General features: G+C 42.3%; 2 protein-coding genes across 3 annotated transcripts; one reads left to right on the top strand and one right to left on the bottom strand.

Annotated features, from left to right (window-relative positions):
• Positions 1 to 287: 287 nt before the first annotated feature.
• On the bottom strand, positions 288 to 43,682 carry cyp39a1 (cytochrome P450 family 39 subfamily A member 1). 2 transcript variants are annotated; one of them, XM_004918181.2, is made up of 13 exons: positions 43,349 to 43,682; positions 33,953 to 34,088; positions 30,641 to 30,815; positions 30,279 to 30,428; positions 29,628 to 29,721; positions 28,782 to 28,877; positions 27,804 to 27,894; positions 25,083 to 25,216; positions 24,221 to 24,316; positions 22,073 to 22,161; positions 9,404 to 9,491; positions 1,646 to 1,730; positions 288 to 528 (listed from the first exon to the last, which is right to left on the bottom strand). In XM_004918181.2, the coding sequence occupies exons 1-12, from the start codon at positions 43,568 to 43,570 to the stop codon at positions 1,659 to 1,661; spliced, it is 1,443 nt and encodes a 480-aa protein (XP_004918238.1). In that variant the 5' UTR covers positions 43,571 to 43,682; the 3' UTR covers positions 288 to 528; positions 1,646 to 1,658. The 2 variants fall into 2 exon arrangements, with proteins under 2 accessions (XP_004918238.1, XP_002937993.1); XM_002937947.3 differs by having other exon boundaries at positions 1,652 to 1,730.
• A 4,570-nt stretch (positions 43,683 to 48,252) lies between these two features.
• slc25a27 (solute carrier family 25 member 27) lies at positions 48,253 to 57,744 on the top strand. The gene is given in 10 exon segments (NM_001011241.1): positions 48,253 to 48,363; positions 49,748 to 49,936; positions 51,035 to 51,119; positions 52,529 to 52,651; positions 52,945 to 53,057; positions 53,785 to 53,869; positions 54,932 to 55,024; positions 55,643 to 55,745; positions 56,261 to 56,347; positions 57,498 to 57,744. Coding segments are annotated over 9 exon segments (960 nt in total). The 5' UTR covers positions 48,253 to 48,266; the 3' UTR covers positions 56,333 to 56,347; positions 57,498 to 57,744.
• Positions 57,745 to 58,290: the final 546 nt, after the last annotated feature.

The raw sequence follows: 58,290 nt of genomic DNA, 5'->3' as shown, positions 1-58,290 counted from the left end.
CCCTGGGACATGAAGAATATGGCTAGCCCCATGGGAAAAACAGATTACAATGCAGGATTCTGCTGGAGAAGCTCTATTAACTGATGGGTTTTGAGAAAAACATGACGGTATTGCTTTATTATTTAATCCCTAAGCTTTCTAACCAAGTCTGGTGTGGAAATTCAGGAGGCTGTAACGCCAAGATTCCCCCAAAAACTAGCTGCTGTTCTCGGCACTGTTGAGTCTCACTATTGAAACAGTATGGCCCCCAGTGCAAACCCTGAACACTATACAAAGATACAGAGCAGTGCAAGCAGCCCCAGAATGTGGGTTTTTATTCAGCCCTAACAACCAGCCGTACATATCTACCAGTTATATACAAAGGATGGTTTATTGGAATACAAATGGGAGCAGGGCTTGAATACTGATCCATACAGTACAATATAGGGAACACTGTAAATCACTCTGACGGCCATTACTATACAAATGATTTCTGCTTCTTTTTCCCAAAGGCCTTCCTGTTTCCTGTGTTCCTTCCATCGGAGCTACCTGAAAAACATAAAATATACGTTAACTTTAATTTATCATCATTTAAAGAGAAAGGCATGCCTTTATAATTCAGCAGATACAGCAGCCCTGTGCCAGATTTCCCCTTGTTACTGTCCATGTCTAGTTTATTTTCCCCAACTTCTCCTCTGCAATTGGTGTATCTGCCTAGCCTAGGACAATCCCCCTTCAGTTTATCCCTATTTTCCCTAAGGGCCTATATAAAAACCTATACCATTTTGCATTATCTATATCTTTTTTTGGACCCAAGGTGTCAGGTTCTCTCTTGAGCCCAAAGAAACCCAGTTGTAAACTGCCGGGGCTGCAGGTCGGTACTGGAACAGTGTGGAGGAAGCCAATGCCATCTGTTTCTTTATTCTGTTGTCCTCTCTTTTGTTTCTTCTTTCCTTTTATCCTACTTTTTAGTTACCTCCTTCATCTCTGCTATTCTAAATAGAGCTTGTCAGACTCCCCCTCTAACTTATTCCCATTCAACTGAGCTTCCTTGTTTTAGAGCAGAAGGCAGGTTGGACCATCTTAGGCCACCACCATCTTCTCCTAGCCCTTCTACACTTTAATCTATGGTGTCCTTTCACTTCCCAATACATTTGATCCTGTCTGCCCCCCTCATATGTCCTTACCCCCCACTTGCATAGATTCTCCAGTAGAGTTGTCATAAGGGACCTAAAGAGCAATATTTACCACTCCTCATAAGTTCTAAGAGGCCCTTGGTGTCCTACTTCTACAGAGTCATAGAGTGATAATTTGGTTTCTATTGCTGGCCACAATGTGGTATATATAAGTTGTGACTGGAAAACAGGTCCAGATTTAGAACACTTGCAGTGGCCATGGGTAAGGTGGAGCTGCCATGTTGACAGACAATGTATTTCCATTGGCTGGGTACACCCACTAGAAGATCATTTAGGGTGCTGGTAGGCCACTCTGCTCCTGCTGTGGGTTGTCAATGGGAATGCATGGATGCAAGCATGGAAATTGGTGTTCATGCCACTTGTGTGGGTGAACACCAATAAGCTGAATCAAAAAGATTAGTGCCAGGGCTTTTGCTAATTGCTGAGAACATTAAATAATTAGACTGACAGGAAATATGCTATATATTTACCTTTACCTTTACATTATTTTCTCAGCTTGTATCGAACACGGCAGGGCCCATCAGGTTGCTGAGTTCCCACTAAATGAAGATTGCTCTGCAAAATAACCAAAGATGAGTCAATTTAATGTTGGCATTGCCTGCTTTGCTTTAGTAGGCTCCGTTTCATTTGCTTGGAGCTATGGAGACTGTTGGTTTGTTTCTCCATCAATGACAAGGAAGTGTTGTCTGGTTAAAGCAGCCTTCGTTGTATATAGTTTCCCATCGGATTTCCACTGGGAAATATGCACTGACAAGTTTTGTAACCCCTTGGTTGAGTATTTTTATTGTTCTAGGGACAAATGGAGTTGTGGTTTAGGGCTGGTGTGGTGTGTTCTGGTTCACAGCATTTTATGAACTTTTATCTATAACAACTGAAGTAACATAGTAGCTCTAAACTTGATTATAGACAATTGGAGATGTGCACCTTGGTTCAGGGCCATGTTGGAGACAACTGGAGGTGTACATAGTAGCTGAGAACTGGGTTAGAGACAACTGGAGATTTGCACCTTGGTTTATGGCTATGTTGGAGACAACTGGAGGTGTACATAGTAGCTCAGAACTGGGTTAGAGACAACTGGAGGTGTACATAGTAGCTCAGAACTGGGTTAGAGACAACTGGAGACGTGCACCTTGGTCCAGGGACATGTTGGAGACACCTGGAGGTGTGCACCTTGGTTTAGAGCCATGTTGGAGACAACTGGAGGTGTACATAGTAGCTCAGAACTGGGTTAGAGACAACTGGAGACGTGCACCTTGGTCCAGGGACATGTTGGAGAAACCTGGAGGTGTGCACCTTGGTTTAGAGCCATGTTGGAGACAACTGGAGGTGTACATAGTAGCTCACAACTATGCTAGAGACAACTGGAGGTGTGCACTGTGGTTCAGGGTAATGTTAGAGACAACTGGAGGTGTACATAGTAACTCACTATACATAGTGGATCAGGGCTGAGAAAACTGGAGTGGGGAAGTTTAGCTTCAGTGTGCTGCCCTGGACTGGTGGTAAAGGAGTGTTATAATGTATAGAAAATCAATACAGTCTGCCATACAGTATCACCAAGGTTCCAGAACGCTTTGTGGTACCATATTTGGTCAGGTGCTCCATACCTCATGTAACCCACATGGATCCATATACATGAAAACACTCCTGGAACAGTCAGGCTTCTATAGCTGTAAAGAATATCTAGGAAAGCAAGTTATTGTTTCCCATACTAATAGCACTCTATTACTAATTGCTAATACTAATATCACCTTAATGGTGTGGGCAGGAGTGGTTTGAAGGCAGGGCAAATAGGACATTCACCATGGGTCCTCAGGAAGAATAAATATAAAAGATATTTACTATGGAAGAACACATCAGGGATGTAAAATAAAGAACTGTGAAGCATTTGCTACTGTAGGTCAGCAGGATATGGCCCAGGGCCACATTATTTTGAAAGCAGTTGCAGCCTTTAGCCCTGGTTGTCACCACTGCAGGTTGTAGGGTGATATTCTGTTGAAGACTTTCCAGGAAAATATCTTATATTGATAGCCCGACCCTCGTCCATATGTGGTACGTACCAAGAACTGACGGCCTTGCCCCTTATATCACAGTGACACCTAGGGGCAGCGAGGGTGGCCGATAAGTTTATCAAGGTTGAAGAGCCATGGGACAAACTCTACTGGAGGAAGGCCAATACAGAGAGAAGGAACACCACGGAGAATGCAAATGAAACAAGGGAAAAACAGATAAGAATAAGGGCTTGTGAGTTCCAGAGAATGCAAGTATAAAGTGCTACTGACACGTGTATTCTGTTGTATTTATGTATTATCACAAGTGTACTCAGTCTGGCAGCCCTGGATTCCTAGCATAGTAATACAGCTCTAGCTCCTATAGATAAGCTATATGTAGCTCCCATTGCCCATCTCTATTTCCTCCCAATCCTTCCCACAGTCTCCTGCTGCTCCCAAACCTGGAATTATTCCAACTCAAGCAAAGATAGCCAACTCCACGTTTATATTCCAGATGGAGCACAAAAACTGCCTGCTTGTTATTGGTAGAAAGGTTGAAGTTTCTGGTGGAAAATAGTTGAGGAAGGAAGGCAATACACCAAAAAGGCACATTTAATATACAAGTTCCTGGCAAATCTTTGTACCTGTATTGTAAATCAAGGATAAGGATACAATATTGATAGTTTGGGTGAAAGTAAACACAGTTCTTTCACAGAACTCATGGTCAGGCAACGTAACAAAAGTCACAAATCTTGTACTTAAGGTGCCCATACACAGATGTTGATTGGCAGGTTTGATTTTCCCATTGGATAAGGGACTGCATCGGCTCATTGAGAGCCAAACAATCAGTTTACTCCATGGTCAAGGTGGACATAATGGTGGAAAGATCCACTCATTTGGCGACTTTGCTAAACGAGTGGATCCTATAGCATAGGGCCACCTTAAGTCTACTAACCCCCCAACTACCAATCAGCAAATAAATTTTACTAGTCACCTGTTTGAAAGAAAACATCTCGTCGGTTGCTATAGGTTACTAGGTGTTTTTCATTCCATTACCCCATATAACTCTGTTATTGTTAAGAACATTTCTGACTTCTTGCAGCCAAGACAGCAAAACAAACTCTCTGCTTTTTGCCAAACGCTGGATGCGGTTTTTCTGCCGGCGTAACCCTATCTCTTACCTGTTTCCATTCTCAGTTTTCCCCATTGTTTGTATGACACAGTAAGACAACGGGCGAGTGCCCGGCTACATTCCATAAATATTAAAGTGCCCGTTGAGTAGGAAATAGTACCTGTCGCCATGGTTGGATTGTGCAACTTGAGTTGCTGGCCTGCCGCACACATTTATCAAGTCTTGATCAATCTGTCTCTGAGGCTGATTAAGATTTGATTCAAATATTTCATCACCTTATGGCTGTGGAAAACAAGATTAATGCTCAATAATACATGGCAGGCCCCTTTTCATCTCTTGTTTTTTTGTTTAGGATTTAAAATATATTTCAGTGGTGCACAGGGGAATATGGAAATCCTGGTGACATTTTGGCCACAATGGTCTTGAGGAGACCACCACCATACTTGTGTGGAATGTATTGCCTATAGTTAGGGGGGAATTTACAAATCTGTGATTTTTTTAGTTCAGGTTTTTGGTGATTTTTTCATAATTTATTACGTGACAAAACCGTGACAATTCCAAATGCAAACATACGTCAGGTAAAACTTGTCAAGATCATGTAGAAGACAATGGAGGAAGATCTTTCTTTGCTTCTTGGTTTTAAAGGTATTTAGGGTTTTTTGATACATGGGAACAGTGGGGGTCAAGCATGCCTAGGGCAACCAGGGTTGCATTTAAACTTTTTGTGCCCCTAGGCTTCTCTGTTGCCTGCACCCCCCACCATTCGTATCCCCACCACTCACATTTCCACTTGTTGGTCCCTCCTGCTGCCACTGTTCCGACGTGATCACTTCTGCTCTGGACTAGGCGGGCAGGATATTATTATTATTAACATTTATTTATAAAGCGCCAACATATCCCGCAGTGCTGTACAATAAGTGGGTTTCATACGTTGGACATACAGAGTAACATATAAAGCAATCAATAACCGATACAAGAGGTGAAGAGAGCCCTGCCCAAAAGAGCTTACAATCTACAAGGAGACATACAGAGTAACATATAAAGCAATCAATAACCGATACAAGAGGGGAAGAGAGCCCTGCCCAAAAGAGCTTACAATCTACAAGGAGACATACAGAGTAACATATAAAGCAATCAATAACCGATACAAGAGGGGAAGAGAGCCCTGCCCAAAAGAGCTTACAATCTACAAGGAGACATACAAAGTAACATATAAAGCAATCAATAACCGATACAAGAGGTGAAGAGGGCCCTGCCCAAAAGAGCTTACAATCTACAAGGAGAAAGGGTTGAGACACAAGGTGTGGGATATTTAAACAGCTGCCAAAATCTCCCACCCAGCCCCCAGTAGAGATCTGGCCAGTGGAGGATCATGGCACCCCCCAAAATTTGGCGCCCTAGGCCTTTGTAGCCTGCCCACAAATCCGGGCCTGAAGCAGGGCGGGCCAAGCCAAGCGGACTAGGGGTAGGCAGGAGAGGTACCTGTCTGGCTCCCCCAGCATTGTGCCCTAGACAGCAGCCTCTTCTGCCTACCCCTAGTTCTGGCCCTGGCCTGAAGGCAACAAGAAGAAAGAAGCGTTAGTTTGGCCAAGTAATCAAATGGGGATGATTCAGCCTCCAACATCAGATCAGATAACATTTGCCCACAATTAGTTTGTTGAGTCAAGAAAGCCCAGACGCCCAAATAACTTCTGCTGCTGGCCTGGATCTTGACTTTAGTGACATTTCTCTAAATATCTCCCCAACCCAAATGTCATTTAATTAAGCCAAGCCTCAGCACTGGAGGGATCGCATTTGAACACATGGGTATTTGTTTCCCTAAGAGCAGCTTTCTATTTAACAAGAAAATGTTCTGTTGGACTATTAGAGTTACTGTCGGAGGAACAGGAGAAGGGGGCTGTGGTTTCACTGAAATTTTCATGGGTGCGTTTCCTATTGTCAGTGCTAAAAGCACCTGCGCCGTTCTCACAATCCCATTTAGTAGAGCTGTCCTGGGGGTGGGGGCAAATTAAAACAAGTGCTCAGGGCCCTACACGTAGTGGCGCACCAAGAAAAGCACCTTTAGGTGGGAAACAGTAGGGACTGTAGGAAAGATGGTGACAGAAGATCAAAGGGGTGACAGTAGAGAATGATGACATGAGACAACAAGGAAGATGGTGACCGGCCTGGACTGGGCTTCAAAATGGGTCCTGGCATTCCAAGTACAGAGAGGTCCAAACAGCCCCCACCAGCCCACTAAATAGAGCAGCCCCTCTGGCATTCGCCAGAATCCATAGATTTCCAGTTCAGGCCTGGATGGTGACAGTAGGGAAGATGGCACACAGTAACACTCTATCAGTTGCTGCTACAGTACAACTCCCAGCACCTGCTGACAGTCAAAGCTTGTTGGGGGGTTCTAGGGGTAGTACGTCAACAACAGCTTAGGGGCCACAGGCTGGATACCATACTTTATATAAATAATTGAGCCGCACAAAGTCTGTTTTGCTTTTGGTCCCAAAATTTTCGTAGCCATGGGAGTGAGATTGGTTGACTGCACAGAACTAAGCATGTCTGTCCTTAGAACAGCCAGATGGGGCAGTTATCCTTATAGTGGCACCTACTGGGGTCTCAAGGGCAGGAAGATGAGCCATAAGACTTATTTATAAAGCAAGTACATGCAATCTGCCATGCTTTTTTTTAAAGACAAAACATTATTTGCTGAGTGCCAACAAAGTAGTGCCAACTGCAACTTGTAGCATGTTTGCTTTGCCTGCAACACTATTTCAGGGGCAGCAATGCTTATGGAGAGTCTGTACGCAGGCATTACTTCCTGGGCTCCCTTTTCTCCATTGCCCTGTACTATGCACCTTGTTCATAAAAGTGGAAAGGACCACTGCTTCGTTCAGGTATATGAAAACTAGGGTTGCCACCTGTCCGGTGTTGACTTGGACAGCCTGGTTTTCAGAAGGGCTGTGTGGGTCAAAACCTCCTTGCCAAATTAGGAAAACCAGGCAGGACTCACTGAGATTGACGCAGTGACCGGCCAATCGCTATGTCATAGCCCCACCCAGTGACAACATGGCCCCACATCTTCCCCACCCCTGTGATGGCATGGCCCTGCCTCTTCCCCGCCCCTGTGATGGCATGGCCCGCCTCTTCCCCGCCCCTGTGATGTCACTGCCCGTCGACAAACGTCAGCAGAGGTGGCAACCCTAATAAAAGCAGGTACAAACAGAAGCTTTGTGAATAGCACCTGGATGGAAAATCCAATGCCTGACTGGCACAAACAGTGCATTTATGTGGGCTAGTCTCTCTATGGGCAGTGCACAGCTCCGGAGTGGCAATCTGTAGATTCCGGAAAATGCCAGAATGGCTGCTATAAGATGCCATAGACAGTCACTATTTGGGGGGCTGTTTGGGCCTCTGTGTATATGAAATGTCAGGGTCTATTTTGAATCCCAGTCCGGACCTGGCAGTGCAACAGAAATCGTTTTTGGTACCCAAGGCGTCCGCCCTTCAGGTTGTTTTACTAAATGCCACATTAACCATTGATCAGAAAGTCCTATTAATAAAAACCTGAGAAAAGATGCGTCTGGGCTGCGCAGCTCCCCCAGCACAATATGATAGCTGATACCTAACACTGACGGTAGGACTCAAGGTCAGGCAGGTCGTGCCTCTATCAGACAGGGAAAGTGAATGCAGCTCATACCCAGCTCTCAGCATTCCTCTGTCAGTCTCTGATTCATCTGCCAACAATGGGCGGAATGTGAGCCAACGGATGCCATCGCATCACACTGACCCGCACTTTCCACTGTAACATTGTCCTGACTGAGTTAATAAGAATTGCTCGGAGCTTAAGGAGGAGTCCAGCAAACAATTTGTTCCAGGGTGAATAAATGAAAGTGTCGGGCTACTGTGCCCAAGCAACTAGCTCCAAGGCCCAGTATCCAGATACCATCCTTGGTACAAACACACCATGCCCAATATACTGTACCTACCTCCCTTACACCAACCGGTATCTCCATTTGAGTTCTTAGCGGGACATAGGTAGATAAAGCTTGGAATATTCATTTGGCACAGATATAGTGTGTCCTGATTTCTAAGTATTATCTCTGTCCAGACCCAGGACTGGATTGTCAATCTATGGATGCCAGAGGGGCTGCAAAAGACTATTTATTGGGCTGATGGGGGGGTTACTTGGGCTTTTAAAGGGGTTGTAAACCCAATCATAACGCTCTCCCACTGTGCCCCATAGTTTTGCTATAGAAGTTGCCGAATAACTGACTGAAAAGCTCATTATTAGTGCAAGCGAAGTGACCAATGAGAATGCAGATTCCCAGCACTATGTCAGGCTTTTTTCTGTTATCTTACATATAGAGATAATTATGTAATTTTTTTCTTCATTATATGGCAAGAAAAAGGCTAACTCTGGCAATTAAGGGCAAGAACCAGTGGAGCGAGTTAGTCGCCTGCGATAGATCTCTGCTTAACAATAGAAGTCGCCAGTGGAAAGCCCTTCGCATCGCTTCGGTAATCTGAAGTTGCACAAAGTTTCCTTCTGCAGGCAACTTTGGAAAACGAAGCCTTTTTGGAGCGGTTTGTCTCCTGCGTCACCAGAGATCTATTTCGGGCGACTATCTGGCTCCGTGGGTTCTTTCCCAAGGGGTGAATATATATGGATGCCCAACCTGTGGCCCTACAGCTGTTGCTGGACTAGTCCACCCCTGACAGCCATTGGAATTAAATACAATGATATCCTTTGTACTGTTATCTAGACGTTCCACTCAAGGGACCCCTCTGGCGCTGGGAGCCCAATGCAGATACCCTCTCTGCCCTACTCCAAGACCATTCCTGCTGGTATTAAGGGTTTAGCACGTAGAGATGCTTCCCCATAGTGCTCCTCTGACATCATGTTTTCCACACTGCACTGCTCATGCCTGAGATTTCTCTGATTCACAGGTGAATCCTTTGGATATTTGTGCCGCTGACACACAGACTGGGAGACATAACAATCCATGGCTGGGAGAGACTATTCCTCCCCTGGGTGTCGGCAGCACAGAGCTTTATGGCGCCACAGAGATGCATGATGAACAGGACTAATATTAAATACGAAGGAATATAAGGGGTACCTGTTTTGGAAGTGGGTCCAGAAGGCTAAATTCATACTTGTAGAGCATCATCACGACAAGCATGTGCATCTCCATCAGTGCAAACCATCTAAAGAAGCAAGGGAGAGAGAGATGAATGCAGGTTCCAGGCAATGCAGCATGGGTATCAAACACATAAACAGCAAATGATGGCAAGAGACAGCAGTGCAGTCAGCAGCGGCATTACCACTGTCATTGCCTTGCTCTGTTATCTCATAGCCATGAACTCTATGGCAACACCTATCTGTATCATGTATGTAATTAGTATACACTGTAACGTGTATATGTGATGTGACCTGTATTTGTGCAAATTAACTGGCATTTGTGCCATGTAAAACATTATTGTGCCCTGCAACATGTATATGTGCAATTTAACATGTATCTTTGCCCTGTAACATTTGTCTGTAACATGTATTATGTCCTTTACCACTTATCTGTGCCCTGTGTCATGTATTGTGCCTGCAAATATGTATCTGTGCCCTTCAGCACGCATATGTGCCCTGTAACGTGTCTGGGGTCTGAACTATTATTTATGCTCAGTAGCAAATATCTGTGCCCAGGCCTGGCACTAAAAATAGGCCCTGGCATTCCAAACAGCCTCCCCCCCAGTCCAATAAATAGTGACTGTCTATGTGGCATCTTACAGCAGCCCCTCTGGCATTTGCCTGAACCCACAGATTGCCAGTCCGGGCCTGATTTTCAGTACACAGAGGCCCAAACAGCCCCCCATAGGCCCAATAAATAGTGAGTGTCTATGGCACCTTACAGCAGCCCCTCTGGCATTCCCAGTACCCAGAGGCACAAACAGCCCCCCAGCCCAATAAATAGTGACTGTCTGTGGCACCTTACAGCCCCCCTGGCATTCCCAATACCCAGAGGCACAAACAGCCCCCCCAGCCCAATAAATAGTGACTGTCTGTGGCACCTTACAGCAGCCCCTCTGGCATTCCCAGTACCCAGAGGCACAAACAGCCCCCCAGCCCAATAAATAGTGACTGTCTGTGGCACCTTACAGCCCCCCTGGCATTCCCAGTACCCAGAGGCACAAACAGCCCCCCCAGCCCAATAAATAGTGACTGTCTGTGGCACCTTACAGCCCCCCTGGCATTCCCAGTACCCAGAGGCACAAACAGCCCCCCCCAGCCCAATAAATAGTGAGTGTCTGTGGCACCTTACAGCCCCCCTGGCATTCCCAGTACCCAGAGGCACAAACAGCCCCCCCCCCAGCCCAATAAATAGTGACTGTCTATGGCACCTTACAGCAGCCCCTCTGGCACTTGCCAGAACCCACAGATTGCCAGTCCGGGCCTGACTGTGCCAAACTTTACACATCTGCCCTGTGACAATGATCTATGACCTATAACATGTATCTTTGCCCTAGAATATGTATTTACGCCTTGCAGCACACAAGTGCACCCTGTACTGGCAGGCAGCAGTACAACACAACAGTAACTTTTTGGTCAGTGTACTGTAGCTTTAACAATGGCCACAAATCAGACAGTAACTTTTTGGTCAGTGTACTGTAGCTTTAACAATGGCCACAAAACAGACAATAACTTCCCCCCCTTTAATAAGAGATCATGGTACATGACATTTTAATACAAGGACCAATCAATACAATTCCCCCAAACTTTCTCATGTGACAAGTGTATCCCTTGGAATCACTGAGGCTGCCCTTGGCAGCAGAGCATGCCCTCTGGCAGGAAAGCGAGTCCGATGCAGCCAAAAGTAGAAGGAAAAAGAAGAGTCTGACAGTAAATTCGACTTAAGCCGCTTCAAGCCGTGTGGGCTTCCCAGAAGACGGATATAGTGTGATAGAGTTACGTTCCAAATAAGCCCTGACAAATTCATCCACACACGCACACTGTAGAGCCATCTTTTTCACTTGGGCACTGGTATCTTTGTTATGCCAGTCTTTTCTCGCCCAACGGAAACTGGCAAAACAGACAGAATTATTACAAGTGAACACATTGGCACTGGTGTGGGCAGGAACCCACGATGTGAATCCGGGGGAGGAAAATGTTATTGCAACTTGATGGACTGCCATCATTTTGTCAGACTCGCTTTCTAGTGGTGGCCATACACAGTCGCAACAAGCACATCTTTCCCCCTATATGCCCACCTTGGGGATTGGTAAAGTGCGAGGAGCGCACCAATTAGCTGATGCAGTCCCTGGTCTGATAAAAAAATCAGCCTGTCCGATTGATATCTGGTCAATTTTTGCCTAGATATCAGTTGGGGAGGCCTGTTAAAGGGCCCCATACATTGGCAGATAAGCTGCCAAGTCGATTTAAGGACCCGAATTGGCAGATAAAATCTGCCCCTGTACTGCCACCTTAAGTAGCATTTAGGGGTGTGTAAATGCTATTCCCAGTACCCAGAGGCACAAACAGCCCCCTCCCCAGCCCAATAAATAGTGACTGTCTGTGGCATCTTACAGCCTGCCATTTGCCAGTACCCAGAGGCACAAACAGCCCCCCGCCCAGCCCAATAAATAGTGAGTGTCTGTGGCACCTTACAGCCCCCCTGGCATTCCCAGTACCCAGAGGCACAAAGAGCCCCCCCCAGCCCAATAAATAGTGACTGTCTGTGGCACCTTACAGCCCCCCTGGCATTCCCAGTACCCAGAGGCACAAACAGCCCCCCCAGCCCAATAAATAGTGACTGTCTGTGGCACCTTACAGCCCCCCTGGCATTCCCAGTACCCAGAGGCACAAAGAGCCCCCCCCAGCCCAATAAATAGTGACTGTCTGTGGCACCTTACAGCAGCCCCTCTGGCATTTGTCAGAACCCAGAGGTGTGCTTGGGTGCCAAAACTCCTTGGCTCAGGTCTGGGCGAGAAAAAGCTGTTTCTCTTTATATCAACTTTTTAGTATCATGTTAACATTGATATACTATACAATTTGCAATTTTTTTAGTGGTTTTGTGGTTAATGAGCTTTAGTATTTCAACAGCTATCTGGTTAATAGGGTCTTAGTTACCCTAGCAACACTGCAGTGGTTTGCACAAGAGACTGGTCTAGGAAGATTAGTAATAAAAGGAACAATAACAATAACATTGTATCTCACAGAGCAACAGTTTTTTGGCTGCAGGGTCAGTGACCCCCATTTGAAAGCTGGAAAGAGGCAGGCAAATAATTAAAAAAATATATAAAAAAAAACTAATAATGAAGACCAATTGAAAAACTCAGTGGTTGAAGCAGGTAAAGGGGATGGAATGAGTTGCACAAATTCTTGTTTGTTCCATTCACAGTGCTATAAGCCCCCATTAGCTTACATGCCCTTCAATTTGCCTATTTTTACAACAAGAATATACCAGGCCACACTTGTTGATATATATATATATATGTATAGGGGTAGTACAATAAAATAGGTGCAAGACTGGACCACTGCAATTGGCCACAGCAACCAATGAGATCTCTGCTTTTGATTTTCCAGCCGCTTATAATGGTTTTTAACCATCTAAGAGCCAGTGAATACTTTTAGGCAGAAAATAGAGGGGAATATTGAAAACAGACTAATACACACATTTTTTTGTTGTGCTGAAAATAGTGCTTTTTAGTTTTCATGAAGTAGAGACAACATGCACATATACATTTGCCATTTTCCTGGGCCTCAGATAAATCTGTTCCAGTGTGTGTCTCTCTCGCCCTGTCCCTTTCTCGCGCTCCCCGACTCCCATCGCTGTGTGTTTATGATAGGAAGCTCTCTGACCCGGCCCGACGAGCCTGGGAAAATCCAGCTGGCATCCATAGAAAGGGCTGCAGATGTTTTCTGTAAGGCACTGGGTGCGCTGCCTCGGCCCCTTTCTCTGCGCTGCTAGTTGTCATGCCCATTGATTGCCATGATAAACACAAGTCAATAAATTCCGCCCAGCTCCCGGGGGACGGCGAGATTCCGTGAGCGTCAGGGACACCTCTCCGCCTCTGGAATCTCATTGGGTCTGGGAATGAAAACACTGAAATGTGTCCCTCGCTCTGTATGTGTTCAGCAGCCCCTTTCACTCTTTGTATCTATATTATATACTGTATATCCGTATATCTATATATACAGTATATACCCGCGTCTATATTACTGCAGCAATGCCCACAGCACCACCGGGGCTCATTTACAAACGTGCCATTGGAGTACAGTCAGGGCCGCCATCAGGGAATGACTAGTTATTGGGCCCCATAGCAACATCATTGGGCCCCTACGCTTACACAATTTATGTAACATATGCAAAATCTTATGTTGTATTTTTAGAGAGACATATGTAACTTACATATAGACTCCACTGAGCCCCCAACAACTAAAATACAGGTATAGTACCCATTATTCAGAATGCTCGGGACCAAGGGTATTCCAGATAAGGGGTCTTTCCGTGATTTAGATCTCCATACCTTAAGTCTACTAAAAAAAACAATAAAACATTAATTAAACCCAATAGGACTGTTCTGCCCCAATAAGGGGTAATTATATCTTAGTTGGGATCAAGTACAGGTACTGTTTTATTATTACAGAGAAAAGGGAATCATTTAACCATGAAATAAACCCAATAGGGCTGTTCTGCCCCCAATAAGGGGTAATTATATCTTAGTTGGGATCAAGTACAGGTACTGTTTTATTATTACAGAGAAAAGGGAATCATTTAACCATTAAATAAACCCAATAGGGCTGTTCTGCCCCAATAAGGGGTAATTATATCTTAGTTGGGATCAAGTACAGGTACTGTTTTATTATTACAGAGAAAAGGGAATCATTTAACCATGAAATAAACCCAATAGGGCTGTTCTGCCCCCAATAAGGGGTAATTATATCTTAGTTGGGATCAAGTACAGGTACTGTTTTATTATTACAGAGAAAAGGGAATCATTTAACCATGAAATAAACCCAATAGGGCTGTTCTGCCCCCAATAAGGGGTAATTATATCTTAGTTGGGATCAAGTACAGGTACTGTTTTATTATTACAGAGAAAAGGGAATCATTTAACCATTAAATAAACCCAATAGGGCTGTTCTGCCCCAATAAGGGGTAATTATATCTTAGTTGGGATCAAGTACAGGTACTGTTTTATTATTACAGAGAAAAGGGAATCATTTAACCATTAAATAAACCCAATAGGGCTGTTCTGCCCCAATAAGGGGTAATTATATCTTAGTTGGGATCAAGTACAGGTACTGATTTATTATTACAGAGAAAAGGGAAATAATTTTCAAAAATTAGAATTATTTGCTTATAACTTGAGTCTATGGACTAACAGGTGGATGGATGGATAACGGGTTTCCGGATAACGGATCCCATACCTGTAATAGGTAATTCTATCAAATTTTAATAAACTGACGCCATAGGCAAGGGCAGAGAGTTCTGTGTAAAAGTTGCGAAAGCTGTTTATACACCAATGGCACTCAGATGAAACAGCCCCCCTTTTTTAATATTTTTTACAGTGCACTGTAACACAACAAGGGGAAAAGATACAAGTTTACATCTTTGTTTCTTAATTGAAATCGGTCTAATGATACACCAATAATTATCTTTCCTTAAGCACAGCGTGCCGTTAGTAAGATTTGTGAACATATTAGCCCACTTTATGGGAGTAAAGCAGAGCTTGCAAATTATATCTATTTCCCAGAGGCAAATTCATAAAAATATAGATGGAATTTAAAGCTTTTAGGCATGAGTCACAAAATGTCATTAAATAGTCTAATAAATTGCTTGTTATCGTTTGCCTATGGCGTTTTGGAAAAGCTCGCTTTAGCTGTGACCCTCTGATAAATGACCACCGTAGTCATACGTGGGAACATTGGGGTTCCCATAGGGGTAAGAGGGTTATTCACACAGCAATATTGTCAGGCAGTTTGGCTAAACATGGCTATATTGTTGTGTAGGTGCCCAGCATGAAGCAGGTTAAATAGGGTGCTCTGTGTCTACATCAAATTCCAACATTAAGGCAGAACCAAGCAGATTTCTGGGTACTATTATTGGTACCATTGGTACTAGGATACATGTCTGATGGCCAACCTCATACAGACTGCCCATGCATGATAAAATTCGTCATACTGTATATAGTCCCAAGTATTGTTGTGTTTTTTTAATCACAGTTGTGGCATGCCCGACCTTCATTTGTGGTAGCAGTTGGTAATTTATCCCTCCTGAAGGTCTGCAGCTAAGCATCCTACTTGACCACCTGGTGAGTCTTTCTCAAGAAAGGTCCTATGGGTTCAATTAATGGCCATTAGTGAGCATTCGATTTGCTCAAAGGGAGTACTGTCACAGAACCAAAAATATCCCCCATGGCTGCACACAGGAAGTGACAACCAGGTTCTTTGGTACCCAAAAACCCCTAGGCTGACAACTTTGTTGAGTGACCAATTATATGCCTTCAGTCCGTGGTGTTCCAGGGGTGCAGGCTGTGGGTAGGGTGCAGCAGGTGTGGGCAGGGTGCAGTACAGCAACTAGTTAAAAAATGGTAGGAAGGTTCTAGTAATTGTAAAGCAAGTACAGGTATGGGACCTCTTATCCAGAATGCTATGGACCTGGGGTTTTCCAGATAAGGGATCTTTCTGTAATTTGGATCTTCATAACTTAAGTCTGATAAAAGTAATTTCAATTTGGAATAAACCCAATAGGCTTGGTTTGCCTCCAATAAGGAATAATTATATCTTAGATGGGATCAAGTACAGGTACTGTTTTATTATTACAGAGAAAAGGGAATCATTTAACCATGAAAAAAACCCAATAGGATTGTTCTGCCCCCAATAAGGGGTAATTATATCTTAGTTGGGATCAAGTACAGGTACTGTTTTATTATTACAGAGAAAAGGGAATCATTTAACCATTAAATAAACCCAATAGGGCTGTTCTGCCCCAATAAGGGGTAATTATATCTTAGTTGGGATCAAGTACAGGTACTGTTTTATTATTACAGAGAAAAGGGAATCATTTAACCATGAAATAAACCCAATAGGGCTGTTCTGCCCCCAATAAGGGGTAATTATATCTTAGTTGGGATCAAGTACAGGTACTGTTTTATTATTACAGAGAAAAGGGAATCATTTAACCATGAAATAAACCCAATAGGGCTGTTCTGCCCCCAATAAGGGGTAATTATATCTTAGTTGGGATCAAGTACAGGTACTGTTTTATTATTACAGAGAAAAGGGAATCATTTAAACATGAAATAAACCCAATAGGGCTGTTCTGCCCCAATAAGGGGTAATTATATCTTAGTTGGGATCAAGTACAGGTACTGTTTTATTATTACAGAGAAAAGGGAATCATTTAAACATGAAATAAACCCAATAGGGCTGTTCTGCCCCCAATAAGGGGTAATTATATCTTAGTTGGGATCAAGTACAGGTACTGTTTTATTATTACAGAGAAAAGGGAATCATTTAACCATTAAATAAACCCAATAGGGCTGTTCTGCCCCCAATAAGGGGTAATTATATCTTAGTTGGGATCAAGTACAGGAACTGTTTTATTATTACAGAGAAAAGGGAATCATTTAAACATGAAATAAACCCAATAGGGCTGTTCTGCCCCCAATAAGGGGTAATTATATCTTAGTTGGGATCAAGTACAGGAACTGTTTTATTATTACAGAGAAAAGGGAAATCATTTTTAAAAATTAGAATTATTTGCTTATAATGGAGTCCATGGGAGATGGCCTTCCCAAAATTCTGATCCTGATTCCTGATAAGGGATCCCCCATACCTGTACATAAATTATTATTTTCAGAACAGTGTCTCAGTTTTCTTGCTGCAACAGGACAGTCTAATTTAGGCAGATAATAAGACATGGAGGGTCAAAACACAACAACGTTTGAACAAATCTTCTTCTAAAAATGAAAGACCTGTTGTTATTTGCTTATCTGTAAGAGATTTAAAGCGTCAGTGGTGTTTTTTAGTGAGCAGGGTGACACAGTCCGTGCGCGGAATGGGCCATTATGTATGAGTGGCGGCTAGCAGCAGCATATTAGACATGTGATTAGCTGTGTCGTGTCACTTGTGCATTACAGTCACCAGCCCGGCAGATAAAAGGCCCCTCTGACATCAGGCGCGCAGCCCGTATGCGTCAAGTACACTTCCAATTTTTTTTTTTAATGGCACTTTGTGGTCTGAGGACTTGTTATAAATAACTCGCTGACAGAGGGAATCAGAAACACACAGCAAAAACCTCTGACTAATGTGCCAGGGCATCATTTCCTCTGCCCCTTCAAATATAAATACTATGGCGGCTCTTTTTTTTTTTTTCTGGGATTCATAGAACCATTGTTTACTAAAGATCCCTCTTACGATAAAAAGAGGGAGAAACCAGGAAGCAAGCTCTGTTTTGTTTTTGTCAGTGGCCATGTTTGTACTTCCTGTTACCCATAATGCAGTGCATATTACAGTCTGGTTTGCCAGGCAAAGTAGGCTCAGGAACTACATGGCTCAATATAACATTTGCTCTCAGTTTTGATTTTGCTTCTGTAACCCCTATTTGGCTGTAAAACAGACAAGCGCCATCTAGAATAGGACTAGAGCATGGGGTACATAGAACTCAATCCCTCAGATGGGCTTTCACTAAGGGAAATATCCTGTGGTGTAGTGCAACTACAACTCACTGTAGCTGTGTGCAGAGTAAAATAGCAATAATGGACGCCAGAAGGTTCTTTACAAACAATAACTGGGTTTATTATCCAAGATAGATACCTCAATCCTCAGGTTGAATACCTCTAGCCGACTGTGGATCAGGGTTAGGTACTGGCCTGTATGGAAGAGTACTTCCAGCTACTTTCCTGGTTGGAGCCAAGAGCTGCTCTTGCTTCCTTAACTCACTTTCCTAGAAAGTGCTCGACAGAGTATAACTATATAATTGGTCCTCATTCACGGTGTTCCTGACGTCTCTAGAGTATAAATGGGCACTCTCGTGTAGAGATGGCTTTACTGGGGCCCTGTTGATCCCAGGCTCAGTGGACCTTCCACCTGAGACACAGAGGCAGCCAAAGAGGAAGCCACACCCCAGTGTTAAACACTATATTGGAGTGCAAAGGGTGGAGTCAACCTGTAAACCAATAAGGTACAAATGCAAAACTATAACTGGATACATGGGTCTTTGCTCAGTAACAGCATAAACTAGGAAGTTGTAGGGTTTAAAGCCATAGGGGCCTGTTGACCCTATGGGTCCCTACACTTCCCTAAAATAATATATAATAAATATATTAAGGATGTATAGCTGGGGACACGCGGGCAAGTTACACTATATATTTATATATCAGTTTGGCGAGATTCTTAAATAGGGCACTTAACATGATATAAACTATTTGTTGGTTAAGTATTCATTCTGGGGGTATAGTTTTCCTTTAATTGTTTCTATTGACTGGGGAAAGCAATACAGTGTTTCCTGTAGATAGCAATGAGGGGATCCTGCATTCTAAGCAACAGAAAGGTGTTTCTCGCGGCTTCGTGGAGGGAAACAATGTATTTGGGAGCATGCTTTCTCAATTGAGTTGTCAGAGACATCAGTCAGAATTTGAGGTGTGAGCCTAGGGGTTAGACGTGTAAATACGAGAGCTGCTTGTCAGCTTGAAAACAGATTTTATAGGAAGCTGTGACAGTTATAATGGTAGTGCTATGGCACTGGTGGCAAACCAATCAGAAATCTAACAGAAATCTCTGCAAAAACAGAGAAAAAAGCCTGCCCTTGAGCTGGCAACCCGTAGCAACCAATCAGAGATCCAACTGCAACACGCATGAATAATTACTGGGCAGGGCAACCATCGCTCAATTAATACATGACCCACAGTGTCTCACTCCGTTTGCCATTTCAGAAGGGCAGTTTGGGGGTTGTGCATAAGGTGTAAATCCTTCCCAAACGTATAACTGCAGCAAACTATATAATATGAACTTTCTATATACCAAGTCTGTCTGGGTAATAGGGTTTAAATGCAGAACCAACAATAAATGTCATGTCTAATCAGTAAGAATTAGCATTATTTATGAAGTAAAAAACCTGTAAAATATATACTTACTGATGTCCCTTTATATAATCTCCTCAGTTACTTCTAATATCCTTATCATTTACAGTAGGGTTACATTATCCCTTTTAATACATGAGTGATACTCAGAGTTCCCTGTATAACTCAGCCTGCAGCCTTGTGCCTTTATATGGGCACAGAACCCCTCAGTGACTGCTAATATCCTTATCATTTACAGTAGGGGGGTACATTATCCCTTATAATACATGAGTGATACTCAGAGTTCCCTGTATAACTCAGCCTGCAGCCTTGTGCCTTTATATGGGCACAGAACCCCTCAGTGACTGCTAATATCCTTATCATTTACAGTAGGGGGGTACATTATCCCTTATAATACATGAGTGATACTCAGAGTTCCCTGTATAACTCAGCCTGCAGCCTTGTGCCTTTATATGGGCACAGAACCCCTCAGTGACTGCTAATATCCTTATCATTTACAGTAGGGGGGTACATTATCCCTTATAATACATGAGTGATACTCAGAGTTCCCTGTATAACTCAGCCTGCAGCCTTGTGCCTTTATATGGGCACAGAACCCCTCAGTGACTGCTAATATCCTTATCATTTACAGTAGGGGGTACATTATCCCTTATAATACATGAGTGATACTCAGAGTTCCCTGTATAACTCAGCCTGCAGCCTTGTGCCTTTATATGGGCACAGAACCCCTCAGTGACTGCTAATATCCTTATCATTTACAGTAGGGGGTACATTATCCCTTTTAATACATGAGTGATACTCAGAGTTCCCTGTATAACTCAGCCTGCAGCCTTGTGCCTTTATATGGGCACAGAACCCCTCAGTGACTGCTAATATCCTTATCATTTACAGTAGGGGGTACATTATCCCTTATAATACCTGAGTGATACTCAGAGTTCCCTGTATAACTCAGCCTGCAGCCTTGTGCCTTTATATGGGCACAGAACCCCTCAGTGACTGCTAATATCCTTATCATTTACAGTAGGGGGTACATTATCCCTTATAATACATGAGTGATACTCAGAGTTCCCTGTATAACTCAGCCTGCAGCCTTGTGCCTTTATATGGGCACAGAACCCCTCAGTGACTGCTAATATCCTTATCATTTACAGTAGGGGGTACATTATCCCTTATAATACCTGAGTGATACTCAGAGTTCCCTGTATAACTCAGCCTGCAGCCTTGTGCCTTTATATGGGCACAGAACCCCTCAGTGACTGCTAATATCCTTATCATTTACAGTAGGGGGTACATTATCCCTTATAATACATGAGTGATACTCAGAGTTCCCTGTATAACTCAGCCTGCAGCCTTGTGCCTTTATATGGGCACAGAACCCCTCAGTGACTGCTAATATCCTTATCATTTACAGTAGGGGGTTCATTATTTCCTATATGTACATGCGTCTGTAGGATTTCTTATATCAAGGGAGAATATATTTCTGGGACACATTAAAAATGTTACTGGCACGAGGTATCTATGCACAGAGCAGGAGATGCTGCCAATATAACACCATTATCAGTACCATGCTATCTTGCCAGTTCTTAAACCTGCCCATAAACCCAGTGTGTAATTAAGCGAACAAACCGCAGTCCGCACACCACAGGGGGCCATATTTGTGCAAAATGGCCTACATTAACATATAATTAGAATTAATTAGAATTAAAAACTCTCCACTTGCAATTATCTAACTTGCCCCCCCCCCCGTTGAATAACATAATTATATTGTTATAATGGAGATAACTCTGCATGGGGTCACACCCCCCGAAGCACCTGACATTGTAATTGGCGGCTACAGGCGACCAACCAGAGGTCAAAGAAGGACAATGGATTTAATTAAGAGAGTGATACCGCGGGAGCTATGTAATATAAATAATGCATGTTGTTATAAGCCTGGGGTGGGGGTAACATAAATCAGCGACACTCCAGCTGCTGCGCTACAATAAACAGAACCCTCTTTGGAAAGCTGAGATGTGAAGTTCAGCAACACAAGGAGCTACCAATCAGATGGTTTTCCCCTAGGGCATTGGAATGGGACAGACAATTGCCCTCTTCCCCAACACTAACACATATATATCTGTATCTATTATAACTATATCTATAGCATTGCTGCAATTTTGAAAGCTCTTTTGGGCAGGGCTCTCTTCCCCTCTTGTATCGGTTATTGATTGCTTTATATGTTACTCTGTATGTCTCCTTGTAGATTGTAAGCTCTTTTGGGCAGGGCTCTCTTCCCCTCTTGTATCGGTTACTGATTGCTTTATATGTTACTCTGTATGTCTCCTTGTAGATTGTAAGCTCTTTTGGGCAGGGCTCTCTTCACCTCTTGTATCGGTTATTGATTGCTTTATATGTTACTCTGTATGTCTCCTTGTAGATTGTAAGCTCTTTTGGGCAGGGCTCTCTTCCCCTCTTGTATCGGTTATTGATTGCTTTATATGTTACTCTGTATGTCTCCTTGTAGAGTGTAAGCTCTTTTGGGCAGGGCCCTCTTCACCTCTTGTATCGGTTATTGATTGGCTTTATATGTTACTCTGTATGTCCCATGTATGAAACCCACTTACTGTACAGCGCTGCGGGATATGTTGGCGCTTTATAAATAAATGTTAATAATAATAATAATAGTACAGCCCCCCCCATTCCTCCGACAGCAATAAATAGAACTCACTGACCTTCCCGGACACTGATACTTCCCTCCGCCAAAGGCCACGAAACCCTCCAAGAAAACATTCTTCTCTAAATTTGCTTTGCTCCAGCGTTCCTGTGGGAAGAAAATGCCAGTTTTTCCAAGGAGACCATAAGTAAATAATCAGAGCATTTCTTCCCCAGATAATGAGCCAGAGCTGCTCGGCCGGTGTCTCCGTACAGTTGCTACACTGGTGCCTCCTTCTAATGTGACCTTTAGTATAGGGGTATTATAAACGTGCCCATATACGGGATTTTTGCCCCCGTATGGGCACCCCAACGGGCCTACCTGACCAATATCTAGCCTATAATTGGCCAGATCTTGATCGGGCAGATTTGATTTGCTGTCGGATCAGGGACCGTTTTGGCTCTTGATGTGGTCCTTGTTCCGACCGCCAAATGATCTAATTAGTCCGATATCACCCACCTTATGTTAGCATATTGGGTAAACGAGCAGGTAGCACCGTGTATGGCCACCTTTAGTTTATAGGCATAGCACCGTCACATAATAAGCCCTTTTGTTATTCTGTGTTGTTGTTTTTTTAACATAGGTTTTAAAGGAAAATGAACTTTCAGAATAGGACCATTCTAAGGAAATTAATTATATTCTAAAGAAAGGTGTGGAATCCTATAATAAAAATCAGATTCATGCTAGATATCCATCATAATAAGTAGTAAATATATATAAAGCATTTGCCAGAACACTTAAAGAATGTAATTAATTTATTAAGATATGTAAACATTGAAAAAAAAAAAAACTGAATGTAAAATTTCTCAGCACTTTTGCAATTTACATTATTTATTTTTTTCAGTTTCAGAGCTATTTAAGTTTTAATTAACTATCAATATAATGAACAGTGCCACCTGCTGGTCAGTTCCTGTAACTGTACAATCAGAAAGATTTACCTTCAGAAGGAAAAGAGAGGTAGATGGGAAAGGGCATTTGAGGCTTCTGATCTTTTTTCCTGAGCAGAGAAACATCAGAACACCTCTCTGTTTTCCTATTGAAGAAAAAGACCTGCAGGTGGCGCTGTTCATTATATTGACAGTTAATAAAAACGTATTAAAATAGCTCTGAAAAAAATAGAAATAATTAATGTAAACTTTTTTTCCTTATCTTTCTGTTCAGCCCCTGTCCTATTCATATTCCAGTCTGTCACCGAAACCGCTGTTTGGTTGCTAGGGTAATTTGAACACTAGCAACCAGATAGCTGCTGAAATTCAAAATGGACAGCTGCTGAACAAGAAGCTAAATAATTAAAAAAACACAGGTAATAAAAAATAAAGACCAATTACAAAACTGTCTCAGAATATCAAGCTCTACATTATATTAAAAGTTAATTTTATGATTAACAACCCCTTTAGGATTTCAAGAAAGAAGGCTTTAAAGGAAAACTATACCCCCAGAATGAATACGTAACCAACTGATAGTTTATATTATGTTAAGTGCCCTATTAAAGAATTTCCCCAAACTGGAATATATATCAGTAAATATTGGCCTTTTACATCCTTTCCCTTGAGCCGCCATTTAGTGATGGGCTGTGTGCCCCCTCTGAGATCAGCTGACAGGAAGTAATGCAGCTCTTACTGTAACAGGAAGTAGTGTGGGAGCAAAAGGCAGACCTCTGCCCATTCATTGGCTGATGGGGCCTAGCATGTATGTGTGCCTTGGCTTGTTTGTATGCACCTTGTATCATATGATCCCAGGGGGCGGCCCTTAGTACTTAAAATGGCAGTTTTCTATTTAGGATTACCCAATGGCACATACTACTAAAAAAGTATATTTATATGAAAATGGTTTATTTAGATGAAGCAGAGTTTTACATATGAGCTGTATGCAATATATTTTTAAAGAGACCTACACTGTTTGGGGGTATAGTTTTCCTTTAAGTACCTATTTTACTGACAGCCCAAGACCAATTCGGTTTCTCATGGGTTAATTCTATAACCCATGAGAGGCTAACCCAATCAGAACTCTTTATATATATATATATATATATATATATATATATATATATATATATATATATATGTGTTGTTCACAGTTGCCTGGGCCCCCTACACTCCCCTGTAGTTACGCCCCTGCCTGCCAGGCCCCTCGCTAGTAACGTCCTCATAAACCTTATAAGACTTACAGGCCGAAACATTTCCGGTTCAGGGAACAGCGTCGGGTCTCGGTGGAGCCAATAAGGCGACAACATCAAGAGGTCCCCAGCCGGAACAAGGTAATTCTAGAACAACAGGAAAGTACTGAATGTAAGAGGGAACAACCAGTGGGGCTCTGTTCAGTAGGGGGGCAAATAGGAGCAAATGCTTTTGGTCTCTGCACATAGCAAGGCCCTTCAGATCCAGAGTTGCAGTAAAAAGAACAGAGACATCTTGCCCTACTATACACACTGGGGCTCATTTATAAACTACTGGGCAAATCTGCACCTGGGCAGTTACCCATAGCAACCAATCAGTGATTAGCTTTTTTGAGTCAGCTGCAAGTAGAACAATAAAATGAAACATCTGATTGGTTGCCATGGGTAACTGCCCAGGTGCTAATTTGCCCAGTGTTTATAAATGACCCCAACTGTCTTCTACACTTGTTACAACACTTCATGCTCCCTATATATATATCCTATAAAGTATATATGGAGTTGCGCAACGTCACTGGGCGGGTCAGTGACATCACGGGGGTGGGCCTTGTCCTCACAGGGGCGGTACTACGATGCAGCGATCGGCCAATGGCAGCGTCAATCTTCAAGAATCCTGCTTGGTTTTCCCAAATGGGAAAACCAGGCAGGATTCTAGAAGATTGACGTGGGCATTGGCCAATCACCGATCACAGCGCCTCCCTGCCCGCAGTTTTGACCTGAACAGCCCTACCGAAAACCATCTGGGTCAAAACTGGACAGGTGGCAACCCTATATGGGGTCCTGGGTCTCATCCCTATTTGCAGCCCCCTAGAGAGTGCTACTGTCCCAGACCTGAGCCAGCACGATGGCTACTTACATTAATCTTCAGGGGCTGAACAGCTTTCCTGGTGATGGCCCCGGGAGATCTTAGCCGTATCGCCTCCAGCACGCAGGTTTTGATAAATGGAAGCCTTTTCAGCTCAGCTTCATTCATATTTAATTCTTTGTTACCTGCCAGGGAAATGGAAACAATCAGTCCCAGCCGCAGTGTCTCCTAAGGGTTAAATATGATTGCCTGCAGAATTCTGTTGGTTACATAAGTATACACGCCTTAAGGGGGTTGTTCACCTTTAAATTAACTTCTATTATGATGTAGAGAGTGATATTCTGCTTAGGGAACTGTTACAAACCATATTATTGCATAAAAAATCATGAAAAGGCTGAATATTTTTTTATTGCTGTATATTGCAAAGTTGCTTGAAATTATGTTTACTTTTTACTTTTCAAAAAGCTTAAGTTGTGTTTGGGTGGAGTTCCCCTTTAATAAGTATTCACCTTCAAATATTACCCCTGTTGGCCTACAGGCAGGCCCTTCCTTCCACTGCTCCTAAGGGGGGCAGCAACCCTGATCTAGAAAGACAAGAATACCCAGAGGGCAAGTTTCAGTTAATATTTCGCAGAAAATGTTCTTTTTCGTGTCTACTGCATGCCTCACCTAGTGGCAGAATCAGTGAATAAAGGTAGGGGATCTGCTGTCCAGAAACCCGCTCCAAATTATGGGAAGGCCATCTCCCACAGACTCCATTTTAATCAAATATTTCACATTTTTAAAAATTATTCCCCTGTACTTGATCCCAACTAAGATATAATTACCCCTTATTGGGGGCAGAACAGCCCTATTGGGTTTATTTAATGGTTAAATGATTCCCTTTTCTCTGTAATAATAAAACAGTACCTGTACTTGATCCCAACTAAGATATAATTACCCCTTATTGGGGGCAGAACAGCCCTATTGGGTTTATTTCATGGTTAAATGATTCCCTTTTCTCTGTAATAATAAAACAGTACCTGTACTTGATCCCAACTAAGATATAATTACCCCTTATTGGGGGCAGAACAGCCCTATTGGGTTTATTTCATGGTTAAATGATTCCCTTTTCTCTGTAATAATAAAACAGTACCTGTACTTGATCCCAACTAAGATATAATTACCCCTTATTGGGGGCAGAACAGCCCTATTGGGTTTATTTAATGGTTAAATGATTCCCTTTTCTCTGTAATAATAAAACAGTACCTGTACTTGATCCCAACTAAGATATAATTACCCCTTATTGGGGGCAGAACAGACCTATTGGGTTTATTTAATGGTTAAATGATTCCCTTTTCTCTGTAATAATAAAACAGTACCTGTACTTGATCCCAACTAAGATATAATTACCCCTTATTGGGGGCAGAACAGCCCTATTGGGTTTATTTAATGGTTAAATGATTCCCTTTTCTCTGTAATAATAAAACAGTACCTGTACTTTGAAAGGGAAATTAAAGGGTACAGTAGTCACCTGTCCTCAGCCTGCCTTCAGCCTGTATCCTCCCAATCCCACAATTCCCTGCTGCACATGTGATGTCAATAAGGAAAGGAACATCACAGTGCAATGCATTGTGGGTTATGTAGTTCCTGCATGCTGTCTGTAAGCTGTGGGTGTTTGTTGTGACAGCCGTGCCTGATTCTATTGGTGCCGATCGGTGGCAGTAGCTCCCCTACGTCAATAGACGTATCAATGCTCATGTGTCTGGAGCATTTCCCCCCTGTGGATATGAAAGCTGGAATTATGGGTAAAAAACATGGTGATTGCATCCTCTTTCATCTTACAGCCAGGTGCAATACAGGCAGAAGGACACCAGGTACAAGCTAGGGTTTTGGCTCATCTCTTTAAGGCCCAAAGCATTAAGTGCTTGTGATGCAGGGGAATGACTGCCACTCATTTACCAGTCCCTGTGCCTCCATGCCTGGCAGAGAAGGGGTTATATTCCAGGCCAGGCACTGTCTGAAATGTGTTAGTATGTCCCCCCCCTCCCCACCATGTCTCAGGGTTTTCTTCCACACTCTAAAAATAAACAGATAGGTTCATTGGCTCCTCATAAAAGGGACCCTACTGTGTGTGAATGGGATAAGCACCTTAGATTGTAAACACCACTGGTGCAGGGACTGAACTGAATGATATATAGTGCTGTTATAGGGATAACAATTGATATTGCATGAGCTATGACTGCCACCTTGTGGTGCACTTGAGAAATGCATAGCATTTCATGTACTGTATATCATATAGCTGCAGAGCTGTACATTTCTACAGCACAATATTAAGGAGAAAACAAAAACTACAAAAACATTTTGTATATAAAGGCATTAGTATTCCCATTCTCTCCTGAAACACTACTTACACTTGCTTACCTCAGCCTCATAGATTATGGCTGCCATTATGCAACCCTTTTTGCCCACCTTTCTACCCTCCATTCAAATAAGGCACAGGTACATAACTGAGCCTGTTCTGCTGGCCCAATGCATCATTCCTCATGCGCGCTGTGATGTTTATAACCATTATGGTGCCTATATATCAGAAGTGTGGCTCAGGGGTGGCACATACTCTACCCTTGCATCACCGCTAGTACAAACTCCATAAAGGATAATGAGGATGATGCTACAGTGGGAAGTACCATGTATGTTTCACACTGAAGGGGCAGGGACATCGGGAGTGGGGGCTGCAATGTTCAAGGTTTTGTAGAACTGTGGATTATGCAAGCAAATCTTAAAAAACATTACCTGCTTTACCAAATACAGAATGTATCTCATCCATGGCAGCCTTGTACACCAGCGGATCTGAAATAATGAAGCCAAGCGTCCAAAAGGTAACCTAAAGAGAGGACAAAATGTGACTGACCAACCTAAAAGAAACAAAGGATAGAATTAGGGATGCACCAAACCCACTATTTTGGGATTCGGCCAAACCCTGAATCCTTAGTGAAAGATTTGTCTGAATACTGAACCCTAATTTGCAAGCAAATTAGGCAGTAAAGGCATTTAATCAAACTGAATGTGCAGCACAAGGTGCAAAACTTCTGTGTTTATGTGGCATAGTCACTCGAATTTAACGATTCCCAAACCTAATCCTGGATTTGGTGCATCCCCAGATAGAATGGCTTTAGAATTCAGCACAATGTGCTCCCTGTGCCAACCAATTACACCTCTAAGGGTGAAGACACACGGGGTGATTAGTCAGAACAACTTGGCAGTGGCTATACGAGATGCAGCAACTAATCGCGCATAATTTTCTGTGTACTGATTAGTCACAATGACTAAAAAAGTTGTGGTGTCTTTGCCTTTGGAGCTGTTGAGCAGTGAGGGAACAGATGGTGCAGCTGCACTGTATATTCTGGCTGAGCAGACAAAGCAGTCACTTCGTATATAATATCTCCCATGGTGCAATTCTGTTTATGCATTTACCCTTGTGACAAGACCAATCAAAATGGATTATTTATCTGTGAGGGGCCCTGATACCTCTGTCTCCTTAGCAGGGCCTATATAAGATAGCTTTAAAGAATAATGTCAATGTAAAGTAGAATCCTTGATCGGGTTGGGTACCGGCGGAATACCCACAGAGCGGACAGGTTTAATTATAGTAACAGCAGTGCTGGGAATCACAGTTTTTAGGAACCCCCCTGTATTGATACTAAACCCAATTCAGCAGGAACATTTTTAGGCAAAAATGCCTTTAATCACAGTCTGAGATTTGGTACCTACTGGATTGGCGTTGGCTTGAGATGCCCAGAGAAGCAGCAGGCTGTTGTTGTAGGTGGAGTTCCCTTTGAGCGTGTCCAGTAAGTGCTGATGCAATGTCTGCAACAAGTGAGCAATAAATGGAAGATACAGAATATAAACAGCTAATTCACTCCAGTTACCAAAAGATACAGCAATATTCTAGTTAAAAAGGACATTCATTAATGTATGTTTCCTGGTAGCAGGGGATATGTCTGTGTGCTTTTTGAGCAGCCTAAGGGAGTAGACACACAGAGCTACTAGTAGCAGCTACTTGTCACGGCTACAGAAATAGACAATGTTGATCATTTACTGATAATTGTCTCTACGTGTGTTTTAGCAGAGGCAATTCTCAGGGTATTTTCTGCAGTTTAGTAGGCGTGACAAGTAGCTGCTGCTAAGTAGCTCCGTGTGTCTTCACCCTAAAGGTCTCCAAACACCAAACTATCTAGTGGCCAGAATGCCATTTTCAACCGAACTGGTCAAAATAGTCGTCTGAGCCATTCACAATCTGTTTTATATTAAAGTGATATTTGATTGGCTGGTTGGTGATTATTCTGGCAACTGTGTGGAGATAAGCTGGATATACAGTAACTCCGCTCATCAAGCAAGGCCTCTAAAACGCACGTGCAGATCTCTTTGCTCATTTTGGCCACTTTATGGCCAAGTTATGCTGATCCGATAAACTGACCTTCAACAGATCTGTTCAATTTATGCCACTGGACATGCAATTATATTGGCTGCCAATCTGGCAGTTCTGGCATGGATATGAAATTGCCAGTCTGCATGACCAACAACAACAAAAATGCTCTGGGCAAGAACTGTTTGTACCTTAGATGTCTCCTCGAGAGGATTGTTCATCTCCGCTTCTATTACGATTTTCTTGAAGAGCCTTAGCAGCCATTGTTTGGACTGAGACCAGTCTCTGAGAAAGCAAATGGCAAAGTCATTATTATACATATACCCTATTCATAAGCAAGCTTGCCCCTTCATGTATCACAAGGGATCCCAGGGTGGAAGGGAGGCCATGAGTGACTGGCAAAGTAAATACATCTCTATTGGGTCTCTCGAGTCTGTAATTACTGTCTGAATTGCCACCAAGGAACCCTGTAAAGCACTTTAGATGCAGACACTGCACAATTCCTAGTAAAAACATATCTTCCCAATCGGCCAAGGGCTGTGGGTTATCTCCCACGAACAGTCCATGGGAAGCCACATCTCCCATGGCTACGCATAGACAGGCAAAACCAAAGGCCGCAGTCTGAAGGTAGAAGCCAGCCTCCAGCAGGGAAGCCCTTCAATGGGATAATCTTCAAGCCCCTCCTCTTCTCATAAAGGCTGTCCCTGGAGACCAGTAGCCTCAGGGGCTGCTACCCCCATGACCAAAATGAAGGTCCCTTAGGATCAACGATTTTGACCTTGTAAACCACCGAACAGAACTGTGACCAGACAAGCCCAGAACATAGAATCCAGTAAACTTACCTCAAGAGGAACTCCGGCAGCTGAGAGCCATACTCAAAGCCTTCATCGAACTTCCAGAAATGCTCGGCAAACTCTTCCAGCTTGCCCTTCCCAGTTGGACACAAGCCCTTGCCAAACAGGGTATCTGCCACTGCTGGGTACATGACTTTCCTGCCAAGGAAACAACACATATACATAACTGTCTGGCCAAAAACAGGAGTCGTGGGCTAAAACACTTGGCAAAATATATGATTTGGTTGAGGACAACTCAATGCTGTAAAAAACACTATTCAGCCAGGGTCCAGTCCCTAAAGTAGGTCCATGTGACCTTGGGTAGGATCTATGTACATAGAAAATTCATATAAATAATGTAAATTCCTTACTTTACCAAGGCAAAGAGATCTTCGGTCCCTTCTGGATTCAGAAGTTCTATCCGCGTGCTGAACTCATTCCGTATCCGGTCAAAGTAAAGATGGAGCCTGTTCTGTGACAAGCGCAGCTTTATGGTCTCGTGTATAGAGGAGTGGCTCTTCAAGAAGTCCTCCTTGTTTATTGAAGCTAATGCAATGAAATGGGAGGTACATGACATATTTAGTCTTTTTCTATGTCTTTCTGTAAGGCAAGTACAGATCTGAGCCCTACAGTTCCTAGAGCTGTTAAAGGAAAATGATACCCCCAAATAATGTAGGTCTACTGATCCATTCAGTGTTACGCCCATAGACTCCATTATAAGCAAATAATTCTAATTTTTATAAATGATTCCCTTTTCTCTGTAATAATAAAACAGTACCTGTACTTGATCCCAACTAAGATATAATTACCCCTTATTGGGGTCAGAACAGCCCTATTGGGTTTATTTAATGGTTAAATGATTCCCTTTTCTCTGTAATAATAAAACAGTACCTGTACTTGATCCCAACTAAGATATAATTACCCCTTATTGGGGGCAGAACAGCCCTATTGGGTTTATTTCATGGTTAAATGATTCCCTTTTCTCTGTAATAATAAAACAGTACCTGTACTTGATCCCAACTAAGATATAATTACCCTTTACTCCTATTGGGTTTATTCAATATTTAAATGATGTTTAGCAGACTTAGCTTATGGAGATCCAGTTTATGGAAAGATCCTGTATCCGGAAAACCCCAGGTCCCTAGCATTCTGGATAACAGGTCCCATACCTGTATTGCTTGGCACAGGATTCTACCAATCTTCCTCCTGAATTAGCCACAAATATGCAGCTCCCTGTGCAGAATAACCAATACTAATAATTAATATTATTAATGCTATTTATTGTGCCTTCAAAAGACCTGCAGCTGTTGCCAGGGCATCTGTGCCAACAAGACACCGGATTAAAAAAAGCCATTCAGTCCCAAACATCTATTATTTATGAGAAACAAAGCAAATGGATAATTGGAACAGCAGGATGGTGTAAATGCATTTAGCACATTAGCAAGAAATAGTGCCATGTACCCAAGCAGCAAACTGGCAGGTCATTTATTCAAATGTTTATATATCTATCATTAATATACTGGATAATGCACCCCCTAATGTAGTTTATAAAGCAACAAGGAGTTATGTGACCATATAAAACACGAGGCCACAGGTCACGTAACTCCAAGGTGACTTCTATTATTTTTGTACATTTTAGTAGGGGGACATTATTCATTATAATCTACTGCTCTTTGGGCATAAATCCTTCTTCAGGAAGCTCTCTCCTTTCCAAGCAGGTTCTTTTCAACCTTGCCTTGTCCAGCATCCTCATTGCTTATGAAAGGCCGCAGTAATACTGAAGTACAGGTATGGGACCCATTATCCAGAAATGCTCAGGACCTGGGGTTTTCCGGATAAGGGGTCTTTCCGCAATTCAGATCTCCTACCTAAAGTCTGCTAAAAACATTATTTAACAAGTAATTAAACCCAATAGGATTGTTTTGCCCCCAATAAGAATTATTATATCTTAGTTGGGATCAAGTACAGGTACAGTTTTATTATTACAGAGAAAAGGTAATCATTTAACCATTAAATAAACCCAATAGGGCTGTTCTGCCCCCAATAAGGGGTAATTATATCTTAGTTGGGATCAAGTACAGGTACTGTTTTATTATTACAGAGAAAAGGGAATCATTTAACCATGAAATAAACCCAATAGGGCTGTTCTGCCCCAATAAGGGGTAATTATATCTTAGTTGGGATCAAGTACAGGTACTGTTTTATTATTACAGAGAAAAGGGAATCATTTAACCATGAAATAAACCCAATAGGGCTGTTCTGCCCCCAATAAGGGGTAATTATATCTTAGTTGGGATCAAGTACAGGTACTGTTTTATTATTACAGAGAAAAGGGAATCATTTAACCATTAAATAAACCCAATAGGGCTGTTCTGCCCCAATAAGGGGTAATTATATCTTAGTTGGGATCAAGTACAGGTACAGGTATAGGACCCGTTATCCAGAATGCTTGGGACCAAGGGTATTCCGGATAAGGGGTCCTTCCGTAATTTGGATCTCTTTACCTTAAGTCTACTAAAAAATCAATAAAACATTAATTAAACCCAATAGGATTGTTTTGCATCCAATAAGGATTATTTATATCTTAGTTGGGATCAATTACATGGTACTGTTTTATTATTACAGAGAAAAAGGAAATCAGTTTAAAAATTCTGAATTATTTGATTAAAATGGAGTCTATGGGAGACAGGCTTTCCGTAATTCGGAGCTTTCTGGATAACGGGTTTCCGGATAAGGGATCCCATACCTGTACTGTTTTATTATTACAGAGAAAAGGGAATCATTTAACCATGAAATAAACCCAATAGGGCTGTTCTGCCCCCCAATAAGGGGTAATTATATCTTAGTTGGGATCAAGTACAGGTACTGTTTTATTATTACAGAGAAAAGGGAATCATTTAACCATGAAATAAACCCAATAGGACTTTTCTGCCCCCAATAAGGGGTAATTATATCTTAGTTGGGATCAAGTACAGGTACTGTTTTATTATTACAGAGAAAAGGGAATCATTTTTAAAAATGTAAATTATTTCTTATAATGGAGTCTATGGGAGATGGCCTTTCCGTAATTCTGAACTTTCTGGATAACGGGTTTCCAGATAAGGGATTCCATACTTGTATAACTAATTCCAATGCCTATTATTTTGACCCACCCCTGGCCAATTCAAATCCCAGCCCCCGCCCCTAGTCGGTTTGTATCATATTTTCCCTTACAAGTTTTTAGAATCTTAATATTACTCATTACCTAGAAAAAAAATTACAGAACCAGAAAAAGGTCCATGAGACTAGGGGGCAGATTTATCAAAATGTAGGTTTAGAGCTTAATACATAAAAATTCACCCCCACCTTCTATTCATTCCTATGGGATTTATAGAAGTGTATTTATCAAATGGTGAACCCACTGGTAAACATGCTTCTCAAAATCCCATAGGAAATAAATAGGATGTGGTGATTTTAATAATCTCACAAGTTATAAACGTACATTCTGACATAGGAACGCGCCGTTTATAAGGATATAATTTACAGTTTGGTCCCATAGGGGAATAATCAAACTGTAGATTATATTATGATCATATACATTTTTATCTTTGTATAACCAGTAAAAACACATAAACTATTATGGTTAAAGCCCAGGCATCCAATCAGGGAGAGAATAGGCCCTACATACACATATTTCTCTTTACCTGTATGTTGAACAGGTTTCTGTACAGCTTGCTGGAAATCGGCTTCTTTGGAAGAGAAAAATGCAGATATGCCCTCCTTTCCGCTGAGAAACGTAAGCCTGTTCCCCGCTGCCAGCACTGTGAATATGGGGCCGTGCTATGAACCAAAGCAACACAACAGTCATATTATTATATTATACATATATTATACTTCTCCAAACACAAATGCATTAAAGGGGCAGTTCACCGTGATGGACGTACGTCTTTTTTCAACCTAACTTACTATGTTACTATGTATGTTACCTATTGCTTACGATTTTATTATGATTGTTACTCTTTACTCCTTATCTTTCTATTCAGTCCCTCTCCTATTCATATTCCAGTCTCTCATTGGAACCACTGCCTGGTTGCTAATGGAAACAAAACCCTAAAAAAAAAAAGCTAAATAACTGAAAAACCACATCAAATTAAAAAATGAAGACCAAATGCAAGTTGTCTCGGAATATCACAGTCTACATCATGTTAATGTAAATTTAAAGGTAAACAGACCATTAAATAATGGGTCGGCCCTCCATACTGCAAGTTTTGTTGGTGGCCTTGGCAGGCCTTAGGGCTCATAAATACAAGCGTTTGGACCTGCATTCCCCTGTGGTGGAGTTTTTCTGCGTTCCACCACAATGGAGCTCAGGATGAAATGCAATCCATTCTTTCTTATGGGACTGTATGAGCCCTTACTGCCTAGGGCCATGGCGAGGCATCATCAATGGAGCCAGTGGAGATACTAAAGGTGGCCATACACGTACCAATAACAATCTTTCCTGTGACCATTGGTAGAAACAATAGGGATTCTACCTCCCCCTGATGATTCAGCCCAAACACAAATTTTGCTCGGGTGCCTTCAACGGCACCCAATCGTCGAGGCGACCAATATCTGGTACTCTTGCGATATCAGTTGTCTCGTCGAGTACGTATGGCCACCTTTAGGTGCGTGCAAGCATCAAGCAACACCACCAGGCACTGCTATAAAAACAACTATTAACATTGCCCCAAACTTTTTTAACATGTTGCCCCCGAGCCACTCTTTGGGGATCACTGCTCTAATACAAGAGGAATCACACGTGACCTTAAACTTTCCCAATACAGCAGCTGCTTTAAAGGAACAGTAACACCAAAAAATGAAAGTGTATAAAAATAATTAATATATTATGTACTATTGCCCTGCACTGGTAAAAGTTGTGTGTTTGCTTCATAAACACTACTACAGTTTATATAAATACCCTGCTGTGTAGCCATGGGGGCAGCCATTTAAATTGAAAAAAAGGAGAAAAAAAGGAGAAAAGGCACAGGTTACTAAGCAGATAACAGATAAGTAGCATAGATTCCCATTGTATTCTACACAGTTTATCTGTTATCTTCTTATGTAACCTGTGCCTTTTCTCCTTTTTTCAATTTAAATGGCTGCCCCCATGGCTACACAACAGCTATTTCTATTAACTACAGTAGACTTTCTGAAGCAAACACACAACTTTTACCAGTGCAGGGCAACAGTACATTATATATAAATTATTTTAAAACATTTTTATTTTTTAGTGTTACTGTTCCTTTAAGTGATAAGCTAAGCATCAGTCCACCAGGATCAAGGGTTTCTCTGCTAAGGCATTATCCTTATCTTTATTGTTACACAGTGCTATATATATATAATTATTATCTTATCGATACGCTTTATAGTCAAAGTTTGATGCTTGAGGTGCAAGACGTGTAAAGAACCAAGGCTGCCAAGCCTAAAAAATAAAAGCCTTGAAGCAGAACAAAAGGTGAGTGGGAGGCTGCATTAGGCAGCACCAAGGAACAGCTAAGTGAGTAGATTCTGAAATGGAGCCCAGTTGCTGACCCAGAAAACAAGTGGTGTCTCTGCACAAATAGCCTAGAGCTTGCCCATACATCCTTTAGTTAATTTCTATACAGATATGTAGTTATGCACACCAACTTGGTGCTGAGGTTACCATATTTATTCGTCCTGTAAGCTAAATATATAATGATAGAAGCAGAATTAAAGAAGATAATTCTGCCGATATCCTAATGGTACCCCCAGTCATTGCTTAAGATGAAGAAGACCTGAAGATCTCTCTTAGGAAAGATAAAGGAGTGAAAATATGGGACTATGGCAGAATATAAAACATTACAAAGGATACAGCATGAATGATAACTATGTTATGATGGTGAAGACAGCGAGAGCTTTATGAATCAATAAACAATAAAGGATACTCCCCAGGCTGAATCTTGGCAGAACCAGATGAAAGATATTGTACTGACATATCTCTTAAGATCAGAATTATACAGGATATGGTATTGCCGGCCTTTTGTTATGAATATGGTCAATGAAGCGAATGACAGGACCTTACTAAGAACACACGATAGTCTATCCCTGGCTCTTTCCCAGACACCCTTAGGCTCACTGTGTCATGTAACCCCTCCTGTACCTTGTTTCATTGTGAAATTATGGATTCTGGGGCTTGAAGTCCTTCTGCTTTTCAAAGAATCTGTATGCCACCCATTATGGAAAGCAAAGAGACTGCAAGTCCCAGCATCCATCAAGTCACAATGGGAGGGCAGATGAAAAAGCTTGGCCAGAACCTGCAAATCTTCTGTGGGAGTACCCAGAACTCACCTAACCCCTGGGTTATGGGCCTCCCCACATGCCACTATTCTTCCATAAGTCCAACTCCATCTTATCATTTCAAAGAGCAGACAGGTTAGGGTTCGGTGGGGGTCTCCTTTTTGTAAACCCCTTCCCAACCCAACCCAGCAATCCACCTCTATAGACCCACAACCAACCAGCCCCATCTCTGACATCACAAAGGGGGTGCCAGGTTCTGTGGGGAATCAAACTTTGGACTATGTGCTGAATTGTGATTACATGAACCTACTGAGGAACACGAGGCTCTTTGAGCAGGGCTTGGCCAGTTGCCCCGATGTGCATCCAGCATCTCTACCTGGGCTTGGCCAGTTGCCCCGATGTGCATCCAGCATCTCTACCTGGTCTAGTAATTAGCAGCCTTTATAAACCTGCTCCTGGCAACTCCCAGTTGCTCGGTAATCGTTGTTCCTGAGCCTGATCTCTGTGATTCCTGATTTCCCAGTGCCCTGTCTGTGCCCTGCCTGGTTCCTTGCTCCCGTTCTCCTGTCTCCACCTGGTGCCCGACTTCTGTGGATTCCCTGGTTTGACCTCCAGGCTATTACTCGACCTTGTTTGCCTGCTGCCTGCCACTGACCTCAGCCTGCCTTACGGACCTTGCCAGTCTTATGCCAGTCCTGACCATTTTGCCTGTTAAAAAGGACATATTTTCCCTTTAATATCGCAATTAGACTTTGCAGTCATGGCCACCCCATCTTATCTCAACACCTTGCTACACAGTTGAAGACATAAGAACCATCTAAACCAGCAGAATTCGTTTATGTGCATTTATGTCTGGCTAAAACAACCAATGCGAAGCCCTTTTATTGCAGATGTAGTGGCACCTAATGGGTTAGGAAAGTCCCTGCGAGGCTATTGTGATTACACAGGGCCTCTTTGTGCAGAAGTGACTGTTACTGGACAAAGACTTACATTAAAATTCTAAGCAGACAGTTCATTCGTGTAACTCTCCGAAAATCCCAGGACTTAAAACTGTAGGGGAAAGATATTTTACAATGAATATTTTTGTGCCCCCTGAAAAATACATCAATGCATCAAAAAAGAAACTAAAAAGTAGGGAATATAAAAATAATGCTTATTTAAAACAGACAATAATAGCAACCCTCTCCCAGGAGTTCAATGACCAAATAAATGCACAAATGTGTCTCCTTATGTTGTGGGACACCATTCCTAAGGATATACTTTAAAGGTTATTGATGGCCTGTGCATATTATATTGGGACTAAAGTACCTCCCTATTGTAAAATATAAGAAAAATAGTTATACAGGGAATTATGAGTATCACTCGTGTATTATAAGGGATAATGTACCCCCTACTGTAAATGATAAGGATATTAGCAGTCACTGAGGGGTTCTGTGCCCCCCATATAAAGGCACAAGGCTGCAGGCTGAGTTATACAGGGAACTCTGAGTATCACTCATGTATTATAAGGGATAATGTACCCCCTACTGTAAATGATAAGGATATTAGCAGTCACTGAGGGGTTCTGTGCCCATATAAAGGCACAAGGCTGCAGGCTGAGTTATACAGGGAACTCTGAGTATCACTCATGTATTATAAGGGATAATGTACCCCCTACTGTAAATGATAAGGATATTAGCAGTCACTGAGGGGTTCTGTGCCCATATAAAGGCACAAGGCTGCAGGCTGAGTTATACAGGGAACTCTGAGTATCACTCATGTATTATAAGGGATAATGTACCCCCTACTGTAAATGATAAGGATATTAGCAGTCACTGAGGGGTTCTGTGCCCATATAAAGGCACAAGGCTGCAGGCTGAGTTATACAGGGAACTCTGAGTATCACTCATGTATTATAAGGGATAATGTACCCCCTACTGTAAATGATAAGGATATTAGCAGTCACTGAGGGGTTCTGTGCCCATATAAAGGCACAAGGCTGCAGGCTGAGTTATACAGGGAACTCTGAGTATCACTCATGTATTATAAGGGATAACGTACCCCCTACTGTAAATGATAAGGATATTAGCAGTCACTGAGGGGTTCTGTGCCCATATAAAGGCACAAGGCTGCAGGCTGAGTTATACAGGGAACTCTGAGTATCACTCATGTATTATAAGGGATAATGTACCCCCTACTGTAAATGATAAGGATATTAGCAGTCACTGAGGGGTTCTGTGCCCATATAAAGGCACAAGGCTGCAGGCTGAGTTATACAGGGAACTCTGAGTATCACTCATGTATTATAAGGGATAATGTACCCCCTACTGTAAATGATAAGGATATTAGCAGTCACTGAGGGGTTCTGTGCCCATATAAAGGCACAAGGCTGCAGGCTGAGTTATACAGGGAACTCTGAGTATCACTCATGTATTATAAGGGATAATGTACCCCCTACTGTAAATGATAAGGATATTAGCAGTCACTGAGGGGTTCTGTGCCCATATAAAGGCACAAGGCTGCAGGCTGAGTTATACAGGGAACTCTGAGTATCACTCATGTATTATAAGGGATAATGTACCCCCTACTGTAAATGATAAGGATATTAGCAGTCACTGAGGGGTTCTGTGCCCATATAAAGGCACAAGGCTGCAGGCTGAGTTATACAGGGAACTCTGAGTATCACTCATGTATTATAAGGGATAACGTACCCCCTACTGTAAATGATAAGGATATTAGCAGTCACTGAGGGGTTCTGTGCCCATATAAAGGCACAAGGCTGCAGGCTGAGTTATACAGGGAACTCTGAGTATCACTCATGTATTATAAGGGATAATGTACCCCCTACTGTAAATGATAAGGATATTAGCAGTCACTGAGGGGTTCTGTGCCCATATAAAGGCACAAGGCTGCAGGCTGAGTTATACAGGGAACTCTGAGTATCACTCATGTATTATAAGGGATAATGTACCCCCTACTGTAAATGATAAGGATATTAGCAGTCACTGAGGGGTTCTGTGCCCATATAAAAGCACAAGGCTGCAGGCTGAGTTATACAGGGAACTCTGAGTATCACTCATGTATTATAAGGGATAATGTACCCCCTACTGTAAATGATAAGGATATTAGCAGTCACTGAGGGGTTCTGTGCCCATATAAAGGCACAAGGCTGCAGGCTGAGTTATACAGGGAACTCTGAGTATCACTCATGTATTATAAGGGATAATGTACCCCCTACTGTAAATGATAAGGATATTAGCAGTCACTGAGGGGTTCTGTGCCCATATAAAGGCACAAGGCTGCAGGCTGAGTTATACAGGGAACTCTGAGTATCACTCATGTATTTTACGGGATAATGTACCCCCTACTGTAAATGATAAGGATATTAGAAGTCACTGAGGATTTTTGTGACCATAAAAAGGCACAACAATCTCACCTTTAGTAGCCCAATAAAGTGGTCTTATTTGGGTCTTATGGGATTACTGAATAGATAGCAATGACAATATCTCTTTAACAACAGTTTCCAACAAACTGACAAACATCAGACTTGGCTCTTGAAACTGACTGGCCTTGCACTGTGACTTCGCCTCTGTAATTGGTTTGTTCACCTTATATCACACTGTTAGTGTAATACAGAAAGGTTATTCTACAACAATTTGCCTTGAATTGTAAATGTCTATGTGTATATAACCTGTTGTCCTGCAGCTCTACAGGCAAATAAAACCCCCAAGGGGCTAAGTATTAATATGTTGTATAATAAAAATGCTTTATACCGATGGTGGTGATGGTGGTACCATTGTCCCCCCATATTTTCTCCTTGGCTGTTCCCTAGGAGTAACTTTAAAGGCTGAAATCCTGACATATTGGGAAGTGGCTCCTGGCTGAGCATTATGGGAAATAAAGTGCAGACTTCCAGGATAGCCCAGAAAAATGTAGGGTGATTATGCAGCAAAGTAAGGACCAACTTTATTACCTTTGGTTCTAAAAATGAGAGGTTGGTCAGGCAAGGGGGCATGAAGAGCTGCAGTAGAGGGGCCCCAATGACTGCTCTGGCCATGGCCCAGTTTGGTTGAAATCTATTTGTTCAGACCCAGTGGCTGCGACGTGCTTAGCAGTGCTGTAGGGGGCCCTGACTGATTAATGCAAAGGTTCATTATTTCAAAGTATTTGCCCCCAAATATTGTTGGCCCAGTTAACTCTAGATATGCCACTGCTCATGGCAATCCAGTCGCACTCCTCTGTTACCTGCAACTGCAAAAGGGTGCTTAGCTGGGAGTGCATTATTTGCCTCTCCCTTCTTTCATCTCTGGGGCCCCCCCTAAATACCCCAGGGGGGTGCAACTGCAGATGAGCAGTTATTAAACTGTACCTACCCTTGCACAAGAACATTTATCCCGCTGTAAGCTCCATAAAGCAGGGAAGCCATTGTTGAATCAGAATCTGGGCCGACCTATTTGATACCCCTCAAACACATATGTGCCAATCACCAACAGTTTTATCATCCCACCACTTATATAAATCCCATTTAGCCAAAGCCCAACATGTAGGATTGTGCTTTGCTCCCTTTGCAGGGCATGTTTAAATACAATAGGAAAATACTGAACCAATGGGACGGGGCCCCCCAGCTGTTTGAGTATGGTGGGGACCTCCCTGCGGCATAGTACAATCACAGCACCTATAGATACAGCACCTATAGATACACCCCCCACCATACAGATTATACACTTAATTTTGTGACATTTACCCAACTGCTATAGTTTCCCCGTGCCATTTGATCCTTGCTATAGAAACGATACAGAGATAGAGTTACAGAGACAGTTGTTAGGCAGGGCAGTGTAATGCTGAATGGGGAGAGAGGGGCAAGCCAAGTACTCTTATTGGGTATCTTAAAAGGGTAGTAGTTAAATTAACTTTTAGTATGATGTAGACAATTTACAATTGGTTTTCACTTTTTATAATTTGTGATTTTTTTGAGGTATTCAGCGGCTCTCCAGTTCAGCATTTCAGCAACTATCTGGTTGCTAGGGCAAAAATGATCATAGCAACCAGGCACTGATTTCAATGAGTGACTGGAATATGAATAGGAGAGGGTTGTAATATAAAGATGAGTAGTAAAAAGTAGCAGTAACAATAGAAGCAATAGCCTTACACAGTATTTTATTTGTAGATGTTGGGGTCAGTGAGCCCCATTTGAAAGATAGGAACAGGTCAGGGGAAGAAGGCAAATAATTTAAAAACTGTAAAAAAATGGTGACCAATTGAAAAGTTGCTTGGAATTAGCTATTTTATAATATACAAGAATTTAACTTTAAGATGACCAACTCCTTTAAAGCAGCATTTCTAAAAGTTCCACTCGCCTGGCAAAGTTGGCAAGCATGTAGATCTTCTCCCGGTATCCCCACCTACGGGTGGGCGATATTGGGCTAATTCAGTCGTTTGCGGGGTATAGGCGCTGTTGATCTGATGGAAAAATCAAACCTGCCCCATTGAGATCTGGCTGATTTCAGGCCAGATGTCGGACAGGTAGGCCCGTCAGTAGTGCCCCTACACGGGCAGATAAGCTGCTGAATCAGTCTAAAGGATCTAGAATCGGCCCATGTCTAAAGGATCTAGAATCGGCCCGTGTCTAAAGGGCTAGAATCGGCCCGTGTATGGCCACCTTTAGACTTTTTTTTACTAGATGGAAACAAAAGCAAAATAACATCCAAATACAGCTGGCAATGGAGAAAATATGTAAACAGTTTGCACCAGGTCTAGTAACCCCTAGCAACCAGATGTTTGCTTTCAAACAAGTGACCATTGCAACCTGCCTGCCAAATTTTGCACCTGCAATAACATTGCCCCAATAGCCTTTGCTGCAGAACAGAACATTTTGTTACGCAGGACTCAGTTGCCCCGTTTGTGTAGGGGTGAGGCATTTGCACTTTACTTTACTGACCATGCATTTAACTGGACTCAACTTGGGGTTTTGTGGGTTTAAGGTGAAATTACTGAAATTTTGGCCTAAACATAGGGCATGACATGATGATATGCTAAGATGTCACCTTATAGTGGGCAGAGCCAGCTGCGTTAGTACTGTACAGGTATAGGATCCCTTATCTGGAAACCCATTATCCAGAAAGCTCTGAATTACGGAAGGCCTGTCTCCCATAGACTCCATTTTAATCAAATTATTTCGAATTTTAAAACTGATTCCCTTTTCTCTGTAGAAATAAAACAGTACCTGTAATTGCTCCCAAACTAAGATATAAATAATCCGTCTTGGATGCAAAACAATCCTATTGGGTTTATTTCATGTTTTATTGATTTTTTAGTAGACTTAAGGTATGGAGATCCAAATTAAGGAAAGAGCCCTTATCCGGAATACCCTTGGGCCCGAGCATTCTGGATAATGGGTCCTATACCTGTACCAACTTTTAGTGTAATGTAGAGTGTGCTATTCTGAGACAATTTGTAATTGGTCTTCATATTTTATTGTCTGCGGTTTTTTAATTATTTAGCTCTTTATGCAGCAGCTCTTCAGTTTGGTATTTCAGCAGCTATCTGGTTGCTAGGGTCCAATTTAACCTAGCAACCAGGCAGTGATTTGAAAGAGAGAGACTGGAATATGAACCGGAGAGGAGCTGAATAGAAAGTAACAGTAACAATAATATAGTAGACCCTCTGAGCAATAGTTGTTTTTAGCTGCTGGGGGTCAGTGACCCCATCTGATAGCTGAAAAGGAAGGTAAATACTAAATAAAAATGAAGACTATTTGAAAAGTTGCTAACGACAGGGCATTCTACAAAATAATAGAAAACCAAATGTCCATTTGCCGTTACCTTCTCCCTGGCTCTGGCGATGAACTCCAGGGGCGCTTTCCCCATGTCAAACGCAGCCCCGAACCAGGGGATCCAGCCTCGGATGCAGGGAGGGTAGGGCGGCTTCTGGGACCCATTGGGCAGCAGGTACCGAACCAGCACCGCGGTGAGTAGCGCCACCAGCAGCCCTAGCGCGGCGGTAGGGGAGAGCAGAGCGGAGGAGACACTGGCGATAGGGTCCATGTTCCTCACACACAAGCGGCTCCCACCTCTCTGGCACCTGTCAGCCTCAGGCAAAGGGAAGGCATTCTGCCCGCTCAGGTCATGTGACAGGGGTGTTCTCCTGGATGCCCGCACTATTTCCCACTTGTGTCTTCGCAGCGAATCAGAAAGCTTTCTGATCAGGCAACGAGCCAATAAGAGCGGTCCAGACAAGCGTGGCTTTCAGTTACAGTAGAGCGGTACAGTTACAGTATACGTACTGCGCATGTCCGCAACCTTGGGACATACAGGTATTCAGCAAGTTCCGTACAGATCCTGCAACTCACTGTTAACTGTAATAAGGTGGAAATACAGATACTTGCAGGCAGCTTAGCAATCACACATTAGAGGAGTTGTTCACCTTTGAGTTAACTATTTTTTATTTAAAAACAATCTTTATTGATTTTAAAGAAATAGGGTGGAGGGGGGGTACAGAAAAAAGGGGGAGGCTGGGAGGGAAAAGTTCACATATCATGTAATCATATACAGAAATCATCAGTGTCGGATTGGCCCACAGGAATACCAGAAGAACTCCCAGCGGGCCCAGGTGTCAGTGGGCCCTCCTGCTTCTAAGCGTTTAGTCTAATTCTTGGTCATTTCCTATTTCTCTATGGGAAGAAATCAACTAAATATTAAGAATAGATTATAGTACATAAAGTAAAAAAACTAGGAGAATATAGAGGTTAAGTGAGAAGTGGATGAAAAATAGTTTGGAGAGTGGGCCCACGGTCTAAGGTTTTCTGGTGGGCCCCTGGCATCCCAGTCCGACACTGGAAATCATGAAAGGGCATACATCAAGTTGTTTCTCATTTCTGACATCTAAAATTTGTTTATACACTTTGCTTAAGTCTCTCACATTAACCACATAACTAATGTGCTTTAGTTAACATTTTATTTTGTTTGCTTCTAACCAGGGTGTCCAGGTTGTCCGGTATTGTGCTACCTTGTTTTATATTAGGTGAGTTATTTCCTCTAGTTTTCTTGTTTCCTCCACTAAATTTAGCCATTCTGTGTAGGTCGGGGGGTTTGTAGTTTTTCAAGCTAGGGAAAAGAGCTTTAGCCGCATTCAATAGAAGTAGGAGTTAACTTTCAGTAAGCTGTAGAGCAGGGATCCCCTACCTTTTTTACTCGTGAGCCACAGTCAAATGTAAAAAGACTTGGGGAGCAACACAAGCACCATAAAAGTTCATGGAGGTGCCAAATAAGGGCTGTGATTGGCTATTAGGGGCCTCTATGCACCCTATCAGCTTACAGGGGCTTTATTTGGTAGGAAATCTTGTTTTTATTCAACCAAAACTTGTCCCCAAGTTAGGAATTTAAAAATAACTCCCTGGTTTGGGGGCACTGAGAGCAACATCCAAGGGGTTGGCGAGCAACATGTTGCCCTGGAGCCACTGGTTGGGGAACACTGCTGTAGAGAGTAATATTATAAGACAATTTGCAACTGGTCTTAATTTTTTTATTTAAAAATGTTTTTTTCATAATTTCAATTTTTGTTTAGAAGCTCTTGAGTTTGGGGTTTCAGCAGCCATCTGGTTGCTAGGGTCCAAATTACCAGGGAGCGGTTTGAATGAGAGACTGCTATATAAATAGAAGAGGACCTCAATAGAAAAATAAGTAATAAAAAGTAAAATAGTAAGTTAGGTTGAGAAAAGACACACGTCCACCAAGTTCAACCATAATGCCTATATATAACCTGCCTAACTGCTAGTTGATCCAAAAGGCAAAAACCCCATCTGAAGCCTCTCTAATTTGCCGCAGAGGGGAAAAAATTCCTTCCTGACTCCAAGATGGCAATCGGACCAGTCCCTGGGGCAACTTGTACTGAGAGCTATCTCCCCTACCCCTGTATTCCCTCACTTGTACTGAGAGCTATCTCCCCTACCCCTGTATTCCCTCACTTGTACTAAGAGCTATCTCCCCTACCCCTGTATTCCCTCACTTGTACTGAGAGCTATCTCCCCTACCCCTGTATTCCCTCACTTGTACTGAGAGCTATCTCCCCTACCCCTGTATTCCCTCACTTGTACTGAGAGCTATCCCCCATAACCCTGTATTCCCTCACTTGTACTGAGAGCTATCTCCCATACCTCTGTATTCCCTCACTTGCTAAACAGCCATCCAGCCCCTTCTTAAAGCTATATAATGCATCAGCCAGTACGACTGGTTCAGGGAGGGAATTTCACAGCTCTCACTGTAACAAACCCTTTCCGTTTGAGCACTGGAGACCAAAACTATACAGCATATTCTAGATGGGGCCTTACCAGCGCTCTGTAAAGGGGAAGAATAACCCCCTCCTGCCCCTTTTAATACAGCTCAAAACCTTGTTTGCCCTAGCAGCTGCTGAAGACTGGAGTATTTTTTACAAGTGTATTTTAGCCTGAGGATCAGTGACATTGTACTATAGTTTGCAGGAGGATTGCACCATGCCAAGCCCAGCACATTAGTGCCAAATCTGACTCTTGACTGATGTAAGCAGAAAAAGATATATTTATTGTTTGTATTAAAACTCACCACAAGATGGTGACAAAGAGAATTCCTCAGACACTTTCTGTTAGGTATGGATGTTACCAATCCCTTTTTACTAACATTCTAAATGATTTTTTACACACCAGAATGCATTTTCTTATAATAGCTCTCTATGAACAAAGTACATTTTTGTATATGTAGGGGTTTACCAAAAATGGGGCCCTTAGGACAGACACCCCTAGGACAGGGACACTGGGATGACTGGGTTATTAATAGTTAACAGGGAGAATTCCTGTAGTTCGGGTTATGGCCACAGGGTGGTGCATAGGCCCATAAAAGGGAAGCAGCCAAGTGCTGTGAGGGAGTTGTTGGTCAGTCCAGGGACTGCTCCAGTAGTGGAGTGAGTGCCCCGGGCATAGTTCTTAGATAGGAGTTCTATAATAGATCGCTCTAGGAGTGATATGTAGGACAGCCTAGTTTAGAATGGGCGGACATGGCCCCTCCAGGAGTAGCAGTGAGGTTAAGACCTCCCAGCATTACATCGGCTGGAGTGCAGGGAACTAAGTGGCTAGGTAGGTGGAACAGGTCAACGCTAGTCCAGGAGGCCGGATCTGAGGATGCCCAGTGAGAGTACCGGTGTGGGTCCCTGTGGGGTAACGTCCTAGCGTGAGTACCGGGAGAACTCTAAGAGAGAGTGTCTTTGGCGAGAGTACCGGGGAGAGCCCCTAGAGGGGAGCACATGAGCGCGACTACCATTGGGTAGGCCAACAGGAGAAGGTACTCAATGAGACGTAATGGAGATATACCCTGCACTGTATATTGATAAGCTGCTCCTGGAGAGGTGTCCGTTCAATAAACCTTTCCATTTGTTTTATTCATATTCCCGTGTGGTGAGATCTATTAGCCCGGAGGGGCATAACAATCTGAATAGTTCCCAGGGGGTGGAATACAGATCCACACCACCATCCCTGGGTGGAGGCACGCCAATTAGGGGAGAATCCCTTGTAAACCCCCATAGTAAGCGGGGGCTCAGGACTCCTGTAGCGCAAAGTATCGTGCTCCAGTAGGTAGTGCCACAAGAGCATTTAACAAGTGGGCTACATATACATATTAATTTAGTATGAAATAATTGCATATTGTTAAGGAAAATATTGTTTGAGGGGTAACAACAGATAGCACAGGTCTAGATTCAATTTTTTATGAATTCCCAGACATGTTTTTCGTTCTTGGCGGCGAATCACAAAGCTTTCTGATCAGGCAATGAGCCAATAAGAGACAAGCGTGGCTTACCTCCTCAGTTACAGTAGTCATTTACAGTATATGTAGAGTGCATGTCCGCAACCTTGGACTTTCAGGTATTCATCAAGTTCCCTACAGACCCTGCAGCACCAACTCACTGCGGATCAGAGCCAAGGCCCTTCACAAGAAGGGGGAAATACAGATACTTGTAGGTGGCTTGCCAATCACACATTAAAGGGGTTTATTTTAAATAAATAAAGTTTAATATATATGTTTATATTATATATAGTACTTAACTAGAAAGTTAAATAGGGTTTAAGTGCCATTTTTGCTCACTAAAAGAAAGTCTATTTAATTAGTGATGAAACGATGAGTCTTTTGTGGCGTCAGTGGTAACGCTACTCTTTAATCTGTTTTGTCGTATTCTGCGCACTATGAGGTAGAGCTGTGACTTTACCTTTATGAACACATTAAATACTAAAATGTGTAATGAATTATGACTCAAAATTTAAACTCATAATAATGACTTTTAAACTCATAGTGGTGACATCAAAAAGCCGAAATTACTACTTCTCATAATTTAAAAACCCGAAATTATGATTTTTTTTTTTTTTAACAAAACCTGCTGTTAAAACTCAAAATTATGACTTTTTAAAGTCATAATTATGAGTTTAAAAGTCACCATTTCTGCTTTTTAAAATCATAATTATGATTATGCTGTCCCAGGTGCTCGTCCATTATTTAAAATCTATTACAACGAACGTTTTAAGTAGAGAACCCGAGAATTTTCCTCAAAGAACAAAGCTGTCAAAGTACAGACAGGTACAAGTTCCAAACCAAGTGTAATGCCCCATTACATATGGCGGCTAATTCCCAGAATGCGCCGGGGCCGGGCCGCGGAGAATTGACGTCACGCACACAGTTGTAGCCAGAAGCTGCCGGTGCGGCGCAGTGTTCGGGTGTCCGGGCAATGCCTGCGGAGAGAGGCCACGGAGGGTTTCCTGAGGGCTGGCCCCGGACCTCAAAATTCATTCTGTCTGCCTGTGCCGCGTCGGTCGCCGAGCTAGGTACAGTGAGTGGGGCTCGGAGGCTTCCCTACCAGTCCATAGTCCTCAGTTCCGTTGACAGTGCGCCATGTGTAAATCATTGCCAATGGCAGTGTCACTAGTATAGACTTTATGCCCATTGTCCCAAGGGCTGATAGACTCTGTCATGTGATCAAAAATGAGTGTTTAGTCTTTGCTTAGAATGGGTGCATATGAATAGGGTTCCTATGGGTGGCTGTGTCAGGCAGAATACTTGTGCTGAGGATATTGAGGGTTAGTGGCTCTGCGTGTGCGAGAATGGCAGTACAGGTATAGGACCTGTTATCCAGAATCCTCAGGACCAAGGGTATTCTGGATAAGGGGTCTTTCCGTAATTTAGATCTCCATACCGTAAGTCTACTAAAAGACCAATAAAACATTAAAGGAAAACGAAAGGCAAAATCACTTGGGCGTGCCAAAATGTTAGGCACCCCCAAGTGACTTTAACCGCTTACCTCGTACCCCGGGCTGGTGCCCCTGTTAGGAGAAAACAGCACCAGCCCGGGGCACCTGGAGCAGATCGCTTCCTGCTTCCGTAGCTGAAATGCCAGCGGTGGGCGCATGCGCAGTAGAGTGAAAAGCCGACTTTATTGTTTAAGTTCGGCTTTTCACTCTACTGCGCATGCGCACGCAGCGAATCAGGAAGCGCCGGCAGCTACCCCGGGCTGGTGCTGTTCCCTCCTCACAGGGGCACCAGCCCGGGGTAAAAGGTAGGTGGTCAAAGTCACTTGGGGGTGCCTAACATTTTGGCACCCCCAAGTGACTTTGACTATCTTTTTCCTTTAACTGAACCCAATAGGATTGTTTTGCATCCAATAAGGATTATTTATATTATTATATTTATGTTATTACTACAGAGAAAAAGGTAATCAGTTTTAAAATTCTGAATTATTTGATTCAAATGGAGTCTATGGGAGACGGGCTTTCCGTAATTCAGAGCTTTGTGGATAATGGGTTTCCGGATAAGGGATCCCATACCTGTACAATACGTTAAGTACAACAATGTCACTCAGCACTCTGCCCTCACACACTGGTGCCCACCTAGTGAAGATGAGTTAGGGTTTTTGCTTTTGTGCTTGGGAGGAGGACAAACGGCTTCATGTTAATGCATTATTAGACTTTGTATAAAGTGCCTGCTTAGTTGATAGTGGTATTATTTGCCTTATAATGGTCATGGGGAGATCAGTTGCCCCTGCGGAATTGGTGCTACTGCCGGCAACTCCCTGTGGGAAACTAGGCAAATTGAGATCACATACAAACAGAATTTTACAGTAGGAGATGATAAACAGTTACCTGTATTCTATGTTATAGATTGTGCCCAGTGTTCTGTGCTGTTATATGATTGCAATAAATTTTCTTTTATCAGTGACATTCCCACTGGATCTTACCAAAACCCGCCTACAGATTCAGGGGGAGGCAGCATTAAAGCGGCATGGAGAGGTCGGATCAGCGGTACCGTACAGGGGGATGGTGCGAACGGCGACGGGCATCGTTCAGGAAGAAGGCTTGCTAAAACTTTGGCAAGGAGCCACTCCAGCCGTCTATCGGCACATTGGTACATTGCTTTCTGTGTATAAGATTGGCATTTACTTTGTGTTGGTTGCACTCACGGGGTCAGTCTGGACTGGGTAGGGTAACCCTGGGCAACTTTTATAGGTGGTGGGGTTCTATTGCAGTGTGTATACTCATCTGTAGGGGATGTAATGAAACTGTAATTTTTGTACTTGAAGCTCAGATCTAAAGAAGATGATCACTTTTAGCATTTGGTTTCCGTTCAGCTCAAATTCTGCCGAAAGTGCTGGGGTTCCTCAGAGTAGAACTGAATAGTGTTTGTGTTCCTAGATTGGCATACAGGGAATTGTTTGTTGCCTCCCATGTAAATGTTGCATGTATTCAGCAACGCTGGAGAGGGAGATATGTGGCACGTGGGCATTCCCTTCATTGCCCCCTAGCTTTTGTGTCATTCAAACATGCAGGCTAAGGAGCAGCAGGGCTACCTGCCTGCCTCTACCTCAGGATAAATTCCCTTTAAAGGAGAAGAAAAGGCATAGTCACTAGGGGATGTCACAATTTTAGGCAGTCACTTAGTCTCTGGGCGAGGGCTCCTGTTTGCTGTACTGGCCTGGATACTCCCAGTGACTCCTCGCTTCTGATGTGTGCCTGCACATTAGAGTAAAAAAAACAGACTTTGAAACTAAAAGCTTGCTATTTCCTATACTGGGTATGTATTCCCAGCCAGGCCATTCAGGGATCCAAGAAGTGAAGGAAGGTGGCAATGTGGCACTCCTACAGGACTATTAAACAGCCACTACCTGCCATGGATCACTTCCCTATGAATCTCCCTGCTTGATTGACTATTGGCCATAAACACACTCTACTAGGCTCTGTGGCTGGGCACTTTTCTTTCATAGCGGTGCACAGCGATCCTCAGGAGTGGCAAAAATCTGTCCTTGCTGCTGCTTTGGGGGGCTTGAAACATAGAAAAGATAGAGTAAAGTTGATGGGCAATGCTGACAGTGAAATCCTTCAAATGATAGGTAAGGAGCATGGTATCTATTTACAAAAAGAATTGGCTTTCAACACCAGCTGGAGCTTTCCAGTAAGGAGCCTTTAATAAAGCAAACCCTAAAGTTAGTATTAAACTGTATTTCAGTTTACTCCGGAGTGCGCATGGTTGCCTACGAGCACATTCGGGATTCGGTGCTTGGAAAAGGGGATGGTGACACCTTTCCTTTGTGGTAAGTACTCGGGCCTAAACGGTTTTACTGGGCAGCAACCTTACGCTATAGAAGCTGTGCCTGTGAAGTATTATGTTATATGGAAAAACCAGTACAGAAACTGAAGATACTGGAAACGTATTGTTTCATTGTTTAAACTTTCTGAATAAAAGTGATGAAAAGATGCTGGAAAGGGATCATCTAATCATGTGATAAACTAACTTTGGCCAAGACACTACACCAACCCAAACGCATTTGGGCATTTGTACACTATGCTGTGCAGCTTTCCCCAGTTAGTGGGAGTTTGTGGTCAGTGATCTAGCATCTATAAAGCCTGACATGGCATAGCAGCCTTCTTTAAAGGACAACTAAAAGAGGGGAAATTGTTTCATTTCGCCATAGGAGGGGCAATGAAAACAAATGTTATGATACATATAAATAATACAGCAAAAATCCTACCAAAAGCCAACATTGGTATCAGAGCATTCAGCATTCTGTCTCTGGTACAGATCAGGGAAGTGACCTGCATTTACCTGCCAGATGCAAACCTTGAATTCTTTGTTTGTATATCAGTTAAATGAGATCAAGGTTGGCCTGGCAGAGGCTTTCTCTGTCCAAATGTCAGTGCATGAAATACTTGTCAGCAGATATTTTCTCCCAGTGATGAGTAAAATATAAAAAGCAATAAACTCTGTATTCTCTTATCTGTGGGCTAATATTATTGTCTGTAAAGTTAGAGAGTGATGCAAATCAGCACGGTCAGATTGCTTTGTGTCACTACACTGATATTTAGCTCAAGGTCGAACATTTGATCAGGGCCCCTAATGAAACCATTGGCATTGTTCCTAGAAAATATAGGGAAGCAAATATCTCACCCTAACCATTTATGCTAGATTTTCAGAAATATCTAGAACAAATAAGCATTTTCTACAAATGTAACTGGAGAAGGAAAGCCTAAACCAATAGGGGCTGGCAAATGTTGATGATGGACTATCAACCGAAAACTACACTGGCCCAGGATACTTTTCAGCAAGCTCTACGGAGCGATCCTCTTCTTCCACTTATTCTTCAGCCCCTGGCTGGCATACTCACAGGAGAGGGGAAAAACTTTCTGCTTTAAAAAAAAAAAAAAAAAAAAAAAAAAAAATAATAAAAAAAGTAAGTCAAAAAAAGAAGATGGCTCCATGGTGCTTAGAAGTACTCCAGACCAGTGCATTTTTCTGCTCAGGAGGACTGGTGGCCTATGGTAATCATAATTAACAATTTGCACAACCCCCCCCCCATGATTTATGCTTTTCTTCTCCTTTTAGTGCCACCGATTTGCTTTACATTGCTCCCATTTGATACTCAGTAATGTAGCAAATAAAGCATGTTGAGTTTCATGCACCAGCATTTGGGGTAATATACCAATATTGTTTTGCGCTTTGCAGGAAATCTGTGGTTGGTGGGATGACGGCTGGAGCAATTGGGCAGTTTTTTGCCAGTCCAACTGATCTGGTAAAGGTTCAGATGCAGATGGAAGGAAAGAGAAGACTAGAAGGGAAGCCACCTCGGTGAGTTCTTTATCATGCAGTACAGGTACTGTTTTATTATTATAGAAAAAGGAAATAATTGTTTTGATGGGAGATGGCCTTCTTGTAATTTTTGGCTTTCTGGATAATTGGTTTCCAGATAACAGATCCCATACCTGTACCAGCATGCCATTTTATGTTACAGGTTATTCTATAGAAAACAACCATTTGCCATCCCGATTGTTGAAAGAGTTAAATGCGTTAGAATTTAGTAGTGTCAGTTTAAGAGTTGATTTTATATTCTGATCCTTGGAATTTGCTATCAATCTTGGCAGGGTGCGAGGAGTATATCATGCTTTTGTGACAATCGTTTCTAAAGGCGGAATACGGGGACTGTGGGCTGGCTGGGTGCCGAATGTTCAGAGAGCTGCTCTGGTAAATATGGGAGGTAAATGGAGATAAGAAACCCTTGAAACCTTATTAGAGGGAATATGATGTAAGACCAAACCCAGTTTAATATCTTTAGGGACGAATATGTTCTGTGTTCAGTGTAAGTGTCCTTTAATACACCCAGACACGATACACAGACAAGCAGTTCTGTCACCAGAAAAAAAAGTGGCAGAGAACATTGTGCAATACAGCATGAAGTAAGTGCTTGAGTAGGCGGTATAATTAAATTCTTGGCACAGCCAAATATACATACTAAATAAAACTAAATATATACATAACATGAGAAATTACCAAAAGCCTACATCTTAGGGTGAAGACACATGGAGCTTCTAGTAGCAGCTACAAAAATAGACAATGCTGATCATTTTCTGATAAAAGTCTCTATGTGTGTTTTAGCAGAGGCCATTCTCAGTATTGTCTATGGCAGGGTATTTTCTGGCGTTTAGTAGCCGTGACAAGTAGCTGCTACTAAGTCGCTCCCTGTGTCTTCACCCTTAGGAATGCATTAAGTATTCTGCTTTATTTCCAGATTAGGGAACTGACCTGCATTTACCTGCCAAATGTAAACCTTGAATTCTTTGTTTGTATATCAGTGAATTGAGATCAAGGTTGGCCTGGCAGAGGAGGTTATTGCAAACATTGTGATTGGCCGAGAGTCATTGTGTGAAATTATTTCTAGGGTGTAACTAATACTGGCACCAGTTTATCTTCAATGTCATTTTCAGATCTGACCACCTATGATATGGTGAAACACTTTCTACTACGGAACACACCGATCAAGGACAACAGTTTATGTCACACCATCTCCAGGTAGGTGCCACTGCAGTGCTCCAGTGGGGAGACCACTCCCCTCCTTACAGTTATTAAAGAGATTTAACATAGAGAATGCCCTGTGTATGAAATATGTATGACGTTTCTATAGACACTTTTTTTTTCCACCCCAGCCATTCACGGGTGGAATTTTTGAATGTGTACGGTCATGTTGCAAGGCCCAGTTTCTGTAAAGTTAAGGGATATATCTACACTGGATATAAAAAGTCTACTCACCTCTGCAAAATGGCAGGTTTTTGTTTATTGAAAAAAACCCAGATAAATCCTGTTGCAACTTATTCTACTTTTATTGCAAAATTACCATTTATAGGAAGAAGTTGAAAACAAATTCATAACATTTTAGTGAAAGCAAAAATTATACAAAAACGTGGTTGCATTACCATGCACAACCTTTAATAATCAAGGATGTGGCTGCATTCAGAATAAGCCAATCCCATTCAGTCTCCTCTCAAATTGTAGTTAGTATCCACCTGACATCAATTAAAGTCGCTCTGATAAAGCTTGGCTTTACCTGTAGGATTATACGTCTTGGTCTTATTCAGTACCAAAGATTTGTGCACCCTTGATTCTATGACTTGCATGGGCATATCATTCTGTGCAGCCATATTGATAACATCTAGCAAAGTAAAATGGTGGGCGCGGCTGAACTTGAATATGTGATATAATCAGAGGGCACAGCAGGAGTGATGCGGACAAGCTTGAAAAACTAATATAGCAAGAGGGTTGCTATAACATACAACAGACTTGGGTTACAGGCTTTCCTTGTCCTTTAACATCAATCTTTTGATCAATCTCATTTTATCCTCAAGCAGTCTCTGGTACAATGAAAAATTCATGGTGGATGGTTAGCTACCCAGTAGTATCTATGGGTCAACTTGACCCTAACCTGCAAAATGTTCCCATTTTAAAACCAGCACCTAGCCCATACCTGCAGAGCCCTGAACTTTGGCAGAAAATAACACTGCAGTGTTAAAGTCTCTAAAAAAATATAAGTTGGTGAAAAGAAGATTTATATATTGAAATATTTTGTTTTTCTTTTAGCATATGCTCAGGTGTAGTTGCTGCTACTTTAGGAACACCAGCTGATGTTATCAAAACCCGGATAATGAATCAGCCCAGAGACAAGCATGGACGGTAAGGGCAATATTTGCTTTACTTAAATCAAAAACCTTTGTTTGCAGTGACTGTGCCTATGGCACGCGTGGAATTCTGACTGCCATTGTCCAGTAGAAAACAGTGGCAGTCAAAGTGCCCTTTCTGCTTGTTTCCACTGTTTATGCTACTGGATGAGGTGTTCCATATGGTGAAAGGTGATGTTGCATGTTTATGGGCAGAAATCTGCCAATCTCCCCTATATGTGGTTTTGACTGCTGCTGTTTTCGGATGGAGGGAAACGGCAGTCAAGATGCCAGTGTGTGCCATTAGCCTAAGGCTACTACCAGACTGGGTGTTTTTCAGCTGGTGTATAAGTGCAGAGTAACTGTCCATCCACCCCAATCTGCTTTATGGTGCGTTTTCACATAGAGACACTGCATCCACATGGGTGCAGACACTTGGAGTGGATTGTGGCACAAAAATGCATCTCAAGCCCTTAGACGCTTTTGGTTTTTGAAAAACTTTTAGCAAACTGTTTGGCCAAGTGAAACTGAACAGATTCGTCCATCGGTATCTGTGGCACTTATATCTGCTAGTGTCTGTCTTTGTGGCAAGGTTTGGCAGTCATGGAAATGTAGCAATCTGTTTGTTTTACAGGGGTCTGCTGTACAAATCCTCTACTGACTGCCTTATTCAAGCAATACGTGGGGAGGGATTCATGTCTCTCTACAAGGGCTTTATGCCTACATGGATGAGAATGGTAACAACATATTTGTGTGTTGTTCGTTTATCAATAATGGGAAAGAAAAGCCATTTTTATAAAAAATGGCTGAATGGAGTGGGAGTGGTGTGCCGTATTAAGTTAGGCCTACAGTCTCTTATCCTCTGGCTGTAACATAGCTGCAAAAACACTATAGGGCACTGCTAGTAATGTGAAAATAATGCATTCAGATAGGGCACTGCTAGTAACATGTGAAAATAATGCATTTAGATAGGGCACTGCTTGTTACGTGTGAAAATAATGCATTCAGATAGGGCACTGCTTGTAACGTGTGAAAATAATGCATTCAGATAGGGCACTGCTTGTAACGTGAACATAATGCATTTGGATGTGACCTTAGACAGTTCTTGTGTGTGAATGTTTCAATGCCACAGGCTTCATTATTAACTTCTCTCAGCATTAAAGGGTGATTACAAAAGGCCAGTGAAATGCTCTGTTGGTGAATGTACCATGGAAAATAAGTTTTTTTTAAGCTTATGTTTTTTTTCATACAGGCTCCTTGGTCTTTGGTATTCTGGCTGACTTATGAACAGATCAGAAGACTTGGAGGAGTTAGTTCATTCTAATATGCAAACTTGCAGGTATGTGTATTATGAGGTAAATAAATAATGAGATGTGAATGTGCTGGTATGGAAAATGCCTGTAATTGGGCGAGTAAACTGGAGCTGAGTGGAGGAAAGGTAAGAAGGAAGAACAAGAAGGGGCTGTGCTGGAACAAGGTAGGAAAAAGAAAAAGGTGAAGGTAGTGGAGGTACGTGAGTAAAAAAGAGAAGGAATTGGCAGCAGACTGTTCTAGAGCCAGTGTAGAAGGAGGGAAATATAGAAAGGCAAGGCTGGAGTTGAGAGGATGATGGGAAAAGAAACGTGAGGGAGAAAGGGCTGAGGAAGAAGGAAAGATGGGGCTGGACTGCACCCCATGGGGTAAAGGAAGATTAGGGAATAGTAAAAGATGCTGAAGTTATGCAGGTAGAGATGGAAAAGGAGTAGGGCTGGATAGTGAGAGAAAGGACAATAGAAAAAAAAAATGTAAGTGAGAATGGGCTGGGCTCAAGCTACCATGGCAGAATGGAATATGCCGTGTACAAAAGGGAGTAAAACAATGAAAGTAAACCCGCCTACTAAGTAGTATACACATCACACTCCATATAATTCACTAGATTCAATATAATTCTTTAATGCTTTATACACTGTGACTTTCCCATAATTGACAAATTAGGAGTGAGTCAGTCAGATTATGCAATTATAAAATATAAAAACACATTATGCTGTTATGCTCATCATATCTGCTGACCAGCATAACAATAGCACATTGGTAGTGAGTTACACACAGGCACGCGACCAAATGTTGTACAAAAGGCCATACACAGCCCTCTGAAATTTTATGTCATAGACTAGTCATTATTTTAGGGATGCACCAGAATTTTTTTTTTTTTTTTTAAAAAAGATCCTGTTCAAATTTGAACATGCAAATTAGATTTGTGATTATATTTGGTATTTAGCCGAATTAGCCGAAGTCATACACAGTTAGGATAGCTGAAACTCACCTCAAAAAGAAATGTTGACCTAAAAGCCTGGTATTAGCTGCCTAAAACTGCTAATATCTCAGAAAGCATTAATCAATCAATCAGTGAATCAATTAATTTTCCCTTTTACATGGGTATATTAAAAAATGCCACTAAAAATGTATACTATACAATATTATATAATCTTTGTTTTATCTGTATTTTTCAGAAAAGAGAAAACACTAATACAAAAAAATCACCCCCAAACTCCATTACCAGTAACAGAGCAAGAGAAACTGGAAGAACTGTAAATGAGGAATAACTGCCTGATTACAGAAGAGCACTGAGAAACACTAACCATTACACAGCCAATGTATTTTTGCAAGTATGTTCTTCTATGAAATGTCAATAAAAAATATATATTTTTGTTTCAGGGCAAATCAGATTTAATTTTAATAAACATAATTTGATATCAATAGTAGAGTTTTTTTGTATTGTTGGATTAAAGGCTAAGTGCGGGCAATGTACACTTAAAAGGCCAGTAACATCCAAAGTTGAAAATACTTTGATATATATTTTATATATCTGTTTATCCAGCAACTGCAACCAAACTGTCAGTATCTTGTTTAATATAAGAAAGGTTTGCCATTCATGCTGTAAGTGTGCAGGGAGCCATGAATTATATTTAACATTTGCTTATATAGCTACTTTTTCACGGCTACTATACCTTTGTCATAGACAATACAGAGAATTGCCTCGGGTAAAACACACATAGAGACAGTTATCAGTAAATGATCAGCATTGTCTATTTCAGTAGCTGCAACAAGTAGCTCAGTGTGTCATCACCCTTAGGGCTCTGGCACGCGGGGAGATTAGCCGCCCACGACAAATCTCCCTGTTCGCGGGTGACTAATCTCCCCGAAATGCCATCCCACTGGCGATTTACATTTTCGCCGGTGGGATGGGGAGATTTGTCGCGGGCGACTAATCTCCCCATGTGCCAGAGCCCTTAAAGACCTTGT

This window comes from Xenopus tropicalis, chromosome 5 (assembly GCF_000004195.4).
Source record: "Xenopus tropicalis strain Nigerian chromosome 5, UCB_Xtro_10.0, whole genome shotgun sequence".
In the NCBI taxonomy this organism is placed as follows: Eukaryota; Metazoa; Chordata; class Amphibia; order Anura; family Pipidae; genus Xenopus; species Xenopus tropicalis.
This window is presented reverse-complemented; position numbering and strand designations above follow the sequence as displayed.

Coding starts and splice junctions, on each gene's coding strand:
- cyp39a1 (XM_004918181.2), bottom strand. CDS start 43,570: ATGGACCCTATCGCCAGTGTCTCCTCCGCTCTGCTCTCCCCTACCGCC. Junction 34,089..43,348: donor TCGCCAGAGCCAGGGAGAAG/GTAACGGCAAAT, acceptor TTTGGTTCATAG/CACGGCCCCATATTCACAGT. Junction 1,731..9,403: donor TGGACCCACTTCCAAAACAG/GTACCCCTTATA, acceptor GTTATTTTGCAG/AGCAATCTTCATTTAGTGGG.